Raw genomic sequence first — 72,089 nt, 5'->3', positions numbered from 1 at the left:
CATATTTAAAAGCAGAGACATCAGTTTGCTGACAAAAGTGCATATAGTTAAATCTATGGTTTTTTCCAGTAGTCATTTATGGATGTGACATTTGGACCGTAAAAAAGTTGAGAGCTGAAAAACCGATGCCTTTGAATTGTGGTGCTGGAAAAGACTCCTGAGAGTCCCTTGGACTGCAAGGAGATCAAACTAGTCAATCCTAAAGGAAATCGACACTGAATATTTATAGGGAGGACTGTGGCTGAAGCTGAAACTCCGATACTTTGACCATCTGATGCAGAGCTGACTCATTAGAAAAAGCCCTGATGCTGGGAAAGATTGAAAGCAAAAGAAGAGGGCAGCAGAGGATGAGATGGTTAGACGGTATCACCAACTCAGTGGTCATGGATTTGGGCAGACCCTGGGAGACAGTGGAGGACAGGGAAGCCTCATGTGCTGTAGTCCATGGGGTCACAGAGAGTCGGACATGACTTAGGGACTGAACAACAACAATGTTCCTATTGCTGTTTTAAAAATTGTTTTGGGTTTGTTTTGGTAGGTCCTTTTTTTTTTTTTTTTTCCTTTTCTTCTTTTGTTCTCTTATGATTTGATGACTATTTTTAGTATTGCATTTGGGTTGCTTTTTCTGTTTTGTGTGTGTTTATCTGTTGTGGTTTTATAGTTTGGAGTTCCCATAAGGTATGACATAGCATACAAGGTTGTTTTAAGTTGTTGATCTGTTAATTTTAAATACATTTCCCATTTCTTGCATTTGTACTCTCCTCAGAGTTGCTTGTTTCACTATCATATTTGTGTGGATAATTCCTACTTTTACTGTATGTCTGCCTTTACCAGTGAGCTTTCCTACTTGTTATTTTAGTGTTTCTAGTTGTACCTTCTTTATTTTCACCAGCTAAACAAGTTCTTTCAACATTTACTGTAAGGCTGCTTTTGTGGTTCTGTATTCTCTTACCTTTTGTTTGACTGTAAAACTTTTTTTCTTTAGCAAATGAATGACAGCCTTTCTGGGTAGCATGTTCTTGGTTGTAGGTTTTTCCATTTCATCACTTTAAATATGTCATATCCCTCACTTCTGACCTGCTGAGTTACTGCTGAAAAATCACCTGATAACATTATGGAGATTCCCTTGTATATTATTTGTTGCCTTTCCTTTGCTGTTTTTTAAAAATATTTTTTCTTCATATTTTAATTTTTTTCCAGTTTATTATATGTGTTTCAATGTGTTCCCCTTTGGATTTATTCTGTTTGGAACTCTGTGCATTTATTCTGTTTGGGACTCTGTGCACTTCTTGGACTTGATTTTTTCCTGTCTTATATTAGGGAGGTTTTCATCTATAAGCTCCTCAAATATTTTCTCAGGCCCTTTCTCTTCTCCTTCTGGGATCCCTATAAAACAAATGTTGCATCTGTTGAATGTCAGATATTGTCCCAGAGGTCTGTGAGACTGTCCTCATTTCATTCTTTTTTCTTTATACTGCTTGGTGGCAGTGATTTCCTCTAATTTGTCTTCCAGATCACTTATTTGTTCTTCTGCCTCAGTTATTTTGCAATGGATTCCTTCTAGTGCATTTTTCATTTCAGTCATAGTATTGTTCATCTGTTCTGTAAGTCTTCTAGTTCTTTGTTAAACATTTTTTTGTATCTTCTCCACCTGTGTTGCCATTCATTTACTGAGACGATCATCTTGGGATCATCTTCACTATCATTACCCTGAATTCTTTTTCAAGTAGGTGGCATAACCCTTCTTTATTTACTTGTTCTGCAATTTTATCTTGTTCTTTCATCTGCAGCATGTTTATCTGTCATCTTATTTTGTCTTTCTACATTTCTGTTTTCACAAGCTACAGGGTTGTGGTTCCTCTCTTTCTGGTGTTTGCATCCTGGTGCACCAGCTTGCATAGGTTTCCTGGTGGGAGGGGCTGGTGCTTGCCTTGTGATTGGCTTCCTGGTGGGAGGAACTAGTGCTTGGCTTCTGATTGGCTCCCTGGTGGGAAGAACTAATGCTTGCCTTCTGATTGGTGGAGCTGGGTCTTGACCCTCTGGTAGGCAGGGCTGTGTCAAGGGGTCTGTTCTGAGGTTACTGTGAGTGCAGTATGACTTTAGGTCTTCAATTGAGTGATAGGTTGGGCTCAGTTTCTATCTTGCTGGTTGGTTGGCCTGAGGGCTCTTGGGTGGGGCCCTCATAGGTAAAATGGGGATCTCTCAGAGGTCTCCCACTGCTCAATATTCCCTTGGTCTTCTGCCACCAGTGTGTACCCACATAGAGCTAGTTAACCTCTATCTGCTAAGGAGATCCTCTAAGATCCATAGGTATATCTACCCAAGACTCAAACAGGACACACTGGATCCTTCTTCATGAACGTTGGTTTGAGTAGAGAGTTTTGTGACTAGTTAGTACAATACCTATAACTAACCTGATTAGGTGAAAATGTACTCTGAGATTGTCTCCTAACAAGGAGTTTCAAGCAGCCTGTTTCTTTCAGAAAACTCAGGGGTTAGACAAATTTGCTGAGCTGAATACAAGAAAGGTAACCAAAGTGTTTTCCAACTAGCTTTTAGTCTACAACTAACTGGCTTCCAGAGGCAGATAATACATCTTTAGCCAAGGGTCTTGGATTTGAAGATTCACACACATCATGTTTCTGAACAATGTAGACACAAGATGCCCTGTATTCTTTTTTGTGATCACTGGTTTGAGCAGAAAGTTATGTGACTACCTAGTACTATACCTATGACCTGCTAACAAGGAGTTCCAAGCAGCCTGTTTCTTCCCAAAAACTTAAGTGTTAGACTAAGGAGATTGTAGCAAGAGCAACCAAAGTGTTTCTCAACTACTATTCAGCCTACAACTCACTAGGTTTCTGAGGCAAAAAATACAGCATTAGCCGAGGCTCAGATTTCAGGATTCATATGCATCGTGTTTCTGAATAGTGTAGAGACTCAAGTAGGACACACTAGATTTTTCTTTATGAGAACTGATTTGAGCAGAGTTCTGTGACTAGTTAGTAGTAAACCTAAAACTAACCTTGTTATGTGAAAATGTACTCTAAGATGACCTCTAACAAGGAGTTCCAAACAGCCTCTTTCTTTCAGAAAATTCAACTGCTAGACTAAGGACGTTTTTGAACTGAATACAACAAAAGTCCCCAAAGTGTTGTTAAACTAGCCATCAGTCTACAACTAACTAGCTTTCTGAGGCAGATAATACAGCGTTAGCCAAGAGGCTCATATTTCAAGATTCACACACAGTGTGTTTCTGAACAGTTTGTAGACTCAAACAGGATGCCCTGGATCCTTCTTCATGATCACTTGTTTGAGTAGAGAGTTCTGTGACTAGTTAGTCCTATACCTATAACTAACCTTGTTTGATGAAAATGTGCTCTGAGATGACCTCCTAACAAGGATTCCAAGCAGCCTGATTCTTTCAGAAAATTCAATGGTTAGACTAAGGAAATTTGAACTGAATACAAAGAAAGTAACCAAAGTGTTTTTATTTATTTATTTTTGTTTGTCCAAATGCAGTTTATTATTATTTTTTTAAATTTTATTTTATTTAACTTTACAATATTGTATTGGTTTTGCCATATATCAAAATGAATCTGCCACAGGTATAACTAGCTATCAGTCTACAACTAACTAGTTTTCCAAGTCAGATAATACATATTTAGCCAAGAGGCTCAGATTTCAAGATTCACACACAGTGTGTTTCTGAACAGTGTAGTTAGCCAAAAAGGGCAACTGGATCCTTCTTATGAACACTGGTTTGAGCAGAGAGTGCTGTGACTAGTTAGTACTATACGTATAAATAACCTGAATTGGAGAAAATGTATTCTGAGATGACCTGCTAAAAGGAGTTTCAAGCAGCTCGTTTCTTTTTGACAGCTTAAGAGTTAGACTAAGGAAGTTGTTGAACTGAATATATCAAAAATAACCAAAGTGTTTTCAACTAGCTTTTTGTTTACAACTAACTGGTTTTCTGAGGCAGATAATACAGCTTTACCCACAAGGCTCAGCTTTCAAGATTCAGCTTGTTTTTGAACAAGGTACAACCTCAAACAGGATATGATAGATCCTTCTTTGTGAATACTGATTTGAGCAGAGTATACTGTGACTCTTTAGTTCTACACCTATAACTAACTGGTTTGATGTCAATATATTCTGAAATAACCTCCTAAGGAATTCCAAGCAGCCTGAGTCTTACAAAAATTCAATGGTTAGACAAAGGAACTTTTTGAACTGAATACACCTAGGTAACCGAAGTGTTTTTCAACTAGTTTTCAGTTGACAACAAGCTAGTTTTCTGAGGAAGAAGATACATTGTTAGCTAAGAGGCTCAGATTTCAAAACTAACAGATAGCATGTTTCTGAACAGTGTGGAGTCTCAAGAAGGACACACTGGATCCATCATTGTGAACACTGATTTGAGCAGATAGTTCTGTGAGTAGTTATTAGTAGACCTATAACTAATCTGGTTTGGTGAAAATGTACTCTGCGATGACTTCCTAAGAAGGAGTTCCAAGAAACCTGTTTCTTTTGGAAAACTCAAGTGTTAGGAGAAGGCAATGGCACCCCACTCCAGTACTCTTGCCTGGAAAAGCCCATGGACGGAGGAGCCTGGTAGGCTGCAGTCCATGGGGTCGCTAAGAGTCGGACATGACTGAGCGACTTCATTTTCACTTTTCAATTTCATGCATTGGAGAAGGAAATGGCAACCCACTCCAGTGTTCTTGCCTAGAGAATCCCAGGGATGGCGGAGCCTGGTGGGCTGCCGTCTGTGGGGTCGCACAGAGTCGGACATGACTGAAGCGACTTAGCGGCAACAGCAGCAGCAGGCTAAGGAAGTTGTTGAGCTGAATAAAACAAAAGCAAGCAATGTATTTAACTAACATTCAGTATACAATTAACTAGTTTTCCTAGGCAGAAGATACATCTTCAGTTCAGAGGCTGAAATTTGAAGATTAACACACAGCAATGTCTGAGAAGTATAGTCTTAAACAGGATACTCGGCATCCTTCTTTGTGAACAATAGTTTGAGCAGAGAGTTTTGTGACTAGTTATTAATATACTTATAACTAACCTGGTTAAGTAAAAATGTACTCTGAGAAGACCTCCTAAAATGGAGTTCCAAACAGGCTGTTTCTTTCAGAAAATTCAACTGTTAAACTAAGGATGTTGTTGAGCTGAATACAAGAAAAGTAACCAAAGTGTTTTTCAACAGCTTTCTGTCTACAACTAAATAGTTTTCTGAGGCAGGTAATACAGTTTTAGCCAACAGTCTCTGATTTCAAGATTCACACACACCATTTTTTTTCTGAACAATGTAGAGACTCAAATAGGATGCACTGGATCCATCTTTGTGAATACTGATTTGAGCAGACAGTTCTGTGGCTAGTTAGTACTGTACCTATAACTAATACGGTTAGGTGGAAATGTGTTTTCAGAAGACCTGTTAACAAGAAGTTCCTAGCAACCTCTGTATTTCAGAATATTCACGATTAGACTTGAACTGAATGCAACAAAAGTATCCAGTGTTTTTCAAGTAGTTTTCAGTCTACAACTAACCAGGTTTTCAAGGCAGAAAATACATCTTTATCCAAGAGGCTCAGATATCAAGATTTATGCATAGCATGTTTCTGATTGGTGTAGAGACTCAAGTAGGATACACTACATCCTTCTTTGTGAACACTGGTTTAGGTAGATAGTACTGTGACAAGTTAGTACTATACCTATAACTAATGTGGTTAAGTGAAAATGTACTCTGAGGTGACCTTCTAATAAGGAGCTCCAAGCAGCCTGTTTCTTTCAGAAAATTCAAGGGTTAGGCTAACAATGTTGTCGAACTGAATACAACAAAGGTAACACAAGTGTTTTATAGCTAGATTTTAGTCAACAATTATTTCAACACAGATTATACAGCTTTAGCCAAGAGGCTTGGGTTTAAAGATTTACACACAGCATCAGATCAGATCAGATCAGTCGCTCAGTCCTGTCTGACTCTTTGCGACCCCATGAATCACAGCACGCCAGGCCTCCCTGTCCATCACCAACTCCTGGAGTTCACTGAGACTCACGTCCAGCGAGTCAGTAATGCCATCCAGCCATCTCATCCTCTGTCATCCCCTTCTCCTCCTGCCCCCAATCCCTCCCAGCATCAGAGTCTTTTCCAATGAGTCAACTCTTCGCATGAGGTGGCCAAAGTACTGGAGTTTCAGCTATAGCATCATTCCTTCCAAAGAAATCCCAGGGCTGATCTCCTTCAGAATGGACTGGTTGGATCTCCTTGCAGTCCAAGGGACTCTCAAGAGTCTTCTCCAACACCACAGTTCAAAGCATCAATTCTTCAGCACTCAGCCTTCTTCACAGTCCAACTCACATCCATACATGACCACAGGAAAAACCATAGCCTTGGCTAGACGAACCTTTGTTGGCAAAGTAATGTCTCTGTTTTTGAATATGCTATCTAGGTTGGTCATAACTTTCCTTCCAAGGAGTAAGCGTCTTTTAATTTCATGGCTGCAGTCATCATCTGTAGTGATTTTGGAGCCCAGAAAAATAAAGTCTGACACTGTTTCCACTGTTCACCCATCTATTTCCCATGAATTGATGGGACGGGATGCCATGATCTTCGTTTTCTGAATGTTGAGCTTTAAGCCAACTTTTTCACCCTCCATTTTAACTTTCATCAAGAGGCTTTTGAGTTCCTCTTCACTATCTGCCATAAGGGTGGTGTCATCTGCATATCTGAGGTTATTGATATTTCTCCCGGCAATCTTGATTCCAGCTTGTGCTTATGCCAGCCCAGTGTTTCTCATGATGTACTCTGCATATAAGTTAAATAAGCAGGGTGACAATATAAAGCCTTGACGAACTCCTTTTCCTATTTGGAACCAGTCTATTGTTCCACGTCCATTTCTAACTCTTGCTTCCTGACCTGCATACAAATTTCTTAAGAGGCAGATCAGGTGGTCTGGTGTTTCCATCACTTTCAGAATTTTCCACAGTTTATTGTGATCCACACAGTCAAAGGCTTTGGCATAGTCAATAAAGCAGAAATAGATGTTTTTCTGGAACGCTCTTGCTTTTTCCATGATTCAGCAGATGTTGGCAATTTGATCTCTGGTTCCTTTGCCTTTTCTAAACCCAGCTTTAACACCAGGAAGTTCACAATTCACATATTGCTGAAGCCTGGCTTGGAGAATTTTGAGCATTACTTTACTAGCGTGTGAGATGAGTGCAATTGTGCGGTAGTTGGAGCATTCTTTGGCATTGCCTTTCTTTGGGATTGGAATGAAAACTGACTTTTTTCAGTCCTGTGGCCACTGCTGAGTTTTCCAAATTTGCTGGCATATTGAGTGCAGCACTTTCACAGCATCATTTTTCAGGATTTGGAATAGCTCAACTGGAATTCCATCACCTCCACTAGCTTTGTTCACAGTGATGCTTCCTAAGGCCCACTTGACTTCACATTCCAGGATGTCAGGCTCTAGGTCAGTGATCACACCATTGTGATTATCTGGGTCGTGAAGATCTTTTTCGTACAGTTCTTCTGTGTATTCTTGCCATCTCTTCTTAATATCTTCTGCTTCTGTTAGGTCCATACCATTTATGTTCTTTATCGAGCCCATCTTTGCATGAAATGTTCCCTTGGTATCTCGAATTTTCTTGAAGAGATCTCTAGTCTTTCCCATTCTGTTGTTTTCCTCTATTTCTTGGCATTGATCACTGATGAAGGTTTTCTTATCTCTTCTTGCTATTCTTTGGAACTCTGCATTCAGATGTTTATATCTTTCCTTTTCTCCTTTGCTTTTCGCTTCTCTTCTTTTCACAGCTATTTGTAAGGCCTCCCCAGACAGCCATTTTGCTTTCTTGCATTTCTTTTCCATGGGGATGGTCTTGATCCCTGTCTCCTGTACAGTGTCACGAACCTCATTCCATAGTTCATCAGGCACTCTATCTATCAGATCTAGGCCCTTAAATCTATTTCTCACTTCCACTGTATAATCATAAGGGATTGGATTTAGGTCATACCCATATGGTCTAGTGGTTCTCCCTACTTTCTTCAATTTCAGTCTGAATTTGGCAATGAGGAGTTCATGGTCTGAGCCCCAGTCAGCTCCTGGTCTTGTTTTTGCTGACTGTATAGAGCTTCTCCATCTTTGGCTGCAAAGAATATAATCAGTCTGATTTCAGTGTTGACCATCTGGTGATGTCCATGTATAGAGTCTTCTCTTGTGTTGTTGGAAGAGGGTGTTTGTTATGGCCAGTGCATTTTCTTGGCAAAACTCTATTAGTCTTTGCCCTGCTTCATTCTGTATTCCAAGGCCAAATTTGCCTGTTACTCCAGGTGTTCCTTGACTTCCTACTTTTGCATTCCAGTCCCCTATAATGAAAAGGACATCTTTTTTGGGTATTAGTTCTAAAAGGTCTTGGAGGTCTTCATTGAACCGTTCAGCTTCAACTTCTTTAGTGTTACTGGTTGGGGCATAGACTTGGATTACTGTGATATTGAATGGTCTGCCTTGGAAACGAACAGAGATCATTCTGTTGTTTTTGAGATCGCATCCAAGTACTGCATTTCGGACTCTTTTGTTGACCATGATGGCCACTCCATTTCTTCTGAGGGTTGCCTCATGGGCATGGCTTAGTTTCATTGAGTTAGACAAGGCTGTGGTCCTAGTGTGATTAGATTGACTAGTTTTCTGTGAGCATGGTTTCAGTGTGTCTTCCCTCTGATGCCTTCTTGTAACACCTACCATCTTACTTGGGTTTCTCTTACCTTGGACGAGGGGTATCTCCTCACTGCTGCCCTTCCTGACCTTCAACGTGGGATAGCTCCTCTAGGCCCTCCTGCACCCACGCAGCCAGGGCTCCTTGGATGTGGGGTTGGTCCTCCCGGCCACTGCCCCTGGCCTTGGGCCTGGGGTTGCTCCTCCCACCTGCAGCCCCTGTCTCTGGCTTAGGGGTGTGGGGTAGCTCCTCCCACCCACTGCCCCTGGCCTCGGGCTTGGGGCATGGGGTATCTCCTCCCGGCCGCCGCCCCTGACCTCGGACGGTGGGTATCTCCTCTGGGCCGCACCCCTGACCTCGGATGCGGGGTAGCTCCTCTCCGCTGTTCCTGTGCCATCACAGTCTGGTACTCTCGGCCGCTGCCCCTGACCTCAGACGTGGGGTAACTCCTGTTGGCCGCCGCCCTTCAGGCATGGGGTCCTCCTGGCTTCTGCCCCTGACTTCGGACGTGGGGTGGCTCCTCTTGGCTGCGCTTTAGCGTGCCCGTGGCAGCCGCCTGCACTTTAGCACACCCGTCAAAGCTGCCTGCACTTTAGCGCACCCATCATAGCCCTGAACAATGTAGAGACTCAAAAAGGATGCACTGGAATCTTTTTTTCTGAACACTGTTTGAACAGAGTTCTGTGACTAGTTAGTACTATAGCTCTAACTAACCTGGTTAGGTGAAAATGTACTCTGAGATAATCTGTTAAAAGGAGTTCAAAAGAGCTTGTTTCTTTCAGAAAACTCACAGGTTGGACTAAGACAGTTGTAGAACTGAATGTAACAAAAGTAACCAAAGTGTTTTTCAACTAGTTTCAGTTTACAACTACTAACTAGCTTTCTGAGTCAGAACATAGTGTTTTAGCCAAGAGGTTTGGATTTCAAGATTCACTCACAGCATGTTTCTGAACTGTATAGAGAGTTATATAGGACACACTAGATCCTTTGTGGGCACTGGTTTTAGCAGAGAGTCCTGTGACTAGTTAGTACATAACCTATAACTAATCCAAGGAGCCATGGCTGTGCGGGGCAAGAGGGCCTAGAGGAGGTATCCCACATTGAAGGTCAGGAAGGGCAGTGGTGAGGAGACACACTTCGTCCAAGGTAAGGAGCAGTGGCTGCACTATGCTGGAGCAGCCGTGAAGAGATACCCCACGCCCAAGGTAAGAGAAACCCAAGTAAGATGGTAGGTGTTACAAGAGGGCATCAGAAGGAAGACACACTGAAACCATACTCACAGAAAACTAGTCAATCTAATCACACTAGGACCACAGCCTTGTCTAACTCAATGAAACTAAGCCATGCCCGTGAGGCAACCCAAGATGGGCGGGTCATGGTGGAGAGATCTGACAGAATGTGGTCCACTGGAGAAGGGAATGGCAAACCACTTCAGTATTCTTGCCTTGAGAACCCCATGAACACTACGAAAAGGCAAAATGATAGCATACTGAAAGAGAAACTCCCCAGGTCAGTAGGTGCCCAACATGCTACTGGAGATCAGTGGAGAAATAACTCCAGAAAGAATGAAGGGATGGAGCCAAAGCAAAAAGAATACCCGGCTGTGGATGTGACTGGTGATAGAAGCAAGGTCCAATGCTGTAAAGAGCAATATTGCATAGGAACCTGGAATGTCAGGTCCATGAATCAAGGCAAATTGGAAGTGGTCAAACAAGAGATGGCAAGAGTGAATGTCAACATTCTAGGAATCAGCAAACTGAAATGGACAGGAATGGGTAAATTTAACTCAGATGACCATTATATCTACTACTGCGGGCAGGAATCCCTCAGAAGAAATGGAGTGGCCATCATGGTCAACAAAAGAGTCCGAAATGCAGTACTTGGATGCAATCTCAAAAACAACAGAATGATCTCTGTTCGTTTCCAAGGCAGACCATTCAATATCACAGTAATCCAAGTCTATGCCCCAACCAGTAACACTAAAGAAGTTGAAGCTGAACTGTTCTATGAAGACCTCCAAGACCTTTTAGAACTAACACCCAAAAAAGATGTCCTTTTCATTATAGGGGACTGGAATGCAAAAGTAGGAAGTCAAGGAACACCTGGAGTAACAGGCAAATTTGGCCTTGAAATATGGAATGAAGCAGGGCAAAGACTAATAGAGTTTTGCCAAGAAAATGCACTGGCCATAACAAACACCCTCTTCCAACAACACAAGAGAAGACTCTATACATGGACATCACCAGATGGTCAACACTGAAATCAGACTGATTATATTCTTTGCAGCCAAAGATGGAGAAGCTCTATACAGTCAGCAAAAACAAGACCAGGAGCTGACTGGGGCTCAGACCATGAACTCCTCATTGCCAAATTCAGACTGAAATTGAAGAAAGTAGGGAGAACCACTAGACCATATGGGTATGACCTAAATCCAATCCCTTATGATTATACAGTGGAAGTGAGAAATAGATTTAAGGGCCTAGATCTGATAGATAGAGTGCCTGATGAACTATGGAATGAGGTTCGTGACACTGTACAGGAGACAGGGATCAAGACCATCCCCATGGAAAAGAAATGCAAGAAAGCAAAATGGCTGTCTGGGGAGGCCTTACAAATAGCTGTGAAAAGAAGAGAAGCGAAAAGCAAAGGAGAAAAGGAAAGATATAAACATCTGAATGCAGAGTTCCAAAGAATAGCAAGAAGAGATAAGAAAACCTTCATCAGTGATCAATGCCAAGAAATAGAGGAAAACAACAGAATGGGAAAGACTAGAGATCTCTTCAAGAAAATTCGAGATACCAAGGGAACATTTCATGCAAAGATGGGCTCGATAAAGAACATAAATGGTATGGACCTAACAGAAGCAGAAGATATTAAGAAGAGATGGCAAGAATACACAGAAGAACTGTACAAAAAAGATCTTCACGACCCAGAAAATCACAATGGTGTGATCACTGACCTAGAGCCTGACATCCTGGAATGTGAAGTCAAGTGGGCCTTAGGAAGCATCACTATGAACAAAGCTAGTGGAGTGATGGAATTCCAGTTGAGCTATTCCAAATCCTGAAAAATGATGCTGTGAAAGTGCTGCACTCAATATGCCAGCAAATTTGGAAAACTTAGCAGTGGCCACAGGACTGGAAAAGGTCAGTTTCCATTACAAACCCAAAGAAAGGCAATGCCAAAGAATGCTCCAACTACCACACAGTTGCACTCATCTCACACGTTAGTAAAGTAATGCTCAAAATTCTCCAAGCCAGGCTTCAGCAATATGTGAACTGTGAACTTTCTGATGTTCAAACTGGTTTTAGAAAAGGCAAAGGAACCAGAGATCAAATTGCCAACATCTGCTGAATCATGGAAAAAGCAAGAGCATTCCAGAAAAACATCTATTTCTGCTTTATTGACTATGCCAAAGCTTTTGACTGTGTGGATCACAATAAACTGTGGAAAATTCTCAAATGGATGGGAATACCAGACCACCTGACCTGCTTCTTGAGAAATTTGTATGCAGGTCAGGAAGCAACAGTTAGAACTGGACGTGGAACAATAGACTGGTTCCAAATAGGAAAAGGAGTTCGTCAAGGCTGTATATTGTCACCCTGCTTATTTAATTTATATGCAGATTACATCATGAGAAACCCTGGACTGGCAGACGCACAAGCTGGAATCAAGATTGCCGGAAGAAATATCAATAACCTCAGATATGCAGATGACACCACCCTTATGGCAGAAAATGAAGAGGAACTCAAAAGCCTCTTGATGAAAGTTAAAATGGAGGGTGAAAAAGTTGGCTTAAAGCTCAACATTCAGAAAACGAATATCATGGCATCCGGTCCCATCACTTCATGGGAAATAGATTGGAAACATTGGAAACAGTGTCAGACTTTATTTTTCTGGGCTCCATAATCACTGCAGATGGTGGCTGTAGCCATCAAATTAAAAGATGCTTACTCCTTGGAAGGAAAGTTATGACCACCCTAGGTAGCACATTCAAAAGCAGAGACATTACTTTGCCAACAAAGGTTCGTCTAGCCAAGGCTATGGTTTTTCCTGTGGTCATGTATGGATGTGACAGTTGGACTGTGAAGAAGGCTGAGCACTGAAGACTTGATGCTTTTGAGCGTCCCTTGGACTGCAAGGAGATTCAAGCAGTCCATTCTGAAGGAGATCAGCCCTGGGATTTCTTTGGAAGGAATGATGCTGAAGCTGAAACTCCAGTACTTTGGCCACCTCATGCAAAGAGTTGACTCATCGGAAAAGACTCTGATGCTGGGAGGGATTGGGGGCAGGAGGAGAAGGGGACGACAGAGGATGAGATGGCTGGATGGCATCACTGACTCGATGAACTTGAGTCTGGGTGAACTCCGGGAGTTGGTGATGGACAGGTAAGCCTGGGGTGCTGCGATTCATGGGGCCGTAAAGAGTCGGACAAGACTGAGCGACTGAACAGAGCTGAACTGATAACTAACATGGTAGGGGAAATGTACTCTGAGATGAACTCCTAACAAGTAGTTCCAAGCAACCTGTGTTTTTTTTTTTTTTTTTTTTAACTCAAGTGTAAGACTAAGAAAGTTGCTGAATTGAATACAACAAAAGTAACCAAAGTGATTTTCCACTAGCTTTCTGTCTACAACTAAATATTTTACCAAGTTGAAAATACAGGTTTAGCCAAGAGATTGGGATTTTATGATTCACAACAGCATGTTTTTGAACAGTGTAGGGACTCAAATTGGATGCACTGGATTCTTCTTCATGCACACTGGTTTGAATAGAGGGTTTTTGTGACCAGTTAATACTATACCTATAACTGACTTGTTTAGGTGAAAATGAATGTTGAGATGACCTGCTAATAAGGAGTTCCAAACAGCCTGTTTCTTTCAGAAAATTCAACTGTTAGACTAAGGACATTTTTGAACTGAATACAGCAAAAGTCCCCAAAGTATTTTTAAACTAGCTATCAGTCTACAACTAACTAGCTTTCTGAGGCAGATAATAGAGCTTTAGCCAGAGGCTAGAATTTCAAGATTCAAATATAACATGTTTCTGAAGAACGTAGAGACTCACACAGGGCAACTAGATCCTTATCTGTGAACACTGCCTTGAGCAAAGAGTTCTGTGAATAGTTAGTACTATACACAAAACTAACCTGGTTATGTGAAAATGTACTGAGATGACCTCCTAATCCAAAGAGTTAGAAACAGCTTGTTTCTTTTATAAAACTCACAGGTTAGCATATGAAAGTTGCTAAATTGAATACAAAAAATGTATCTAAAGTGCTTTGCAACTAGCTTTCTGTCTACAGCTAACTAGCTTTCCAAGGCAGATAATACAGCTTTGGTCCCGAGGCTCGAATTTCAAGATTCACACACAGCATGTTTCTAAACAATGCAGAGACTCAAACAGTACACACTGAATCTTTCTATGTGAACACTGCTTTGAACAGAGAGTACTGTGACGAGTTACAGCAGTGTAGTATAACTATAAGTTATATAAGTATAGTTATAAGCATGCAAGTATAGTTAGTAGTATACCTAAAACTAAGTTATTTGATGAAACTGTACTCTGTGATGACCTCCTAACAAGGACTTCCAAGAAGCCTGATTCCTCCAGAAAATTCAAAGTTTAGACTAAAGATATTGTTGAACTGAATACAACAAAATTAACCAAAGTGTTTTTCAACTAGCTATCAGTCTACAGCTAACTAGCTTTCCAAGGTAGATATTAGAGCTTGAGCCAGAGGCTTGCATTTCAAGACTCAAAAACAGCATGTTTCTAAACAATGTAGAGAGTCAAACAGGACCCACTGGAATCTTCTTCATGAACACTGGTTTGAGCAGAGAGTTCTGTGATTAGTTAGTACTATTCAAACAACTAATCTGACTAGGTGAAAATGTATTCAGAGATGACTTCCTAATGAGTTCTGGCAGCTTGTTTATTTCAGAAAACTCACAGATTAGACTAAGGAAATTTCTGCACTGAATACAACAAAAGTAATCAGTGTGTTTTTCAACCAGCTTTCAGTCTACAGCTAACTAGCTTTCTGAGGCAGAAAATACACCTTTATCCAAGAGATGTATTTCACAATTAGGTGAAAATGTCCTCTGTGATAACCTTCAAACAAGGATTTCCAAGAAGCCTGTTTGTTTCAGAAACTCAAGGATTAGAATAAGGAGTTGAACTTAATGCAAACAAGTAACCAAAGCGTTTTTCAACTAGATTTCTGTCTACTACTAACTGGCTTTTCAAGGTAGATAATACATCTTTAGCAAAGAGCCTCGGATTTCATGATTCATACACATCATATTTCTGAACAATGTAGAGACTCTAACAGGATGTACTGGAACCTTCTTCATGAACACTGGTGTGACCAGAGAGTTCTGTGACTAGTTATTACTATACCTATAACTGACCTGGTTAGGTGAAAACTTATGCTGCAATAACATCCTAACAAAGATTTCCAAGCAATCTGTTTCTTTCAGAAAATTCAACAGTTAGACTAAAGAAATTGTTGAACTGAACACAACAAAACTAACCAGTGTTTTTCCACTAGAATTCAGCCTACAACTAAATAGTTTTCTGAGGCAGAAAATACAGCTTTAACCAAGAGGATCGAATTTCAAAATTCACTCACAGGATGCTTCTGAACTGTGTAGAGACTCAAATATTACACACTAGATCCTTCTTTGTGAAATCTGCTTTGAGCAGAGAGTTCTGTGACTAGTTAATACTATACCTCTAACTAACCTCAGGTTAAATCTACTCTAAGATAACTTCCTTACACGGAATTCCAAGCAGCTGTTTCTTTCAGAAAACTCAAGGGTTAGACTGAAGAAGTTGTTGAACTGAGTACACTATATATATATATATATAACCAAAGTATTTTTCAACTAGCTTTCAGTCTACAACTATCTTGCATTCCAAGTCAGATAATACAGCTTTAGTCAAGAGACTTGGATTTCAAGATTCACACAGCATGTTTCTGAACAATGTAGAGTCTCAAAAGGATGCTTGTGTCCTTCTTCATGAACACTGGTTTGAGCAGAGAAAAAATTCAAGGGCTTGATTCGGGAAGTTGTTGAACTGAATACTACAAAAGCAACTAAATTGTTTTTCAACAAGTTTTCAGTCTACTAACTAGTTTTTGAGGCAGAAAAACTTTAGTCGATGTGCTTGGATTTCAAGATTCACTCACAGCAGTTTCAAAAATGTGCAGAGGTTCAAATAGACACACTAGATCCATCTTTGTGAATCCTGGTTTAGGCAGTTCTGTGACTAGTTAGTAGTATACCTATCACTAACCTGATTAAGTGAAAATGTTCTCTGAGACGACCTCCTAACATGGAGTTCCAAGCAGCTAATTTCTTTCAGAAAACTCAATGCTTAGACTAAGAAAGTTGTTGAACTGAATAAAACAAAAGCAAACAAAGTGTTTTTAAATTAGCTTTCAGTCTACAATAAAATACCTTTCCGAGGCAGATAATATTGCATTAGCCAAGAGACTCGGACTTCAAGATTCACACACAGCATGTTTATGAACAGTGTAGAGACTCAAATAGGACCCACTGAATCCTTCTTTGTGAACACTGTTTGAACAGAGAGTTCTGTGACTAGCTAGTACTTGTCAGGGAATGTTTAACAGGAGGATTCCTGTGTGCTGCTTTCTGTCTCTCATAAATCCTCTGTTCTTTATCAATTCCTGATAATGGCAATGAGTGGAGCAGCACGCTGCTCCCAGAACTGAGGTCATGGGATGAAATGCATGTGTGGATTTCTTTCAGTAAAAATTCTCCTTACGACAAAACTGCTTAGTCATGACCCTCTTTCTTGAGATATGGATTGTCTTCTGACTTTATGACCATTGTGAATTCCTTGTTTCCTTGATAACAGTTGCTGTGCATTTGGTTTTCTGATCTTTATCATTGTTGAAAGAAATTCCTTGTACAACAGCCTATAAATACTCACAAAAAGATCATTAAAACACCCTTGCTCCACCAGAGACTTGGGTCCCTGTGTCTTTCTCTCTCTCTCCCTCTGGCTAATTCTCTGGAGCATGGAAACCCACCGAACTCACTCCCCTGTCCGGCCTTTCAAGACCTCCTCGAGAGGATGCCCTGTGCCTTCGTGAGCAGTGCAAGCCCTGTTCTAGGGTTTTCTTGGTTCTCTGCATAAACCAGGAAATACTAGCTTCTTTCTCTCTTTCACTTTCTTATCATCGACTCCTGACCACCAGGTTCTGGTCCATTAAAGGGTGCGCAACAAGTACTATACCTATAACTAAGTAAGATGGCCTGCTAACAAGGAGTTCTAAGGAGCCTATTTCTTTCAGAAAACTTAAGGGTTAGACTAAGGAAGTTTTTGAACCGAATATGACAAAAACACCCAAAGTGTTTTTCAGCTACTATTCAGCTACAACTAACTACCTATCTGAGCCATAAAATATGGCTTAAACTAGAGGCTTGGATTTCAAGATTCACACAAAGCTTATTGCTGAACAGTGTAGAAACTCAAGCAGAATGCATTGGATCCTTCTATGTGAACACTAAGGAAGCTGCTAAACTGAATAGAACCAAAGTAACCAAAGTTTCCCCCCCCCATTTTATTTTTTTAATTGAAGGATACTTGCTTTACAGAAGTTTGTGGTTTTCTTGTCACACATTAACAAGAATCAGCCATAGGTACAGCCATGTCCCCTCCCACCTGACCCTCCCTTCCATCTTCCTCTCCATCCCACTCTTCTAGATGGTCACAGAGCCCCTGTTTGAGTTCCATGAGTCATACAGCAAATGCCCACTGGCTATCTATTTTACATATGGTTTTATAAATTTCTATATTACTCTCTCCATACATCCCATCCTCTCTCTCCTCCCCTCCTCCCATGTCCTTAGGTCTGTTCTCTGCGTCTGTTTCTCCATTTCTGTCCTGAAAACAAATTCATCAATTTCATATTTCTAGAGTCCATATATATGCATCAGTATATGATATTTTTGTTTCTCTTTGACTTATTTCACTTTGTATAATAGGCTGTAGGTTTGTCCATCTCATTAGAACTGACTCAAATGCATTCCTTTTTATGATGGAGTAGTGTTCCATTGTATATTTGTACCACGGCTTCTTCATCCATTCATCTTTTGATGGACATCTAGGTTGCTTCCATATTCTATCTACTGTAAATAGTGCTGCAATGAACATTGAGGTATATGTGTCTTTTTCAATTTTGGTTTCCTCAGGGTATATGCTTAGGAGTGGGATTGTTGGGTCGTATGATGGTTTTATCCCAAGATTTTTAAGGTATCTCCATATTGTCTTCCATACTGACTATCAATTTATAGTCCCACCAAAAATGCTAGAGAGGCCCTTTTCTCCAAACCCTCTCCAGCATTTATTGTTTGCAGACTTTTAGATGATAGTATTTCTGACTGGTGCAAGGTGGTATCTCATTTTAGTTTTGATTTGCGTTTCTCTAATCATGAGTGATGTTGAGCATCTCTTCATATGTTTATCAGTCAATTAGTTGTATGTCTTCTTTGGAAAAATGTCTGTTTAGGTGCAGAATACTCCTTCTTCTCAAGTGCACATGGAACATTCTCTAGGATAGGCTGCATCTTGGGTCACAAATCAAACCTCAGTAAATTTGAGAAAATTGAAATCATATTAAGCATCTTCTCCAACCATAATGCTAAGAGAGTAGATATCAATTACAAGAAAAAACTGTAAGAAACACAAACACATGGAGATTAAACAATACATTTGTAAATAACCAATAGGCTACTGAAGAAATCAGAAGGGAAATTAAAAAAAATTCTAGAAACAAATGACAATGAAACCACGACAACTCAAAACCTATGGGATGCAGCAAAAGCACTTCTAAGAGGGAAGTTTATAGCAATATAATCTTACCTCAAGAAACATGAAAAACATGGGATAGGCAACCTAACTTTACACTTAAAGCAACTGGGAAAAGAAGAAGGAAAAAAACCTCAAAATTAGTAGAAGGAAAGAAATAATAAAGATACAATCAGAAATAAATGAAAACAAATGAAAGAAACAATAGTAAAGATTAATAAAACTAAAAGCGGGTTCTTTAGGAAGATAAACAAAATTGACGAACCCTTAGCCAGACTCATCAAGAAAAAAAAGAGAGAGAAGAATCAAATCAACAAAATTAGAAATGAAAAGGGAGAGGTTACAACAGACAATGCAGAAATACAAAGGATTATAAGAGACTATTATAAATAACTATATGGCAATAAAATTGATAAGCTGGAAGAAATGGACAGATTCTTAGAAAAGTTCAATCTTCCAAGACTGAACCAGGAAGATATAGAAATTATGAACAACCCAATCACAAGCACTGAAATTGAAGCTGTGATCAAAAATCTCCCCAAACACAAAAGCCCAGGTCTAGATGTCTTCGCAAGAGCATTCTATCAAACATTTAGAGAAGAGCTAATGCCTATCCTTCTAACACTCTTTCAAAAATTGCAGAGGAACACTTTCAAACTCATTCAATAAGGCCACCATCACCCTTATATCAAATATATAAACCAAATATCAAATATCAGCAAATATCAAAACCATTCAAAGACAACACACAAAAAGAAAACTACAGGCCAACATGACTGATGAATATAGAGGCAAAAATCCTCAACAAAATTTTAGCTAACAGAATTGAGCAACACATCAAAAAGCTCATACATTATGATCAAGTTGGGTTTATTCCAGGGATGGACGGATTCTTCAATATACAGAAATCAATCAATGTGATACACCATATTAACAAATTGAAAGATAAAAATATATGATCATCTCAATAGATGCAGAAAAAGCCTTTGACAAAATTCAGCACCCATTTATGATTAAAACTCTTCAAAAAAATGGGTATAGAAGGAACCTACCTCAACATAGTAAAGGCCATATATGATAAGCGTACAGCAAACATTATTATCCATTGTGAAAAACTGAAAGCATTCCCCCTAAGATCAGGAACAAGACAAGGGTGTCCACTTTCACCCCTATTATTCAATGTAGTTCTGGAAATCCTAGCTACAGCAATCAGAGAAGTAAAAGAAATAAAAGGAATCCACACTGGAAAAGAAGAAGTACAGCTCTCATTGTTTGCAGATGACATGACAATGTACATAGAAAACCCTAAAGAGAGTATCAGAAAATTACTAGAGCTACTCAATGAATTTAGCAAAGTTGCAGGATACAAAATCAATACACAGAAATCACCTGCATTTCTATATACTAACAATGAAAAATCAGAAATAGAAATTAAGGAATCAATCCCATTCACCATTACAACAAAAAGAGTTAAATATCTAGGAATAAATTTACTTAAGGAGACAAAGGAACTGTACACAGAAAATTATAAGACACTAACAAAAGAAATTAAAGATGACATAAACAGATGGATAGATATTCCTTGTTCCTGGGTAGGAAGAATCAATATTGTGACAGTGACTATACTACCAAATGCAATCTACAGATTCAAGGAGATCCCTATTAAATTACCAATGGCATTTTTCACAAAACTAGAACGAAAAACTTCACAGTTCATGGAAACACAAAAGATTCTGAATAGCCAAAGCAGTCTTGAGAAAGAAGAATGGAGATGGAGGAGTCAGGAAGTCAGGAAGCTTCCTGACTTCAGGTTATACTACAAAGCTACAGTCATCAAGACAGTAGGGTACTGGCACAAAAGCAGAAATATAGACCAATGGAACAAGATAGAAAGCCCAGAAATAAACCCATGTACCTACAGGTACTTTATTTTTGACAAAGGAGGCAAGAATATGGGGCAAAGATAGCCTCTTCAATAAATGGTGCTGGCAAAACTGGACAGCTCCATTTAAAAGAATGAAATCAGAATGCTTTATAACACCATACACAAAGATAAACTCAAAATGGATTAAAGACCTAAATGTAAGACCAGAAGCTATAAAACTGTTAGAGGAAAACATAGGCAGAAGACTCGAAGACATAAATCAAAGCAAGATCCTTTATGACTCACCACCCAGAGTAACGGAAATAAAAACAAAAGCAAAAAAGTGGGACCTGGCTAAACTTTAAAACTTTTGCACAGCAAAGTAAACTATAAACAAGGTGAAAAGACAACCCTGAGAATGGGAGAAAATAATAGAAAATGAAACAACTGACAAAGGATTAATTTCTAAAATATACAAGCAGTTCATAGAACTCAATACCAGAAAAACAAACCAAACAAAAAGTGGGAAAAAGATCTAAACAGACATTTCTCCAAAGAAGACATATAGATGGGTAACAAACACATGAAAAGATGCTCAACATTGGTCATTATTAGAGAAATGCAAATCAAAACTACAATGAGATACCACCTCACACCAGTCAGAATAGTCATCATCAAAAATCTATAAACAATAAATGCTGAAGAGGGTATGGAGGGAAGGGAACAGTCTTGCACTCTTTATGGCAGAAAGTGAAGAACTAAAGAGCCTCTTGATGAAAGTGAAAGAGGAGAGTGAAAAAGCTGGCTTAAAGCTAAGATCATGGCATCTGGTCCCATCACTTCATGGGAAATAGATGGGTGAACAGTGGAAACAGTGCCAGACTTTATTTTTGGGGGCTCCAAAATCACTGCAGAAGGTGACTGCAGCCATGAAATTAAAAGACACTTACTCCTCGGAAGGAAAGTTATGACCAACTTAGCATATTAAAAAGGGGAGACACTACTTTGCCAACAAAGGTCCATCTAGTCAAGGCTATAGTTTTTCTAGTAGTCATATATGGATGTGAGAGTTGGACTATAAAGAAAGCTGAGCGCTGAAGAACTGATGCTTTTGAACTGTGGTGTTGGAGAAGACTCTTGAGAGTCCTTTGGACTGCAAGGAGATCCAACCAGTCCATTCTAAAGGAAATCAGTCCTGGATATTCATTGGAAGGACTGATGTTGAGGCTGAAACTCTAAGACTTTGGTCACCTGATGTGAAGAACTGACTCATTGGAAAAGGCCCTAATGCTGGGAAAGATTGAAGGCAGGAGGAGAAGGGGATGACAGAGGATGAGATGGTTGGATGGCACCACCGACTCAATGGACATGAGCTTGAGTAAACTCCAGGAGTTGGTGATGGACAGGGCAGCCTGGTGTGCTGCAGTCCATGGGGTTGCAAAGAGTCAGGCATAACTGGGCGACTGAACTGAACTGAACTGAACTTGCACTCTTGGTGGGAATGTAAATTGATACAGTTACTATGGAAGTTGGTATGGAGATCCCTTAAAAATCTAGGAATAAAACCAGCATATGACCCAGCAATTCCACTCTTAGACATATACCCTGAGGAATCCAAAATTGAAAGAGACACATGTATCCCATTGTTCACTGCAGCACTATTTACAATAGCTTGAACGTGGAAGCAACTTAGATGTCCATTGACTGATGAATGCATAAATAAGTAGTGGTACATACACACAATGGAATATTGCTCAGCCATGAAAAGGAGAGCATTTGAGTCAGTTCTAATGAGGTGGATGAACCTCGAACCTATTATACAGTTAATGAAGTCAGATAGATAAAGATAAATATCATATTCTAACGCATATATACAGAATTTAGAAAAATGTTACTAAAAATTTATTTACAGTCTAATAATGGAGAAACAGACATAGATAATAGACTTATGGACATGGGGAGATGGGAGGAGAGGGTGAGATGCATGAAAAGAGTAGCATGGAAACTTACATTATCATATGTAAAATAGACAGCCAATGAGAGTTTGCTGTATGGCTCAGAAAACTCAAACAAGGGCTCTGTATCAACCTAGAGGGATGGAATGGGGACGGAGATGGGAGGGAGGTTCAAAAGGAAGCAGATATATGTATATCAATTTCTGATTGATGTTGAAATTTGACAGAAAACATAAAATTCTTCAAGAAATTATCCTTCAATAAAAAATTAATTAATTTAAAAAAAAGTAAAAGAAAAAAAAGATATTTGAAATAACCCAAATATTTTCAAGTCCATTGTGACATTTACCAAGAAAAATTTTGACTTATTCATTGAAAGCCTGAATAAAGTTGAAACACTGAAAAAACACAGAGAGTGATTGCAGAGAAGAAAGTATTTAAATGAGAAATTAATATCAAAATGAGAATTTAGTATCAAAGATTCTTTAAAAGGCACATGTATTTGGAAAATTAATGTCTATTTTAAAATGATGGGTATATCTAAGAAGCCATACCAAGGGAAATTCAAATATGTTTGTAACAGAATAAAAATGAAAAGAGAATTTACCAGAATTTGTTGCATGCAGCTGAAGCTGCTCAAAGAAACTAAATACAACAAAGAATCTTGACTAAGCTATGAAAATGAACATGGACTCTAGCATAAAATTTTGTGAAATTTGAACCAAATCTGTACTTTAGTTAATAATATTGTACTGCATGTTAATTTTCCTATTTTTTCTACAATAGTATTTCTTTATATTCTCAGACTTTGATTATGGAATTTAGAAAGATGGTAATGATAACCCTGTATGTGAGACTGCAAAAGAGACACAGATGTATAGAACAGTCTTTTGGACTCTGTGGGAGAGGGAGGGGGAGATGATTTGGGAGAATGGCATTAAAACATGTATAATATCATATAAGAAACGAATCGCCAGTCCAGGTTCAATGCAGGATACAGGAAGCTTGGGGCTGGTGCACTGGGATGACCCAGAGGGATGGTATGGGGAGGGAGGTGGGAGGGGGGTTCAGGATAGGGAACACGTGTACACCCGTGGCAGATGCATGTTGATGTATGGCAAAACCAATACAATATTGTAAAGTAAAAATAATAATAATAATTAAAAAAAAGAAGTTTCAATTCTCACTCATTTTTTTAACATCACTAAAATAATAAATTTTCTAGTCTTTTAGCCGTATTTAGATGCCAAAATACATACAACTATATCAAAGTTTTCAATGAATATAAATTAGAAAGCTAGCATTCTATCCATACTAAGTCGAACAAGTGGAATCAACATGTCATAATTTTTTAGCTAGGCAAAAATTCATAGGTTTCCTAAAATTTATGTATTATATTATACTTACTATATGTGTGTGTATGTACAAAAGTTTTTTTTTAAACTATGCTTGATAGTAGCTGAAGTTGAACGGTTCTATGAAGACCTACAAGACCTTTTAGAACTAACACCCAAAAAAGATGTCCTTTTCATTATAGGGGACTGGAATGCAAAAGTAGGAAGTCAAGAAACACCTGGAGTAACAGGCAAATTAGGCCTTGGAATACGGAATGAAGCAGGGCAAAGACTAATAGAGTTTTGCCAAGAAAATGCACTGGCCATAACAAACACCCTCTTCCAACAACACAAGAGAAGACTCTATACATGGACATCACCAGATGGTCAACACAGAAATCAGATTGATTATATTCTTTGCAGCCAAAGATGGAGAAGCTCTATACAGTCAGCAAAAACAAGACCAGGAGCTGACTGGGGCTCAGACCATGAACTCCTCATTGCCAAATTCAGACTGAAATTGAAGAAAGTAGGGAAAACCACTAGACCATTCAGTTATGACCTAAATCAAATCCCTTATGATTATACAGTGGAAGTGAGAAATAGATTTAAGGGCCTAGATCTGATAGATAGAGTGCCTGATGAACTATGGAATGAGGTTCGTGACATTGTACAGGAGACAGGGATCAAGACCATCCCCATGGAAAAGAAATGCAAGAAAGCAAAATGGCTGTCGGGAGAGGCCTTACAAATAGCTGTGAAAAGCAGAGAAGAGAAAAGCAAAGGAGAAAAGGAAAGATATAAACATCTGAATGCAGAGTTCCAAAGAATAGCAAGAAGAGATAAGAAAGCCTTCTTCAGCGATCAATGCAAAGAAATAGAGGAAAACAACAGAATGGGAAAGGCTAGGGATCTCTTCAAGAAAATCAGAGATACCAAAGGAACATTTCATGCAAAGATGAGTTCGATAAAGGACAGAAATGGTATGGACCTAACAGAAGCAGAAGATATTAAGAAGAGATGGCAAGAATACACAGAAGAACTGTACAAAACAGATCTTCATGACCCAGATAGTCACGATGGTGTGATCACTGACCTAAAGCCAGACATCCTGGAATGTGAAGTCAAGTGGGCCTTAGAAAGCATCACTATGAACAAAGCTAGTGGAGGTGATGGAATTTCAGTTGAGCTATTTCAAATCCTGAAAGATGATGCTGTGAAAGTGCTGCACTCAATATGCCAGCAAATTTGGAAAACTCAGCAGTGGCCACAGGACTGGAAAAGGTCAGTTTTCATTCCAATCCCAAAGAAAGGCAATGCCAAAGAATGCTCCAACTACCGCACAATTGCACTCATCTCACACGCTAGTAAAGTAATGCTCAAAATTCTCCAAGCCAGGCTTCAGCAATATGTGAACCGTGAACTTCCTGATGTGCAAGCTGGTTTTAGAAAAGGCAGAGGAAGCAGAGATCAAATTGCCAACATCTGCTGGATCATGGAAAAAGCAAGAGAGTTCCAGAAAAACATCTATTTCTGCTTTATTGACTATGCCAAAGCCTTTGACTGTGTGGATCACAATAAACTGTGGAAAGTTTTGAAAGAGATGGGAATACCAGACCACTTGATCTACCTCTTGAGAAATTTGTATGCAGGTCAGGAAGCAACAGTTAGAACTGGACATGGAACTACAGACTGTTCCAAACAGGAAAAGGAGTTCGTCAAGGCTGTATATTGTCACCCTGTTTATTTAACTTCCATGCAGAGTACATCATGAGAAACGCTGGACTGGAAGAAACACAAGCTGGAATCAAGATTGCCGGGAGAAATATCACCAACCTCAGATATGCAGATGATACCACCCTTATGGCAGAAAGTGAAGAGGAACTCAAAAGCCTCTTGATGAAAATGAAAGTGGAGAGTGAAAAAGTTGGCTTAAAGCTCAACATTCAGAACATGAAGATCATGGCATCTGGTCCCATCACTTCATGGGAAATAGATGGGGAAACAGTGGAAACAGTGTCAGACTTTATTTTTCTGGGCTCCAAAATCAGTACAGATGGTGACTGCAGCCATGAAATTAAAAGACGTTTACTCCTTGGAAGGAAAGTTATGACTAACCTAGATAGCATATACAAAAGCAGAGACATTACTTTGCCAACAAAGGTCCATCTAGACAAGGCTATGGTTTTTCCAGTGGTCATGTATGGATGTGAGAGTTGGACTGTGAAGAAGGCTGAGCACCGAAGAATTGATGCTTTTGAACTGTGGTGTTGGAGAAGACTCTTGAGAGTCCCTTGGACTGCAAGGAGATCCAACCAGTCCATTCTGAAGGAGATCAGCCCTGGGATTTCTTTGGAAGGAATGATGCTATAGCTGAAACTCCAGTACTTTGGCCACCTCATGCGAAGAGTTGACTCACTGGAAAATACTTTGATGCTGGGAGGGATTGGGGGCAGGAGGAGAAGGGGATGACAGAGGATGAGATGGCTGGATGGCATCACTGACTCGATGGACGTGAGTCTGAGTGAACTCCGGGAGTTGGTGATGGACAGGGAGGCCTGGTGTGCTGGGATCCATGGGGTCGCAAAGAGTCGGACACAACTGAGTGACTGATCTGATCTGATGTTTGATAAAGAATAAGCAACAAAAAAGATATGGATAAATTCATAAACATAAACTAAATGAAATGGGAGCCCTGTATGTGAAATAGTAAATCGTGAAACAATCTAGATAAAGGTGAAAAATCATCATATAGCCCAGTCATTTTTAAACATATGTGCCCACTAGAAAAACATATGGAGCTTTGGAGAAGAAAAAGCCATACCTGGATATTTGCATTTTTCAAAAAATTCCAAGATAATTCAGATGTGCATCTGGATTTTTAACAAGTGATTACAAGGTTTTCTCTTAAAAGGGTAAATTTTGTGATATAGGGGCTTCTCTGATCGCTGAGTTGGTAAAGAATCCACCTGCAATGCAGGAGACACTGATTCGATTCCTGGGTCGGAAAGACCTACTGGAGAACGATAATCTACCCACTCCAGTTTCCTTGAGCTTCCCCTAAGGCTCAGATGGTAAAGAATCCGCCTGCAATGCGGGAGACCTAGGTTTGATCACTGGGTTGGGAAGAACCCTTGGAGATGTGAAAGGCTACCCACTCCAATATTCTGGCCTGGAGAATTCTTTGGACTGTATAGTTCATGGGGTCACAAAGAGTTGTACACGACTGAGTGACTTTGACTTTGTGATATAGAATCCTATTATTTTCTGTTGAACAATCATGATACAATAGTATTGAATTCAATGGTATTTAGTGAATAGTAGTTATATAATCACAATAGTAAAAGATGTTTATGTTTTCACAATCAATAACCAGACAAAAAATAAAAGATAATTACAATAATAAGCCATAATGAAACATGATTAATCTAACAATATAAAATAACTGCATGCTACTTCAGGGGTTAAGTAGAGTGATGTGGCAAGTGGAAGTCCATACATGCACACATTTTCATCCATCCGTCCAGTCTATGTCTTTTGTTTGGCACATTTAATCCATATATATTTAAAGTAATTATCCCTATGTATGATCCTATTACTATTTTCTTAATTATTTTTGGTTCACTTTGTGTAGGTCTTTTCCTTCTCCAGTGTTTCCTGCCTAGATAAATTCCTTTAGTATTTGTTGTAAAGCTGGTTTGGTGGTGCTGAATTCTCTTAACTTTTGTTTGTCTGGAAAGCTTTTGATTTTTCCATCAAATCTGAATGAGATTCTTGTAGGGTAAGGTATTCTTGCTTGAAAGTTCTTCACTTTCATTCCTTTAAATATATTGTGCCTTTCGCTTCTGGCTTGTAGAGTTTCTGTTGAGAAATCAGCTGAGTTCCTTTGTATGTTATTTGTCATTTTTCCCTTGTTGCTTTTAATATTTTACCTTTGTATTTATTTTTCATCAGTTTGATTACTGTATCTTCTTGTCTTGACTATTTCCTTTCCCATGTTAGGAAAATTTTCAGCTATTATCTCCTCAAATATTTTTTTTGGGGTCCTTTCTCTCTCTCTTCTTCTGGGACTCCTATAATGTGAATATTGGTGTGTTTAGTGTCCCAGAGGTCTCTTTGGGCTTCCCTTGTGGCTCAGATGGTAAAGAATCTGCCTACAATGCAGGAGACTGGGTTCAATCCCTGGGTCTGGAAGATCCCCTAGAGAAGGGAATGGCTACCCAGTTCAGTATTCTTGCCTGGAGAATACTATGGACAGAGGAGCCTGGAAGGCTACAGTCCACAGGATTGCAAAGAGTCAAATATGACTGAGCAACTAACACTTTCACAGAGATCTCTTAGGTTGTCTTTGTTTGTTTTTTTTTTTTTCATTAATTTTTCTATATTCTGTTCTGTGGCAATTATTTCTACCATTCTATCTTCCAGGTCACTTATCCCTTCTTCTGTCTCAGTCATTCTGTTATTGATTCCTTCTAGTGCATTGTTAATCTCTTTGTGTTTCTTCTTTATTTCTTCTAGGTCTTAGGTAAACATCTCCTGCATCTTCTCCATTGTTTTTCTGAGATCCTGGATCATCTTTATTATCACTATTCTGATTTCTTTTTCTGGAAAACCTACCACTTCATTTAGTAATTTTTCTGGGGTTTTATCTTGTGCCTTCATCTGAAACATAATCCCCTGCTTTGTCATTCTGATTAACTTTCTGTGTTGTGATTTTTGTTCTAGTTGCTGTGAGATTGTGGTTCTTCTTGCTTCTTCTGTCTTCCCTCTGGTGGATGAAGCTAAGAGGCTTGTTGTAAGCTTCCTGATGGGAGGGACTGGCAGTGGGAAAACTGGGTCTTGCTCTAGTGGGTAGGGCCATACTCAATAAAACTTTAATCCAATTATTTGCTGATGGGTGAGGTTGTACTCCCTCCCTATTAGTTGCTTTTCCTAAGGGGACCCATTCCCCTAGGTTCTATGGTGGGGTTAATGACAACATCCAAAAAGGCTTTTGCAAAAAACCTCTTCCATGAGTCCTGCTGCCAGTGCCCCTCTCCCTGTGGTGAGCCACTGCTCACCAATACCTCCACAGGAGACCCTGGAACACTAGCTAGTAGGTCCAGTTCAGTCTCCTGTAGGGTCACTGCTCCTTTCTTCTGGGTCTTGGTGTGCACACGATTTTGTCTGTGCCACGAGTGGAGTCTCTATTTCCCTCAGTCCTGTGGAAGTCCTGTAATCAAATCCTGTTGGCATTCAAAGTCATATTCCCTGGGAATTTCCAGTTCCTTCGCAGATTCTCCAGGCTGGGAAGCCTGACATCCAGTCTCAGAACCTTCACAACAGTAGAAAAACTCCTTTGGTATTATTGTTATCCAGTTTGTGGGTTGCCCACCCAGCAGGTATGGGATTTGATTTTATCGTGATTGCGTCCCTCCTACCTTCTCATTGCAACTTCTTTGTCTTTGGATGTAGGGTGTCTTTTGTTGTTGTTGAGTTCTAGCATCCTCTTGTTGACATTTGTTCAACAGCTAGTTGTGATTTTGGTGTTCTCACAGGAGGAGATGAGCATACGTCCTACTCTGCCGTTTTGAATCAATTACAATAAAAAATATTGCTTAATTTTTTAATAAAGTGGTTGTTGTTGTTTAGTCACTTCGTTATGTCCTCCTTTTTTGTGACTCCATGGACTATAGCCCACTAGGCTACTCTGTCCATGGCATTTCCCAAGCAAGAATACTGGAGTGGGTTGCCATTTCTTTCTCCAAGGAATCTTCCCAACCCAGGGACCAAACCTGTGTCTCCTGCACTGGCAGTGGGTTCTTGCCACTGAGTCACCAGGGAACCCTTTTTATAAAGTGGCAGGTAGTAAACGTCCTCAGTATCACAGGGCACATGGTCTCTGTGGCATCAACTCATGTCTGCTGTTAGAAAACAATCATCAGTCATAAACACATAAATTAATGATCATGGCTGTGTTTCAGTTACATTTCATTTATAAAAATAGACAGTTTGCTTACTCCTCTTGGACATGTCCTATTATTTTTTATAGCTAACTCTCATGTACTAGTACAAAATCCTAATACAATCAGAGTAATTCTTATTCACATTTATTTCCCCAGGTACCCATTCCCTCTTTATGGAGAAGAAAACTGCCCCTGGCCTCTCTCTCTACCCTTCCAGAAACATCCTTGGCAACCCCAAGATGTGTGTTTTATTGTGGGTTTCTAGTTCCTGTGTTCCTCTATTTCTCTCTTGTTATAATCATTTATTTGATGCTACAAATCCTTCGGTAAGTTCATGAGCAAGGGAAATCTCTTTATAATTGGCTTCAGTTCAGTTCAGTTCAGTTGCTCAGTCGTGTCCAACTCTTTGCGACCCCATGAATCACAGCACGCCAGGCCTCCCTGTCCATCACCAACTCCCGGAGTTCACTCAGACTCACATCCATCGAGTCAGTGATGCCATCCAGCCATCTCATCCTCTGTCGTCCCCTTCTCCTCTTGCCCCCAATCCCTCCTAGCATCAGAGTCTTTTCCAATGAGTCAACTCTTCGCATGAGGTGGCCAAAGTACTGGAGTTTCAGCTTCAGCATCATTCCCTCCAAGGAAATTCCAGGGCTGATTTCCTTCAGAATGGACTGGTTGGATCTCCTTGCAGTCCAAGGGACTCTCAAGAGTCTTCTCCAACACCACAGTTCAAAAGCATCAATTCTTCGGCGCTCAGCCTTCTTCACAGTCCAACTCTCACATCCATACATGACCACTGGAAAAACCATAGCCTTGACTAGACAGACCTTTGTTGGCAAAGTAATGTCTCTGCTTTTCAGTATGCTATCTAGGTTGGTCATAACTTTCCTTCCAATGAGTAAGCATCTTTTAATTTCATGGCTGCAGTCACCATCTACAGTGACTTTGGAGCCCAAACAAAATAAAGTCTGACACTGTTTCCACTGTTTCTCCATCTATTTCCCATGAAGTGATGGGACCGGATGCCATGATCTTCGTGTTCTGAATGTTGAGCTTTAAGCCAACTTTTCCACTCTCCACTTTCACTTTCATCAAGAGGCTTTTGAGTTCCTCTTCACTTTCTGCCATAAGGGTGGTATCATCTGCATATCTGAAGTTATTGATATTTCTCCCAGCAATCTTGATTCCAGCTTGTGCTTCTTCCAGCCCAGCGTTTCTCATGATGTACTCTGCATATAAGTTAAATAAGCAGGGTGACAATATACAGCCTTGACGTACTCCTTTTCCTATTTGGAACCAGTCTGTTGTTCCATGTCCAGTTCTAACTGTTGCTTCCTGACCTGCATATAGGTTTCTCATGGGTGACTTTAATTTTAATAAGGGATTATTTTCACTACATTAAATTCTCAAAGCCTTTAAGGTGAGAACTGTTTTTATATTATGTGATGAGAAATTCTCTGTACCAGTTAATTCTGTCAAATATCTCTAAATTAATTCTAATTACTCCTACTTAAGGGCTTCCCCCGTGGCTCGGTGGTAAACAATCTGCCTGTAATGCAAGAGACTCAAGTCTGTTCCCTTGGTCGGGAAGGTCCCCTGGAGGAGGGCCTGGCAGCCCACTCCAGTGTTCTTGCCTGGAGAACCCCATGGACTGAGGAGCCTGGTTGGTTACAGTCCATAGCGTTGCAGAGAGTGGGACATGACTGAGTGACTGAGCATGCATGCACTCCTGTTTAAAATAGGTTTCAACACACAACAACCTCCTTAAAGTTTCTATCTGAATGATTTGAAAAATTTAGACTTAGTTTCTGCCAACTATATTTTATTGGATAAATATCTGTATTGGATTCCTACTGCTGCTATAAGAAGTTAACACAATAGTGGCTTAAAAAAACACACACACACACACACACAACAACAACAACTTTCTGTCTTAAACATATAGAAATCAGAAGCCTGAAATCTGGAGGGCTTAGATATTTCAGGATGTTCCAGGTGAGAACTGAATTCCCTTTTCTATTGCAGTTTCCAGGGGCAACTTGCATTCTTTGGAGCATGGTGTTTCCTCCTTCTACAGTGCCAGTAGCACAGTCTTTAAATGACTCTCTGACTCCAAGTCTTCTTCCTCTCTCTTCCACACCCAGAGAATCATTGTGATCATATTAGTCCAAGGTGGATAATTCAGGCAAAATTGTTATCTGAAATAGATGTATAGTAACTTTATTCCAACTACTATCTTTATCCTGCTATGGAAACAAATATATTCCAAAGTTCTTCCATTTAGCATAAGCCATCTTTTAGACTCCCTTAATCTGCCTACCACAAAGTTTTTTATTTTATTTTATCTTTATATTTTATTTGATGTGACAGAAGAGCTATTATATTTAAAATATCTGGACACATAATTTACCACCATCTATAAAGAGAGGCAGGTCAGGTGGTCTGCTATTCCCATCTCTTTCAAAATTTTCCACAGTTTATTGTGATTCACACAGTGAAAGGCTTTGGCATAGTCAATAAAGCAGAAATAGATGCTTTTCTGGAACTCTCTTGCTTTTTCCATGATCCAGCAGATGTTGGCAATTTGATTTCTGATTCCTCTGTCTTTTCTAAAACCAGCTTGAACATCTGGAAGTTCAAGGTTCATGTATTGCTGAAGCCTGGCTTGGAGAATTTTGAGCATTACTTTACTAGCGTGTGAGATGAGTGCAACTGTGTGGTAGTTTGAGCATTCTTTGGCATTGCCTTTCTTTGGGATTGGAATGAAAACTGACCTTTTCCAGTCCTGTGGCCACTGCTGAGTTTTCCAAATTTGCTGGCATATTGACTGCAGCACTTTCACAGCATTATCTTTCAGGATTTGAAATAGCTCAACTGGAACTCCATCACCTCCACTAGCTTTGCTCTTAGTGATGCTTTCTAAGGCCCACTTGACTTCACATTCCAGGATGTCTGGCTCTAGGTCAGGGATCACACCATCGTGATTATCTGGGTCATGAAGATCTGTTTTGTACAGTTCTTCTGTGTATTCTTGCCATCTCTTCTTAATATCTTCTGCTTCTGTTAGGTCCATACCATTTCTGTCCTTTATCTAGCCCATTTTTGCATGAAATGTTCCTTTGGTGTCTCTGATTTTCTTGAAGAGATCCCTAGTCTTTCCCATTCTGTTGTTTTCCTCTATTTCTTTGCATTGATCGCTGAAGAAGGCTTTCTTATCTCTTCTTGCTATTCTTTGGAACTCTGCATTCAGATGTTTATATCTTTCCTTTTCTCCTTTGCTTTTCACTTCTCTTCTTTTCACAGTTATTTGTAAGGCCTCTCCAGACAGCCATTTTGCTTTTTTGCATTTCTTTTTTTTGCTTTTTTGCATTTCTTTTCCATGGGAATGGTCTTGATCCCTGTCTCCTGTACAATGTCACGAACCTCATTCCATAGTTCATCAGGCACTCTATCTATCAGATCTATGCATGTATTATTCAAACAACTATGACATAACAAACATGTTTTGTTTTAACATTAAATTTTACTGTCATCATCTTTGTGTCCCTATCTACAAACTGTATCAATTGGGTGTATGAGAGCGTCTGACAAACAAGTGACTCAGGAACGACAAAGACCTCCTGCCAGCATCTAACTGAGATTATTTCTAAAACCCACAGGCTGACCATGGCAGTCTAGTTGTCAAAGGTAATTGATTGTTAAATAAGGATAAAAGGTCCTCTTTAGACTGGTTCAAGGAAATAGCCATGTATAATACCATAGAGATGTTTTCATTAATTGATAGCATTTTAAAATATATTCTATATTATTTTAAATTTGCATGCAAATTAAAATGCACTTTTTTTGTTGTAAACTTTTTGAGAAGTCTGACAAATTCACAGAGTTATGTTACCAAAAACATGATCAAAATACAGAACAGCTTGATAACTCTCCAAAATTCTCAGTTTTTTGTCTCTCTAGTTAATACCCTACCAATTTACTACCAGCTGACCAGTCCTCTGTCCATATGCCTTTTTCAAAGTGTCATATAAATGGAATCATAAAGCCTTTTAAGTCTGAATTTTAACTTTGCATAAATAATTTAGCATATTGCTGCCTGCATCAATATAGTTTGCATATTTATATTTCTTAGTAGTGTCTCGCACTATGTAATATACCAGAGTTTGTTTACTCATTCCTTGGGTGAAGAACATGTTGCTGTTTCCAGAATTTCACTGTTATAGCTGCCCTGAATGTTTGGTAATGGATTTTTGTGTAAATACAAGTTTTCATTTCTCTATAAATTGGGATTTCTGGATAAATGTGTTTTGTAAGTGTGCAATTACCTTTATAATGAACCACCAACCTTCAGAGAAGCTGTCTCAATTTTATTTTCTTTTTTAAAAAATTTATTTATTTTAATTGGAGGTTAATTACTTTACAATATTGTATTGGTTTTGCCATACATCAACATGAATCTTCCGCAGGTATACTCATGTTCCCCATCCCGAAACCCCCTCCCTCCTCCCTCCCCATACCATCCCTCTGGGTCGTCCCAGTGCATCAGCCCCAAGCATCCAGTATCATGCATCGAACTTGGACTGGCTATTCATTTCATATATGATATTATACATGTTTCAATGCCATTCTCCCAAATCATCCCACCCTCTCCCTCTCCCACAGAGTCCATAAGACTGTTCTATACATCTGTCTCTTTTGCTGTCTTGCACACAGGGTTATCATTACCATCTTTCTAAATTCCATATATATGCGTTAGTACACTGTATTGGTATTTTTCTTTCTGGCTTACTTCACTCTGTGTAATAGGCTCCAGTTTCATCCACCTCATTAGAACTGATTCAAATGAATTCTTTTTAATGGCTGAGTAATACTCCATTGTGTATATGTACCACAGCTTTCTTATCCATTCATCTGCTGATGGACATCTAGGTTGCTTCCATGTCTTGGCTATTATAAACAGTGCTGCGATGAATATTGGGGCACACATGTCTCTTTCCCTTCTGATTTCCTCAGTGTGTATGCCCAGCAGTGGGATTGCTGGGTCATAAAGCAGTTCTATTTCCAGTTTTTAAAGGAATCTCCACACTGTTCTCCATAGTGGCTGTACTAGTTTGCATTCCCACCAACAGTGTAAGAGAGTTCCCTTTTCTCCACACCCTCTCCAGCATTTATTGCTTGTAGACTTTTGGATAGCAGCCATTCTGACTGGCGTGAAATGGTACCTCATTGTGGTTTTGATTTGCATTTCTCTGATAATGAGTGATGTTGAGCATCTTTTCATGTGTTTGTTAGCCATCTGTATGTCTTCTTTGGAGAAATGTCTGTTTAGTTCTTTGGCCCACTTTTTGATTGGGTCGTTTATTTTTCTGGAATTCAGCTGGGAGTTGGTGATGGGCAGGGAGGCCTGGCGTGTTGCAATTCATGGGGTCACAAAGAGTTGGACACGACTGAGTGACTGAACTGAACTGATCTGAACTGAGGGCCAGAAAGCACCTTCCTTTTCTCGTCTTCCCCATCCTTCTGTGCCTGCCCAGACTGCTGCAGTCCGTTCTTGGGGAGCAGACTCTTTGGGCTGACACTGGCAGCTTGCGGCTGGTTGGGCTGTGTAAAGAGTGAGGCCTGGTGAGCCTGTGCAAACCTGTCTGTCCGCAGGCTCCCTGAATGCCCCTTCCTGGGGGCTGGCCTTGCACAGCCCCAGGTTCAGGCTGGGGTTCACCTGGGAGAGAATGGCCGTAAGCTGGACCTTCCTGTAGTTGGAGATGATTGGGGCCCCAGCAGCCCTGGCCTCCCCAGGAAGGCAGGAGGACTTTTGCTTTGCCTCTGGTCAGGCCGTCTGGGCTCAGAGAGTACAGGCTGGCCCAGAGGCAGCATGTTCCCAGTCCCGGGGTACAAGCTGCAGGGAACAGAGACGAAGGACTCCATCCCCCTACCCGGCACCAAGGAGCCGCACAATGCCCTGGGGCCCTTGGTTTGTGTTCTTGCCTTGTCTTCCACCTTCATCCATCCCCTTTCTCCAGATCAAGTTGATTCAGGAAGGGGGTGGGGTGCGTGGGGAGGTGCATGGAGGAGGTGGGGAGGGGGCGTTGGGATTAGCTCCCAACACTTCTCCATTTTACAACCCAGTTAGGCTGGTCCATAAAATGGAAATAATGAATGACACCATATGATCACAACCTTAACGCTGTAGCCCCAGCTATGAAGGCTCCATAGGCAATAACAATGAAATTACTGACTTCATTCATTAGCAAGTATCAAGTATTTTGCAGCTATAGATTTAGCTAATATATTCTGTTCAGTGCCTATTTCGAATGCCTCTCAGAGGAAGTTTGCTTTCACCTCTAAAGGGACACAAGATACTTTACTTGACTACTCATAGGGTATCTCAGTAGCTTGGCCATCTCATACAATTTTTTCAAGATATTAACTGCATTCAACTCCTTCTGGAAATATGGATATGACATTGTGTATAAACGGATTCAGGCTTCCCCAATGGCTCAGTGGTAAAGAGTCTGCCTGTTGAGCTGCAGGTTCAGTCCCTGGGTCAGGAAGATACCCTGGGGGAGAGTATGGCAATCCACTCCACAGAGGAGTCTGGTGAGCTGCAGTCCAGAGGGTCACAAAGAGTCGGACACGACTGAAGCAACTTAGGACTTATGCACACAAAGAGATTCGTTTGACAGATTCATTTAGGACCATGGGAGGAGGTCATCTGGAGAAGGTGACATCTGGTTGACTGGCAAACTGGACCTGTGTACTCCTCACATCATTCCTTCAGTGAGAAATATTTTCAAAGACCACACAAACAGTCTTGAGAGAGCAACTTGTTCAGACCATCTGAACGGTATACATGCTTGAAGCTGGTTAAGACCTCTATATAAATATTTGAAATTATGACTGGTGGGTATTGAGATATACTTGTCTCACAGCCTCCCATGAAGAGCCCTATATGTGAGATTATAAACAATAATTTGATGCTTATTCTAGAACATGAATTCAACTTTAATTCAATTGTATTTTACTGACCTGCCATAAAATTAATTCAACTTATTGGGATATCAGGGCTTCCCCAGTGGTTCAGTGATAAAGAATCCACCTACAGTGCAGGAGACCCAGGTTTGATCACTCGGTCAGCAAGATCCCCTGGAGGAGGAAATGGCAACCCACTCCGGTATTCTTGCCTATGAAATTCTATGGAAAGAAGAGCCTGGTGGGTTACAGTCCATGGGGTTGCAAAGAGTCAGACGTGACTTAGAGACTAAACAACAAGAATATCTGGATATTGATACCAAGGATGAGAAGAATCAGGAATTTTTGTTTGATGATGGTTTACTGGAATCTGAAAGTCACAGTTTCCTGCACAGAGAGGAGTGTTACAAATTTACTGAGTAATGGGAGAATTTTTAAAAGAAAATTTAAATTTCTTAAAAAAACCCATATATACATGGTGAGAAACAGAGTACTAACATAATTGGAAATCTTAATTACACAAAAATCTTTAAGAATACTGAAAGTTTACTTTTTCAGACTGACTTAGAGGCATACTAACTAGATTGCACTCATCTCACACGCTAGTAAAGTAATGCTCAAAATTCTCCAAGCCAGGCTTCAGGAATACATGAACTGTGAACTTCCAGATGTTCAAGCTGGTTTTAGAAAAGGCAGAGGAACCAGAGATCAAATTGCCAACATCTGCTGGCTCATCGAAAAAGCAAGAGCGTTCCAGAAAAACATCTATTTCTGCTTTATTGAGTATGCCAAAACCTTCGACTGTGTGAATCACAATAAACTGTGGAAGATTCTTCAAGAGATGGGAATGCCAGACAACCTGACCTGCCTCTTGAGAAACCTATATGCAGGCCAGGAAGCAACAGTTAGAACTGGACATGAAACAGCAGACTGGTTCCAAATAGGAAAAGGAGTACGTCAAGGCTGTATATTGTCACCCTGCTTATTTAACTTATATGCAGAGTACATCATGAGAAATGCTGGGCTGGAAGGAGCACAAGCTGGAATCAAGATTGCTGGGAGAAATATCAATAACCTCAGATATGCAGATGACACCACCCTTATGGCAGAAAGTGAAGAGGATCTAAAAAGCCTCTTGATGAAAGTGAAAGTGGAGAGTGAAAAAGTTGGCTTAAAGCTCAACATTCAGAACACGAAGATCATGGCATCCGGTCCCATCACTTTATGGGAAATAGATGGGTAAACAGTGGAAACAGTGTCAGACTTTTTTTGGGGGGGGCTCCAGAATTACTGCAGATGGTGATGGCAGCCATGGAATTAAAAGATGCTTACTCCTTGGAAGGAAAGTTATGACCAACCTAGATAGCATATTCAAAAGCAGAGACATTACTTTGCCAACAAAGGTCTGTCTAGTCAAGGCTATGGTTTTTCCAGTGATCATGTATGCATGTGAGAGTTGGACTGTGAAGAAAGCTGAGTGCTGAAAAATCGATGCTTTTGAACTGTGGTGTTGGAGAAGACTCTTGAGAGTCCCTTGGACTGCAAGGAGATCCAACCAGTCCATTCTGAAGGAGATCAGCCCTGGGATTTCTTTGGAAGGAATGACGCTAAAGCTGAAACTCCAATGCTTTGGCCACCTCATGTGAAGAGTTGACTCACTGGAAAATACTCTGATGCTAGGAGGGATTGTGGGCAGGAGGAGAAAGGGACGACAGAGGATGACATGGCTCGATGGCATCACTGACTCGATAGATGTGAGTTTGAGTGAACTCTGGGAGTTGGTGATGGACAGGGAGGCCTGGAATGCTGCAATTCATGGGATCGCAAAGAATTGGAAACGACTGAGCAACTGAACTGAACTGAACTGAGCTAGATTATATAGCTGTCTCTGGTGCCATCTATTGTCTGAAAGATGCAAGAATTCTAGCTTCTTGGGTATATGGAAAACATTTTTTAAGTTCATTCCTCTCAAGCAATGCCAATGTGCATTTGCTAGGAAAGTCTGTTTTCTTAAGGCTTATTTATGGTAAGCATTTAAGTATTTGAGTGGAAGTAGCATATATTTTCTTGATGACCCCCTTTACCACATTATTTGCAAGTTTCAAACCAAAGATACTTCATACAAACCCTTTTGACCTTGTCACTTTTCATCCAATTCTTTGCTTTTCAAAATTCAATGTATCAATAAATCCACTCAATAAGTTGTTAATTTAGATGTATTTTTCAGTTCTATTTTATTTTCTAAGGTTTCCAATCATTTGTGGAATGTCTCCCAACTTTTGTCATTTTCAATTTTTTTTTGGACAGTTTTCTTTAGGATGTTTTTAGAATTATTTTTAAACTCTTGCTTGCCAACTCCAATTTTGGTTCAATGTGTATTTGCTTTTGGCATTTTCCCTCTTGTATGGGCATAAAATCTTTCCTGTTATCATGCTTAGTAATTTGTTTATTACATGCCATACAGACTACAAAGATGTTCTACAGAATTTCTCAAATCAATGAAGCTTCAACTATTTTTCTGATGCAATTAAGAGTGACAAGCTCCATTCAATAGAAAACTGATTCTTTTGGTTTTGGCAACATGCACTGTGTCTCCAGTTCACCCCTCTTACTAGGACATAATGACCTAAGACTTTCACATAAGTACTTAAGCTTTCTTGGAGTCTCTTCAGCACGAAAGTAATATAGAATTGTCTACTCTTGTATTTCAGAGGTTTTTGACATATCTTTAACCCCCCACTCCAAGCAATTTAAAATTTGGCAAATGCTGTGAAGGGAAGACAGCTCTGTGTTTGTAGCCATGCAAATTTCCAGTTTGGGTACTCTAGTACTGTGTAATTACCAAAAGTTCTGCAATTGTTTCTGAGAGCAGCTGAAATATCATTGTTTAGTGAAACTGTCCAGAGAAGGAAATGGCAACCACTCCAGTACTCTTGCCTGGAAACTCCCATGGATGGAGGAGCCTGGTGGGCTGCAGTCCATGGGGTCGCTGAGGGTCGGACATGACTGAGCGACTTCATTTTCACTTTTCACTTTCATGCACTGGAGAAGGAAATGGCAACCCACTCCAGTGTTCTTGCCTGGAGAATCCCAGGTACGGGGGAGCCTGGTGGGCTACCGTCTATGGGGTTGCACAGAGTCAGACATGACTGAAGCGATTTAGCAGTAGCAGCAGCAGTGAAACTGTCATACAAAACGCACATAAGAACAATCAAGTTGAAAATGGAAAACTGTATTTGCTAACTGGGATGGTTTTATCTTCTTTTGATGCTCTCAGGCATAAGACTCTTATTTTAAAGTCCTTCTGGGACTTTCCTGGTGGTCCAGTGGTTAAGAGTCTACCTGCCCCTGCAGAGGACATGGGATCAATCCCTGGTCCAGGGAGATAACCACAAGCCAAAGGGCATCTAAGCCATGCACCCCAACTGTTGAGCCTGTGATAAAAAACTTAAACTTGTTTGCTCAGTCGTGTCTGACTCTTTGCAACCCCATGGACTGTACCTGCCGGGCTCCACTGTACATGGGATTCTCCAGGCAAGAATACTGGAGTGGGTTGCCATTTCCTTCTCCAGGGGATCTTCCCAACCCAGGGATCGAACCTGGGTCTCCTGCATTGCAGGCAGATGCTTTATCCTCTGAGCCAATATTAGAGCCCAAATTCTAGAGCCCATGGTCTGCAACAGAAAGTACCCCCACTCTCTGCAACTAGAGAAAGCCCAGGCACAGCAAGGAAGACCCTGCACAGCCAAAAGTAAACAGACAGGTAGATAGATAATTTTAAAAAATAAAGTCCTTTCATCTTCTCAGAAAGCACCTATGATAACAGGTTCTATAGTAGCCTCCGCTGGTCTCACCCTTCAGTGCAACAAAATATATTACATTTCAGTGCTGAGGGTATCAAGTAACATTTTTAGGAACTTCCATGTGGTTTTGAAATAATTTAAATGAGAGCTACATTTTAAAATATATGAACTATTTAAAAGAACCTTTACAGTATCAGAGTATAGGACTCTAGTGGGATTTCAAGTGTCAGGAAAAAACCACCACAATATTACTGAGAGTAAAAATTGCCTCTTCAAACTAATGCTAACAGAATTGCTATTATAATTATGAAGTTGTTTCAAAATAATAATTCACAATAACCTACTAATTATTCCCTAGGAATCTCTTGGAAATGAACATGTTTGGAACCTTCGGTTATTAGGTCCCTAACTACCTGCGAATGTATATAAAAGTCCTTGGTTCTATTGGTGAAATTATTTATCTAGGTAATAGGAAAATGTCTCCTCCTTTGTAAGTAGCTTATGTGTTTACCAGATTGGCTTTATTGATGCAAAAAAAGACTTTTATGGATCTGAGATCACTGACATGTGTCAAAATAGTTACAAAATCATATGTATTAGCATATTATCCACAAATAAATCTACCTGTGCCATTCTTCTGTAGCTTCTACAGGTATCTGAGACACTTACCTTTTTAAAATATTTTCTTTTTTGTTAACAGAAATAAACTGAAACATGATAGTTTCAATTAATTTATTTTCTATTCTAACATTATTTTGCTATATATTTATGAAAAATTTAGCAAATCACTTCAGTTTGATTGAATCTTTTTGGTCATTCCCATTGAAAAGCAAGAATCCAAGATTCACTCTCATCTCTGACTTTTCCCTTCGTGCTTCTCTCCTCACTCACGTTTCTCTACGTGGATGGTGGTGGTGGTGGTAGAGTTGATTTAGTTACTAAGTCGTGTTCCACTCTTTGCAACTGAGGCCCTGCCAAGCTCCTCTGTCCATTGGATTTCCCAGGTAGGAATACTAGAATGGACTGCCATTTCTTTCACCAGGGAATGTTCCTGACCAGGGATCAAACCCAGGTCTCCTGAATCGTAGGCATTCTCCTGCATTGTAGGCAGATTCTTTAAGGGTTGAGCCACCAGGGAAACCCTTCTTAGTCTATTGGACGGGATGCTCGCTGTGAGTCCCCGAGAGTAATGGACTGTGTTTTCAGGAAATAACTTGAGTCATTCTGCGCTGCCTTCAGCAAGTCTGCACCAGAGCCTGTCTCATGGAGGCCACACTGTTAATTCTCTAACCACCTTCATGGTTGTCGTTGTGAGCTTTGACTTCACACATATCTGAATTTGAATTATACCTGTCAACTACTTGCGGACTGACTTGGAACATTAAGCTTCAATGTCCCCATGTAACATACGGAATCAATAATGAGAATCTAGCTTACACAGCCCATCTGTCTTGAAGTTTTGGAGGCAGGAGCCTGGGCTCCAATCCTATTTTCATCACGTCTTAGCTCTCCAGCTCTCTGTGCTTTAGCTCCCTCAACTGTAAGAGAAATACTACAGTGACAGCAACTGCTGTGAAACTTTGTTAGTATACTTTTGTATGACAAGTAAATAAATTATATGTAAAGTGTTTAGAATATTGCATTTCACATCACAATCATTATATAAATGATAACTATTATTTTAAAAAATCTAGTGACATAGTTCTAATTATTAGCTAGGGATAAGTGAGAGCAGTGGGGTTGTTTCTGTTGTTGTTTAGTCGTTAAGCTGTGTCCGACTCTTTGTGACCCCATGGAACTGTAGCCCATCAGGCCTCTCTGTCCATGAAATTCTCCAGGCAAGGATACTGGAGTGGGTTCCCATTTTCTTCTCTAGAAGATCTTCCCAGATCAGGGATTGAACCCACATCTCCTGCTTTGGCAAATGGATTCTTTACTGCTGAGCAGAGAGCAGTGGAGTAATTGAAACTAATCTTCACTCTTTACCTATTATTTGCCAATCTATCTAAAGTAAAACAGCAAGAAAGTATAGATAGATAGTTTTCCTCATTTAACCTGGCAGAGAAACCACGTGAAATACTGTTGTCATTATTATAGTAAAATTTTAAATATATATGTTATATATAATAATATACATATAGTATATGTATTAAGTATAACAGATTCTCTCTCTCTCTCTCTCTCTCTATATATATATATATATATATACACACACACACATATACACACATACACACACATAATTGTGCAAGGTCATACAGTCCACATGGCTAATATGAGATTCTAACCAAATGCTTATTAACTCTAAATTTAGGTCATATCATTTCTGAACACTCTGATTACGTTGAAAACAGGCAAAATAAGAATAAATTAACTACTATCCTAACAAGATACTGCATCTCATTCACACTCTTTGAGGTAATAACATAAGACAGTATCCTAACCCTTCTAATTCTCTTAGACTTTTCTGTGCCTATGTTATAGCATACTTTTAGTGATTAGATGATATTACAACAATGAAGTTCTTAGCTCTGTACTGTCTCAATAATTTTATATAAGTGAGAGAATGACCCCAACCATTTGTTCTAGCCAACTGTGGCAGTAGTAACAAAGCTCATTGGAGGTTTCACTTGCTTGTTTTATAGATTTCCAAGTCATCCTTCAAGGCTACAATAAAAAGTCTTATATTTCAAAGTCATGTTCAAATTATCCTTGCTTCCAGAAAATTTCTGAGATTACAGAAACAGAAGTTGACAAAATTCTTAGACTCAACATCCTGAATTATACTAGGATAAAAATTAAATGTAGCTATTTGTGTTTGCTCACATATATAATTAGTGAGGAGGCTATATAGAGTAATTTTTAAAAATGAGAAGTTAATACTAATTTTTTTGCCCACTTTACTCAGTCATCTTATATTTATGCTGTGCTTACTAGAAGCCAAGAAGATAAAGAATGCCAAAGAGAAAAGCAGTTAATTACTTTAATCTCCTTAACTTAGTATCTTGACAGGATTTAAGGATTTGCCTTAAACTTGTCACTTTCTAAAACATGCTCTCAGCTGATGTTTACTGACATTTGCTTTAATTTCACTAATCACTTTTGCTTTTATTTTTTTTAAATAGCTGAAGTATATTTCATTGCATCATTCTAATCACAATCAAGAGTACAACACACTGCTATTTATTAAATACTGGACAGAAGGAGTACATTGTTCTAGAGTTATCATTGCAAGATGTACTCAAGTTAACATACTTTTAATAACAGATATATTTTCTCTCTTATCATCATTTCATTTATTACTTCATTATTCATTTACTTCTCTGTAGTAGCTATAGGTCTATACTTGAGAATTAAAAAGTAAGAAATATGAGATGTTATCTGCACATGTCTGTCCAGTGGAAGAACTAGCTATTAATCAAACAAAATAAAACTATCAACCATGAGATAAAGCTACTAAATTCTGAAATATGTTTCTCAGGATTTATATTTGGAAGGATATTTGGTCTGGGACTCTTGATTGCTTGTTTGTTTGTTGAAACAACAAAATAACCTTATAATTATATCTAATTTTTTTCTCTATCAACATAGCATCTTAGGATGTTAGAATTCTCATAAGAAGAAAACAGCACAGAATATGACTTTTAAGATGGAAACTATACCTTGGTGACTGAATTTATTCTGTTAGGGTTTCCAACTTGCCCTGAACTGCACATTGTCCAGTATCTCCTGTTTCTGACTTTGTACTCTATGATTTTAATGGGGAACGTTGGATTGATGATGTTAATCAGAGTTGATCTGCATCTTCAAATGCCCATGCATTTTTTCCTTAGTAATCTATCCTTTGTAGACCTTTGCTATTCTTCAGTCATCATTCCCAAAATACTTGTCAACTTCCTCTCTCAGAACAAGTCAATTTCCTATCACAGCTGTGCCCTGTAGTTTTATTTCTTTTGTACTTTCACAGATACCGAATCCTTTATCTTGGCTGCCATGGCGTGTGACCGCTATGTTGCCATATCCCTTTACTGTACATGGTTGTGATGTCTTGGGGCATCTGCATATGGTTGATCATCTTGTCATACTTTGGAGGCAATATGAGTTCCCTGGTGCACACATCCTTTGCGTTTACTCTGAAATACTCTGATAAAAATGTCATTAATCATTTTTTCTGTGACCTTAAGTTATTGTGCACAGACACGTCACTTAATGAGTGGCTTCTCTCCCCATAGGGCAGCTCAGTGGAAATTATCTTCTTCATCGTTTTCATCATCTCCTACTTTTACAGTCTGCTCTCAGTCTTAAAGATCCATTCTTCCAGCAGGAGGAAGAAGACCTTCTCTACCTGTGCTTCTCACCTGACATCCGTGGCCACCTACCAGGGAACTCTGCTCTTCATTTACTCACGACCCAGCTACCTGTATTCTCCAAACACTAATAAAATCATCTCAGTGTTCTACACCATCATCATCCCAATGCTGAATCCTTTGATTTATAGTTTGAGAAACAAAGACGTAAAAGACGCTGCTAAAAATGTCTTAAAACCAAAGATAAATCCCTCCTGAGATATAAGGTTCCAGGATTCATCTAAATCCCTGATTACAAACTCCAGCTTGTATGTGTGTATGCTCGGTCATGTCCAACTCTTTGCAACCCTATGGACTATAACCTGTCAGGCTCTTTTGTCCTTGAAATTATCCAGACAAGAATACTGGAGTGGATTGCTATTTCCTCCTCCAGGGAATCTTCCCCACCCAGGGATGGAACCTGTATCTCTTGCTTATCCTGCATTTACAGGTGGATGCTTTATCCCTGCAGTGCCTGGGACAAACTGTAGCTAAGAACCTGCCACAACCTTGCCAGCACATACACAACTTCTCACACAAACATTTTATCAAACACTTGTTTTTTTATTTTTTATTTTTAAATTTTATTTTATTTTTAAACTTTACAATATTGTATTAGTTTTGCCAAATATCGAAATGAATCCGCCACAGGTATACCTGTGTTCCCCATCCTGAACCCTCCTCCCTCCTCCCTCCCCATACCCTCCCTCTGGGTCGTCCCAGTGCACCAGCCCCAAGCATCCAGTATCGTGCATCAATCCTGGACTGGCGACTCATTTCATACATGATATTATACATGTTTCAATGCCATTCTCCTAAATCTCCCCACCCTCTCCCTCTCCCACAGAGTCCATAAGACTGATCTATACATCAGTGTCTCTTTTGCTGTCTCGTACACAGGGTTTTTGTTACCACCTTTCTTTTTTTTTTTAATTAATTTTATTTTATTTTTAAACTTTACATAATTGTATTAGTTTTGCCAAATATCAAAATGAATCCACCACAGGTATACATGTGTTCCCCATCCTGAACCCTCCTCCCTCCTCCCTCCCCATACCCTCCCTCTGGGTCGTCCCAGTGCACCAGCCCCAAGCATCCAGTATCGTGCATTGAACCTGGACTGGCATCTCGTTTCATACATGATATTTTACATGTTTCAATGCCATTCTCCCAAATCTTCCCACCCTCTCCCACAGAGTCCATAAGACTGTTCTATACATCAGTGTCTCTTTTGCTGTCTCGTATGCAGGGTTATCGTTACCATCTTTCTAAATTCCATATATATGCGTTAGTATACTGTATTGGTGTTTTTCTTTCTGGCTTACTTCACTCTGTATAATAGGTTCCAGTTTCATCCACCTCATTAGAACTGATTCAAGTGTATTCTTTTTAATGGCTGAGTAATACTCCATTGTGTATATGTACCACAGCTTTCTTATCCATTCATCTGCTGATGGGCATCTAGGTTGCTTCCATGTCTTGGCTATTATAAACAGGGCTGTGATGAACATTGGGGTACACGTGTCTCTTTCCCTTCTGGTTTCCTCAGTGTGTATGCCCAGCAGTGGGATTGCTGGGTCATAAGGCAGTTCTATTTCCAGTTTTTAAAGGAATCTCCACACTGTTCTCCATAGTGGCTGTACTAGTTTGCATTCCCACCAACAGTATAAGAGGGTTCCCTTTTCTCCACACCCTCTCCAGCATTTATTGCTTGTAGACTTTTGGATTGCAGCCATTCTGACTCGCGTGAAATGGTACCTCATTGTGGTTTTGATTTGCATTTCTCTGATAATGAGTGATGTTGAGCATCTTTTCATGTGTTTGTTAGCCATCTGTATGTCTTCTTTGGAGAAATGTCTATTTAGTTATTTGGCCCATTTTTTTGATTGGGTCATTTATTTTTCTGGAGTTGAGCTGTAGGAGATGCTTGTATATTTTTGAGATTAGTTATTTGTCAGTTGCTTCATTTGCCATTATTTTCTCCCATTCTGAAGGCTGCCTTTTCACCTTGCTAATAGTTTCCTTTGTTGTGCAGAAGCTTTTAAGTTTAATTAGGTCACATTTGTTTATTTTTGCTTTTATTTCCAATATTCTGGGAGATGGGTCATAGAGGATCCTGCTGTGATGTAAGTCGGAGAGTGTTTTGCCTATGTTCTCCTCTGGGAGTTTTATAGTTTCTGGTCTTACGTTGAGATCTTTAATCCATTTTGAGTTTATTTTTGTGTATGGTGTTAGAAACTGCTCTAGTTTCATTCTTTTACAAGTGGTTGACCAGTTTTCTCAGCACTACTTGTTAAAGAGATTGTCTTTAATCCATTGTATATTCTTGCCTCCTTTGTCAAAGATAAGGTGTCCATAGGTGTGTGGATTTATCTCTGGGCTTTCTATTTTGTTCCATTGATCAATCTTTCTGTCTTTGTGCCAGTACCATACTGTCTTGATAACTGTGGCTTTGTAATAGAGCCTGAAGTCAGGTAGGTTGATTCCTCCAGTTCCATTCTTCTTTCTCAAGATAGCTTTAGCTATTCGAGGTTTTTTGTATTTCTATACAAATTGTGAAATGATTTTTTCTAGCTCTATGAAGAATACCGTTGGTAGCTTGATAGGGATTGCATTGAATCTATAAATTGCTTTGGGTAGTATACTCATTTTCACTATATTGATTCTTTGAATCCATGAACATGGTATATTTCTCCATCTATTAGTGTCCTCTTTGATTTCTTTCACCAGTGTTTTATAGTTTTCTATATATAGGTCTTTAGTTTCTTTAGGTAGATATATTCCTAAGTATTTTATTCTTTCCATTGCAATGGTGAATGGAATTGTTTCCTTAATTTCTCTTTCTGTTTTCTCATTATTAGTGTATAGGAATGCAAGGGATTTCTGTGTGTTGATTTTATATCCTGCAACTTTACTATAGTCATTGATTATTTCTAGTAATTTTCTGGCGGAATCTTTAGGGTTTTCTATGTAGAGGATCATGTCATCTGCAAATAGTGAGAGTTTTACTTCTTCTTTTCCAATTTGGATTCCTTTTATTTCTTTTTCTGCTCTGATTGCTGTGGCCAAAACTTCCAAAACTATGTTGAATAGTAATGGTGAAAGTGGGCACCCTTGTCTTGTTCCTGACTTTAGAGGAAATGCTTTCAATTTTTCACCATTGAGGATAATGTTTGCTGTGGGTTTGTCATATATAGCTTTTATTATGTTGAGGTATGTTCCTTCTATTCCTGCTTTCTGGAGAGTTCTTATCATAAATGGATGTTGAATTTTATCAAAGGCTTTCTCTGCATCTATTGAGATAATCATATGGTTTTTATTTTTCAATTGTTGATGTGGTGTATTACATTGATTGATTTGTGGATATTGAAGAATCCTTGCATCCCTGGGATAAAGCCCACTTGGTCATGGTGGTATGATCTTTTTAATGTGTTGTTGGATTCTGATTGCTAGAATTTTGTTAAGGATTTTTGCATCTATGTTCATCAGGGATATTGGCCTGTAGTTTTCTTTTTTTGTGGGGTCTTTGTCAGGTTTTGGTATTAGGGTGATGGTGGCCTCATAGAATGAGTTTGGAAGTTTACCTTCCTCTGCAATTTTCTGGAAGAGTTTGAGCAGGATAGGTGTTAGCTCTTCTCTAAACTTTTGGTAGAATTCAGCTTTGAAGCTGTCTGGACCTGGACTTTTGTTTGCTGGAAGATTTTTGATTACAGTTTCAATTTCCGTGCTTGTGATGGGTCTCTTAAGATTTTCTATTTCTTCCTGGTCGAGTTTTGGAAAGTTGTACTTTTCTAAGAATTTGTCCATTTCTTCCACGTTGTCCATTTTATTGGCATATAATTGTTGATAGTAGTCTCTTATGATCCTTTGTATTTCTGTGTTGTCTGTTGTGATCTCTCCATTTTCATTTCTAATTTTGTTGATTTGATTTTTCTCCCTTTGTTTCTTGATAAGTCTGGTTAATGGTTTGTCAATTTTATTTATCCTTTCAAAGAACCAGCTTTTGGCTTTGTTGATTTTTGCTATGATCTCTTTTATTTCTTTTGCATGTATTTCTGCCCTAATTTTTAAGATTTCTTTCCTTCTACTAACCCTGGGGTTCTTCATTTCTTCCTTTTCTAGTTGCTTTAGGTGTAGGGTTGGGTTATTTATTTGACTTTTTTCTTGTTTCTTGAGGTATGCCTGTATTGCTATGAAGTTTCCCCTTAGGACTACTTTTACAGTGTCCCATAGGTTTTGGGTTGTTGTGTTTTCATTTTCATTAGTTTCTATGCAAATTTTTATTTCTTTTTTGATTTCTTCTGTGATTTGTTGGTTATTCAGCAGCGTGTTGTTCAGCCTCCATATGTTGGAATTTTTAATAGTTTTTCTCCTGTAACTGAGATCTAATCTTACTGCATTGTGGTCAGAAAAGATGCTTGGAATGATTTCTATTTTTTTGAATTTACCAAGGCTAGATTTATGGCCCAGGATGTGATCTATCCTGGAGAAGGTTCCGTGTGCGCTTGAGAAAAAGGTGAAATTCATTGTTTTGGGATGAAATGTCCTATAGACATCAATTAGGTCTAACTGGTCTATTGTATCATTTAAAGTTTGTGTTTCCTTGTTAATTTTCTGTTTAGTTGATCTATCCATAGGTGTGAGTGGGGTATTAAAGTCTCCCACTATTATTGTGTTATTGTTAATTTCTCCTTTCATACTTGTTAGCATTTGCCTTACATATTGTAGTGCTCCCGTGTTGGGTGCACATATATTTATAATTGTTATGTCTTCTTCTTGGATTGATCCTTTGATCATTATGTAGTGACCATCTTTATCTCTTTTCACAGCCTTTGTTTTAAAGTCTATTTTATCTGATATAAGTATTGCTACTCCTGCTTTCTTTTGGTCCCTATTTGCATGGAAAATCTTTTTCCAGCCCTTCACTTTCAGTCTGTATGTGTCCCCTGTTTTGAGGTGGGTCTCTTGTAGACAACATATGTAGGGGTCTTGTTTTTGTATCCATTCAGCCAGTCTTTGTCTTTTGGTTAGGGCATTCAACCCATTTACGTTTAAGGTAATTACTGATAAGTATGATCCCATTGCCATTTACTTTATTGTTTTGGGCTTGAGTTTATACACCGTTTTTGTGTTTCCTGTCTAGAGAATATCCTTTAGTATTTGTTGGAGAGCTGGTTTGGTGGTGCTGAATTCTCTCAGCTTTTGGTTGTCTGTGAAGCTTTTGATTTCTCCTTCATATTTGAATGAGATCCTTGCTGGGTACAATAATCTGGGCTGTAGGTTATTTTCTTTCATCACTGTAAGTATGTCTTGCCATTCCCTCCTGGCTTGAAGAGTTTGTGTTGAAAGATCAGCTGTTATCCTTATGGGAATTCCCTTGTGTGTTATTTGTTGTTTTTCCCTTGCTGCTTTTAATATTTGTTCTTTGTGTTTGATCTTTGTTAATTTGATTAATATGTGTCTTGGGGTGTTTTGTCTTGGGTTTATCCTGTTTGGGACTCTCTGGCTTTCTTGGACTTGGGTGATTATTTCCTTCCCCATTTTAGGGAAGTTTTCAACTATTATCTCTTCAAGTATTTTCTCATGGTCTTTCTTTTTGTCTTCTTCTTCTGGGACCCCTATGATTCGAATGTTGTAGCATTTAATATTGTCCTGGAGGTCTCTGAGATTATCCTCATTTCTTTTAATTCGTTTTTCTTTTATCCTCTCTGATTCATTTATTTCTACCATTCTACCTTCTAATTCACTAATCCTATCTTCTGCCTCTGTTATTCTACTATTTGTTGCCTCCAGAGTGTTTTTAATTTCATTTATTGCATTATTCATTATATATTGACTCTTTTTTATTTCTTCTAGGTCCTTGTTAAACCTTTCTTGCATCTTCTCAATCTTTGTCTCCAGGCTATTTATCTGTGATTCCATTTTGATTTCAAGATTTTGGATTAATTTCACTATCATTATTCGGAATTCTTTATCAGGTAGATTCCCTATCTCTTCCTCTTTTGTTTGGTTTGGTGGGCATTTATCCTGTTCCTTTATCTGCTGGGTATTCCTCTGTCTCTTCATCTTGTTTAAATTGCTGAGTTTAGGGTGTCCTTTCTGTATTCTGGCAGTTTGTGTAGTTCTCTTTATTGTGGCATTTCTTCACTCTGTGTGGGTTTGTACAGGTGGCTTGTCAAGGTTTCTTGGTTAGGGAAGCTTGTGTCGGTGTTCTGGTGAGTGGAGCTGTATTTCTTCTCTCTCCTTCTGAAGACTTGGGTTGCTTTTCTGGGTGCCTGATGTCCTCTGCCAGCATTCAGAAGTTGTTTTGTGGAATTTACTCAGCGTTTAAATGTTCTTTTGATGAATTTGTGGGGGAGAAAGTGTTTTCCCCGTCCTACTCCTCTGCCATCTTAGTTCCTCCTCCCAAACACTTGTTTTCACAGAGCCAAACACATTTCATAGCCCCCATATAAAGGAAACATTTGAAAGTTTCAAAATTGCTTCAAACTAATAGTTGGATAACTTTCCAACTATTCAGTTCAGTTCAGTCACTCAGTTGTGTCTGACTCTTTGCAACCCCATGGACTGCAGCATGCCAGGCCTTCCTGTCCATCACCAACTCCCAGAGCTTGTTCAAACTCATGTCCATAGAGTTGATGATGCCATCCAAGCATCTCATCCTCTGTCATCTCCTTCTCCTGCCTTCAATCTTTACCAGCTATGGGGTCTTTTCCAATGAGTCATTTCTTCATATAAGGTGACCAAAGTATTGGAGCTTCAGCTTCAAAATCAGCCCTGCCAATGAATATTCCTTTATTATTGACTGGTTTGATCTTCTTACAGGCCAAAGGGTTCTCAAGAGTCTTCTCCAACATGACAGTTCAAAAGCATCAATTCTTTGGCACTCAGCTTTCTTTATGGTCCATCTTTCACATCCATACATGACTACTTGAAAAACTATAGCTTTGACTCAATGGACCTTTGTTGCTAAAGTAATGTCTCTGCTTTTTAATATGCTGTCTATGTTTGTCATACCTTTTCTTCCATGGAGCAAGTGTCTTTTAATTTCATGGCTGTAGTCACCATCTGCAGTGATTTTGGAGCCCAAGAAAATAAAGTCTGTCACTTCCAACCATTAGGAGCTGGGACTTAATGCTAGAACAGATTGTAATAGGTTGTCTTAAAAGATATAGTAAGAACCTCAGAGATTGTGTCTGTGTGTGTTTTCATGTGTAGAATATCTCATTAACAAGATTGCATTTACGAAATTACTGGATTAGAGAGGAAGCCAGATTCCTTTCGTTCCTTTGCTATCTCTTGTACCCAACTAGTCAATTGCACTTTGATCAAGTTACTTATTTTTTCTGTCTCAATTGTCTGACCTGTAAAATTAGGAGAGTATAGTACCTACATCAATGACTGTTGCATGTTTGACTAAATGCTGAGAATCATGCCTGAATCATTTTAAACACTTGATAGATCTTAAATACATATATTTCTTTAATCAATTAAAATACATAAAGTGCAACAAGATGTTGTGAGGCAGGGGTGCTAAGAAAGCGATAATACAAAATCAAATACCTTTCTTAAGTGATGTCCAATAACAAGTCAAGAACCTTCTATACCCAATCTAATCCAAATTAATTTGAAAACTTTTTCTAAGTAAGTGGCATCTTACAGACTAAAGGTTAATTGCAAGCAAAGTATTTGTTTTCCCCCCTATCTTTTATTTTTATGTGTGAAAATATTACTGAAAGTATGGAACATCCTTCTCTGGTATCTCAGAAACACAATGAGCTACTGAGCATATAACTTGTGTCTTCAATGGCTGGTCAACTGACGTGACATTGAGAAGCACCACAGAGAACACTCACTTGAAGCCTGGACATAAAAAGACAGGTATAACTGCAAAATATATTTCTATAACTTATGTTTTTGCTGTTTACTATTATTTTCATAATTATTATTTATTATATCATTAATTACCATTTATGTATCTGTTGGTGAGGTATCTGTTCAACCATGTCTCTATTTTTAATTGGGTTGTGTTTTTATTATTTATAAATATTTTTGTATAGTCTAGCTACAAATTGTTGCAAAAATGTTTTGCAAATATTTTCTTCATTTCATCTATAAATCTAACATCTATCTATATTACATAATAATACATAGCATTACATAATAACACAAAACATTTAAAAGATTTAATAAAATTATGTAACAGGAATAATTAATAATCAACAAAACATTTTCCCCCCTCTGCTTATATTCTATTCATACTGCTTCAGCTTTCATTTGCTATATAAACACTATTTCAAAATGGCACAGTTTAAATAACTGGGCTGTATTCTGTTATTCTTCATGTTGACCATGATCAGATGGTATCAATCAGATGGTATTGAACTGTACAGCATTCCATGGACAGAGGATCCTGGTGGGCTACAGTCCAGGGGGTCACTAAAGTTCCAAACATGACTTAGTGACTAAATAACAACAACAGCCAAGTATAAACATTAGTTTGAAGATTCTTGTTGCTTTATTTCAAAAGTATTTGAGGTTCCATCTTACAAATAACAACATGTGAAAAACTGAACTTCATGTGAACAATATGTCATATTCTTTAGGTCTAAAAAATATACATATCACTCACACTCCAATTTTCACATATTATCCAAGACACACACACATGCAAACACGTGATGGACATATAAATGCATGCAAACACAATGGAGATAAGTCTATATATTTCAGAAACAATTGAATGTGAAAGTCACTCAGTCGTGTCTGACTTTGTGACGCCATGAACTATACAGTTCATGGAATTCTCCAGGCTAGAATACTGGAGTGGGTAGCTATTTCCTTCTTCAAGAGCTTATTCCCAACCCAGGGATCAAACCCAGGTCTCCCTCATTGCAGGCAGATTCTTTACTAGCTGAGCTATAAAGGAAGCCCACAGCATTTATTATCACTCATCTCATTTCCATTTTACAAAGAAAAAGTCTTTTTTATATTTCACTGGAGTGGGTAGCTGTTCTTTTCTCTAGGGGATCTTCCCAACCCAGGGATCGAACCCAGATCTCCCACATTGCAGGTAGATTCTTTACCATCTGAGCCACCAGGGAAGCACAAGAATATTGGAGTGGGTAGTCTACCCATTCTCCGGGGATCTTCCTGCCGCAGGAATTGAACCAGGGTCTCCTGTATTGCAGGCTGATTTTTACCAGCTGAGCTACAGGGTAGCTCAATAGATTAAAAATATATGAGTTAAATAAGTTTGTAGACATGTTTTCTTTCAATGAGTAAAGAGATTCTTTCTTTGGCACCAGACAATTCCCACAGAAAGGTAATTAATATTATGACAAAACAAAAATACACAACTAGAGAACAGCTCATTAATACTTGCTTAATGTCTCACCAGATAGTGAACATAACATAAACCAAAACCAGAAGCATAATTATTTTATTATGATCAATCCATGATATGCTCATTATTTCTGGAACTGATACAGATACTCTTAAAACAGCCATGGTTTTGAGAAATATTAAAATTGTTACCTTGTTTTGCATCCACATGAATATTCACAGAAAATGCTTAGTCCTGACTCTTACAGCCAGGTATCTCTAACATTAGAGTCTCACCCACATTATTTTGTAGAGGAGAAGACAGGTAAGTTCATCAAATGTATTCTTTGAGGTAAAGAAAGGAAGGCTCAGAGACAAGCTTGTAGAAAGTAACATGTCTCACAAATTACATTTAGATTTGGTTCAGTTTCCCAATGCTCTATACCAGGTATTTGTTTTTATTGAGTAATAACAGTTATGCCTTTTTAAAGAGTGCATGCATAAATGTATAATTTTCTGAATATAAAGACAATTGCATATAGAATTGTATTCTATCTTATGATATATTGCAGATGTGCAGAAGTGTTACACATCCATGTGTTCTTTTCTTGATCATTTTCTAAAATCTTAGACAAGAACAAAGGAAAATGGATGGAGGGAACTGCTCCTCTATTACTGGATTCATTTTCTTGGGAATTATTGATAATGCCGAGGACAAAGTGACCATATTTAACATAGTTCTAATTATTTATCTCACTGGCCACTTGGCAAATCTTGGGATGATGTTCCTGATTAAGATGGATCTGCAGCTTCACACACCTGTGTACTTTTTCCTTGGTCACCTCTTCTTCTGTGTCCTCTGTTATGCACTGCAATTCACCCCAAGATGCTCTTGGACCTATTTGCCAAGAACAAATCAATACCCTCCTATGGCTATGCTCTGCAATTCTTGGTCTTCTGTATCTTTGCAGATTAGGAGTGTTTCCTGCTGGCCGTGATGGCCTATGACTGGTACAAGGCCGTCAGCAGCCCCTTGCTCTATGCAGTCAGCATGTCCAGTGGGGTGTGCTCTCCGCTTGTGGCTGGGGTTTTCCTAGTGGGAATGGCAGATTCTCTGATACACAAGACATTAGCATTCCATTTATGCTTCTGTGGGTCAAATGAGATTAATGATTTCTTCTGTGACTTACCTCCACTTTTACTCCTTTCCTGCTCTGATATACAGGACAATGAATTGGTGTTATTCACTATTTTGGGTTTTATTGAACTGAGTACTATTTCAGGAGTCCTTTTCTCTTATTTTATCATCCTTTCAGTCTTGAAGACCCACTCTACTGATGGGAAGTTCAAAGCTTTCTACACCTGCACCTCTCATTTAAATGTTGTGACAATTTTCTAGGGAACTGTACTTTTCTTGTATTTCAGGCCAAATACTTTCTACTCTCCAGATCAAGGCAAAATGACCTAATTGTTCTATACCCTTGTGATTCCCATGTTAAATCCTCTGTTATATAGCCTATAGAACAAAGATGTGAAACAGGCCCTGAAAAACTGGAAAATGAAAGGTGGTTTTAAAGGGTGTACTATAAATATATAGACACACATGTATATGTTTGTTGTTTTTGTAAAATTATATTCATGATCCAAGGGAAATGAAATTGTTTCAAATACTATAAAGGAGCAAATAAATATTTATAATAAAATGTAATCTTTAAAACACAGCATGCTTCATTGTGTATATACAATTAATATATAGCACTTCCTCTTTGCTGAGTACTTCCAGAATTTTGCAATTTTGTCAAATATTATGGTTAATTCTTTCATTCAAATATTATTTCAATTACACTAAAATTTATTGTATATTTACTGAGAGACCTTTGAACATTTAGGTCCTTTATATTCTATGACATACACTATATTTTCTACATTAATGACTATAGATCAGATCAGATCAGTCGCTCAGTCGTGTCTGACTCTGCAACCTCATGAATCGCAGCACGCCAGGCCTCCCTGTCCATCACCACTTCCGGAGTTCACTCAGACTCACGTCCATCGAGTCAGTGACGCCATCCAGCCATCTCATCCTCTGTCGTCCCCTTCTCCTCCTGCCTCCAATCCCTCCCAGCATCAGAGTTTTTTCCAATAAGTCAACTCTTCTCATTAGCTGGCCAAAATACTGGAGTTTCAGCTTTAGCATCATTCCTTCCAAAGAAATCCCAGGGCTGATCTCCTTCAGAATGGACTGGTTGGATCTCCTTGCAGTCCAAGGGACTCTCAAGAGTCTTCTCCAACACCACAGTTCAAAAGCATCAATTCTTCGGTGCTCAGCCTTCTTCACAGTCCAACTCTCACATCCATACATGACCACTGGAAAAACCATAGCCTTGACTAGATGAACCTTTGTTGGCAAAGCAATGTCTCTGCTTTTGAATATGCTATCTAGGTTGGTCATAACTTTCCTTCCAAGGAGCAAGCGTCTTTTAATTTCATGGCTGAAGTCACCATCTGTAGTGATTTTGGAGCCCAGAAAAATAAATCTGACACTGTTTCCACTGTTCACCCATCTATTTCCCATGAAGTGATGGGACTGGATGCCATGATCTTCATGTTCTGAATGTTGAGCTTTAAGCCAACTTTTTCACTCTCCACTTTCACTTTCATCAAGAGGCTTTTTAGATCCTCTTCACTTTCTGCCATAAGGGTGGTATCATCTGCATATCTGAGGTTATTGATATTTCTCCTGGCAATCTTGATTCCAGCTTGTGTTTCTTCCAGTCCAGCATTTCTCATGATGTACTCTGCATGTAAGTTAAATAAGCAGGGTAACAATATACAGCCTTGACGTACTCCTTTCCCTATTTGGAACCAGTCTGTTGTTCCGTGTCCAGTTCTAACTGTTGCTTCCTGACCTGCACATGAATTTCTTAAGAGGCAGATCAGGTGGTCTGGTGTTCCCATCTCTTGAAGAATTTTCCACAGTTTATTGTGACCCACACAGTCAAAGGCTTTGGCATAGTCAATAAAGCAGAAATAGATATTTTTCTGGAACTCTCTTGCTTTTTCCATGATCCAGTAGATGCTGGCAATTTGATCTCTGGTTCCTCTGCCTTTTCTAAAACCAGCTTGAACATCAGGAAGTTCACGGTTCACATATTGCTGAAGCCTGGCTTGGAGAATTTTGAGCATTACTTTACTAGCATGTGAGATGAGTGCAATTGTGCGGTAGTTGGAGCATTCTTTGGCATTGCCTTTCTTTGGGACTGGAATGAAAACTGACCTTTTCCAGTCCTGTGGCCACTGCTGAGTTTTCCAAATTTGCTGGCATATTGAGTGCAACACTTTCACAGCGTCATCTTTCAGGATTTGAAATAGCTCAACTGGAATTCCATCACCTCCACTAGCTTTGCTCATAGTGATGCTTCCTAAGGCCCACTTGACTTCACATTCCAGGATGTCTGGCTCTAGGTCAGTGATCACACCATCGTGATTATCTGGGTCGTGAAGATCTTTTTTTGTACAGTTCTTCTGTGTATTCTTGCCATCTCTTCTTAATATCTTCTGCTTCTGTTAGGTCCATACCATTTCTGTCCTTTATCTAGCTCATCTTTGCATGAAATGTTCCTTTGGTATCTCTGATTTTCTTGAATAGATCCCTAGTCTTTCCCATTCTGTTGTTTTCCTCTATTTCTTTGCATTGATCGCTGAAGAAGGCTTTCTTATCTCTTCTTGCTATTCTTTGGAACTCTGCATTCAGATGCTTACATCTTTCCTTTTCTCCTTTGCTTTTCGCTTCTCTTCTTTTCACAGCTATTTGTAAGTCCTCCCCAGACAGCCATTTTGCATTTTTGCATTTCTTTTCTATGGGGATGGTCTTGATCCCTGTCTCCTGTACAATGTCACGAACCTCATTCCATAGTTCATCAGGCACTCTATCTATCAGATCTAGGCCCTTAAATCTATTTCTCACTTCCACTGTATAATCATAAGGGATTTTATTTAGGTCATACCTGAATGGTCTAGTGGTTTTCCCTACTTTCTTCAATTTCAGTCTGAATTTGGCAATAAGGAGTTCATGGTCTGAGCCCCAGTCAGCTCCTGGTCTTGTTTTTGCTGACTGTATAGAGCTTCTCCATCTTTGGCTGCAAAGAATATAATCAATCTGATTTCGGTGTTGACCATCTGGTGATGTCCATGTATAGAGTCTTCTCTTGTGTTGTTGGAAGAGGGTGTTTGTTATGACCAGTGCATTTTCTTGGCAAAACTCTATTAGTCTTTGCCCTGCTTCATTCTGTATTCCAAGGCCAAATTTGCCTGTTACTCCAGGTGTTTCTTGGCTTCCTACTTTTGCATTCCAGTCCCCTATAATGAAAAGGACATCTTTTTTGAGTGTTAGTTCTAAAAGGTCTTGTAGGTCTTCATAGAACTGTAATAGCAAGCATTAATTAACTATACAGTCAAGTAATTCCTACGAAGCCTCAAAATCACTCTGAAGTAAAAACTGAGAACTATAAATGCAGCGGAGGCAGGACTGTCAAAAGAGAAAAGGCAGTCTCTTCAATAAGTGTGCTGGGAAAATTGTACCACTCATGTAAATGCATGAAATTAGAATATTTTCTAACACTGTCAGATCAGATCAGATCAGATCAGTTGCTCAGTCGTGTCTGACTCTTTGCGACCCCATGAATCGCAGCACACCAGGCATCCCTGTCCATCACCAACTCCCAGAGTTCACTCAGACTCACATCCATCGAGTCAGTGATGCCATCCAGCCATCTCATCCTCTGTCATCCCCTTCTCCTCCTGCCCCCAATCCCTCCCAGCATCAGAGTCTTTTCCAATGAGTCAACTCTTCGCATCAGGTGGCCAAAGTACTGGAGTTTCAGCTTTAGCATCATTCCTTCCAAAGAAATCCCAGGGATGATCTCCTTCAGAATGGACTGGTTGGATCTCCTTGCAGTCCAAGGGACTCTCAAGAGTCTTCTCCAACACCACAGTTCAAAAGCATCAATTCTTCGGCGCTCAGCCTTCTTCACAGTCCAACTCTCATATCCATACATGACCACAGGAAAAACCATAGCCTTGACTAGACGAACCTTTGTTGGCAAAGCAATGTCTCTGCTTTTAAATATGCTATCTAGGTTGGTCATAACCTTCTTCTAACACTGTACACAAAAATAAATGCAAAATGGATTAAAGACATAAATATAAGATGAGGTATTACAAAACTCTTAGAGGAAAACATAGGTGTAACAGTCTTTGACATTCATTGCAGCAATATATATGTGTGTGTGTGTATATATATATATATATATATATATATAGTATGTATATATATGTATATATATGTATATATATATATATATATATATATATATATATATATATATAGTATCCGCCTCCTAAGGCAACAGAAATAAAAACAAAAATAAACCAATGGACCTAATTAAACTAAAACAACAACAAAAAAAGTTCTGCACAGCAAAGGATACCATAAAAACAATGAAAGGACAACCCATAGAATGGGAGACAATATTTGTAAATGATGTTAGCAACTAGGGATTAATTCCAAAATTTACAAAGAGCTAATGCAGCTCAGTATACAAAGCAAACAACCCAAACAAAAACATGCACAGAAGATCTGAATAGACATTTCTCCAAACAAAATATACAGGCAACCAAGAGGTACATGAAAAGATTCTCAACACATGAATCATTAAAGAAAAGCAAATTAAAACCGTAAAGAGATATTATCTCACACTGGTTAAAATGACCATCATCAAAAAGCCTACAAACAATAAATGCTGGAGAGGGTGCCAGCTCATTTCAGTTCATTTGCTCAGTGGTGTCCAACTCTTTGTGACCCCATGGACTGCAGCACACCAGGTCTCCCTGTCCATCACCAACTCCTGGAGTCCACCCAAATCCATGTCCATTGATTCAGTGATGCCATCCAACCATCTCATCCTCTGTTGTCCCCTTCTCCTTCTGCTTTCAATCTTTCCCAGCATCAGGGTCATTTCAAATGAGTCAGCTCTTAGCATCATGTGGCCAAAGGATTGGAATTTCAGCTTCAACATCAGTCCTTCCAATGAATATTCAGGACTGATTTCCTTTAGGATGGACGGATTGGATCTCCTGGCAGTCCAAGGGACTCTCAAGAGTCTTCTCCAACACCACAGTTCAAAAGCATCAATTCTTCGGTGCCCAGCGAAGAATTTTCTTTCTAGTCCAACACTCACATCCATACATGACCACTGGAAAAACCATAGCCTTGACTAGACGGACCTTATTTGGCAAAGTAATGTCTCTGCTTTTCAACATGCTATCTAGGTTGGTCATAATTTTCCTTCCAAGGAGCAAGCGCCTTTTAATTTCATGGCTGCAGTCACCACCTGCAGAGATTTTGGAGACCCCCAAAATAAAGTCTGACACTGTTTCCACTGTTTCCCCATCTATTTGCCATGAAGTGATGGGACTGGATGCCATGATCTTTGTTTCCTGAATGTTGAGCTTTAAGCCAACTTTTTCACTCTCCTCTTTCACTTTCAAGAGGCTCTTTAGTTCTTTTTCACTTTCTGCCATAAGGGTGGTGTCATCTGCATATCTGAGGTTATTGTCATTTTCCCCGGCAATCTTGATTCCAGCTTGTGCTTCATCCAGCCCAGCGTTTCTCATGATGTACTCTGCATATAACTTAAATAAGCAGGGTGACAATATACAGCCTTGACGTACTCCTTTTCCTATTTGGAACCAGTCTGTTGTTCCATGTCCAGTTCTAATTGTTGCTTTTTGTCCTGCATACAGATTTCTCAAGAGGCAGGTCATGAGAGTGTGTGGAGAATAGAAAAACCTCCTACGCTGTTGTGGGAATGTAAATTTGTACGGCCACAACAGTAAATTTGTACGGCCAGAACAGTACGAAGGTCCCTTAAAAATTTAAAAATTGAGCTAGTGCATGATCCAACCATCCCAATGCAGGGCATATATTCTGAGAAAACTGTAGTTTGAAAGGATATGTGTACCCCAGTGTTCACTGCAGTGCTGTTTACAATAGCCAAGATATAGAGGTAACCTAAATGTCTGTTAACAGATGACTGGATAAAGAAGATTCAGTACATATTTATAATGGAGGATTTGTTGTTGTTCAGTCACTTAGTCATGTCCAACCCTTGCAACCCCATGGACTGCAGCATGCCTGGTCTCTCCTTTCTTTATCTCCCAGAGCTTGCTCAAACTCATGTTCATTGGGATGCCATCCAACCATCTCATCCTCAGTCATCCCCTTCTTATCCTGCATTCAACCTTTCCCAGAAGCAGGGTGTTTTCTAAAGAGTCAGTTCTTTGCATCAGGTGGCCAAATTATTGGCGTTTCCACTTCAGCATCAGTCCTTCCAATGAATATTCAGGACTGATTTTCTTTAGGATGGACTGCTTTGCTCTTATTGCAGTCCAAGGGACTTCATACTCGAAGTTTACCCCAATAGATAGCTTTGCCTCTTTAAAGAGTGGGCACATGACTGGATGCTTTTCTGAATACAAAAATACAGTTATAGAAAGAAATGTGTTCTGCTTTATGATATTTTGAAGATGTGCAGAAGTGTTACCTACCCATGTATCTTTGTTATTTATTTTAAAAATATTTTTCTAAGAGTATAGACAAGAGCAAAGACGGATGGACAGAGACAATTGCTCCTCCTTGACTGAATTCATTTTCTTGGGAATTAGTGAGAACACTGAGAACAAAGTGACCCTATTTACCATGGTTCTCCTTGTTTATCTCATCAATCTTCTGGCAAACCTTGGAATGATAACCCTGATTAGGATGGATCTCCAGCTGCACACACCCATGTACTTTTTCCTCAGCCACCTCTCCTTCTGTGACCTCTGCTATTCCACAGCCACCAGCCCTAAGATGCTGGTGGACCTGTTTGCCAAGAACAAGTCAATCTCTTTTCATGGTTGTGCTCTGCAATTCTTGGTCTTCTGTATCTTTGCCAATTCTGAGTATCTCCTGCTGGCAGTGATGCCCTGTGACCAGTACAAGGCCATCAGCAGCCCCTTGCTCTTTGCAGTCAGCATGTCCAACAGGGTGTGCTCCCTGCTCGTGGCTGGGGTTTACCTGGTGGCAATGGCAGATGCTCTGATACACACAACATTAGCATTCCGCTTATGTTTCTGTGGGTCAAATGAGATTAACCATTTCTTCTATGATTTGCCTCCACTTTTCCTCCTTTCTTGCTCTGATATACAGGTCAATGAGTTGGCATTATTCCTTGTTTATGGCTTCATTGAACTGAGTACCATTTCAGGAGTTCTTGTCTTTTATTTTCATATCATCCTTTCAGTCTTGAAGATCCACTCTGTAGAGGGGAGGTTCAAAGCTTTCTCTACCTGCACCTCTCACCTAACTGCAGTGACAATTTTCCAGGGAACGATTTTCTTTATGTATTTCAGACTGAGTTCATCCTACTCTCTAGATCAAGACAAAATGACTTTGTTGTTTTTTACTCTAGTGATTCCAATGTTAAACCCTCTGATTTACAGTCTAAGAAACAAGGATGTGAAACAAGCCCTAGAAAAAATAAAACTTAAAAGATGATGCTAAATATTTATATTTCACACGCAGAAAAACACACACGTTGTGGTTTTTGTGTTTGTAAAATTATGTGGCACTATACAAGACAAAAGAAGTTCTCTTACTAAATACATAAATTAATAATAAGCATTGGTTATAAAGCCCAAATTTTAGAAACGTTACAACTTCCAAATACAGCATACTCATATGTATCAAGAATTTATATATGGCATGTTCTCTTTGTTGAAAACTTTCCTGAGTGTTTTAATTTTGTCACATTGTATTGATTCATTCTTTCATTTATGAAATTCTTTCATTTCCTGTTTCAATTGCTAGATAATTCTCATGTGTTTATTGACAGATATTTGAGCTTTTTATAAAATATTCTATGGTACGTACTGTATTTTCTGTACTAATGAATATAAGCTAGTGTTAACCATAAGCATTTGCTAACAAGCTAAACATTCATAAGATTCCCCAAATCCTCATGTAATTTAAAAAATAAGGGTTATAGACCAAAATCTAAAAACAAAACTAGTATATCTTTGGATAGATACACTCAGCCTCAGATCTAAAAATCATTCAAGTTAAGAAATGAAAGGATATTAGTAAGAGGATGGAACAATTAGATGGATTTTAAGGTGGACAAGCACATGTCCTTTAGAAGTACGGTATCCTTGTTTGCCACAACATGGAAAAAACTTGAAGGCAGCATGCTAAGTGAGATCAGTCAAACAGTAAAAGACAAATACTGGATCAGATCAGATCAGATCAGTCGCTCAGTCGTGTCCGACTCTTTGTGACCCCATGCATCGCAGCACGCCAGGCCTCCCTGTCCATCACCAACTCCCGGAGCTCACTCAGACTCACATCCATCGAGTCAGTGATGCCATCCAGCCATCTCATCCTCTGTTGTCCCCTTCTCCTCCTGCTCCCAATCCTTCCTAGCATCAGGGTCTTTTCCAATGAGTCAGCTCTTCGCATGAGGTGGCCAAAGTACTGGAGTTTCAGCTTTAGCATCATTCCTTCCAAAGAAATCCCAGGGATGATCTCCTTCAGAATGGACTGGTTGGATCTCCTTGCAGTCCAAGGGACTCCCAAGAGTCTTCTCCAACACCACAGTTCAAAAGCATCAATTCTTCGGCGCTCAGCCTTCTTCACAGTCCAACTCTCACATCCATACATGACCACTGGAAAAACCATAGCCTTGACTAGACGAACCTTTTTTGGCAAAGTAATGTCTCTGCTTTTGAATATGCTATCTAGGTTGGTCATAACTTTCCTTCCAAGGAGTAAGCGTCTTTTAATTTCATGGCTGCAGTCACCATCTGTAGTGATTTTGGAGCCCAGAAAAATAAAGTCTGACACTGTTTCCACTGTTTCCCCATATATTTCCCATGAAGTGATGGGACCGGATGCCATGATCTTCATTGTCTGAATGTTGAGCTTTAAGCCAACTTTTTCACTCTCCTCTTTCCCTTTCATCAGGAGGCTTTTGAGTTCCTCTTCACTTTCTGCCATAAGGCTGGTGTTATCTGCATTTCTGAGGTTATTGATATTTCTCCTGGCAATCTTGATTCCAGCTTGTGCTTCTTCCAGTCCAGCGTTTCTCATGATGTACTCTGCATGTAAGTTAAATAAGCAGGGTAACAATATACAGCCTTGACGTACTCCTTTCCCTATTTGGAACCAGTCTGTTGTTCCATGTCCAGTTCTAACTGTTGCTTCCTGACTTGCATATAGGTTTCTCAAGAGGCAAGTCAGGTGGTCTGGCATTCCCATCTCTTTCAGAATTTTCCACAGTTTATTGTGATCCACACAGTCAAAGGCTTTGGCATAGTCAATAAAACAGAAATAGATGTTTTTCTGGAACTCTCCTGCTTTTTCCATGATCCAGCAGATGTTAGCAATTTGATCTCTGGTTCCTCTGTCTTTTCTAAAACCAGCTTGAACATCTGGAAGTTCACGGTTCACATATTGCTGAAGCCTGGCTTGGAGAATTTTGAGCATTACTTTACTAGTGTGTGAGATGAGTGCATTTGTGCGGTAGTTTTAACAATCTTTGGCATTGCCTTTCTTTGGGTTTGGAATGAAAACTGACCTTTTCCAGTCCTGTGGCCACTACTGAGTTTTCCAAATTTGCTGGCATATTGAGTGCAGCACTTTCACAGCATCATCCTTCAGGATTTGGAATAGCTCAACTGGAATTCCATCACCTCCACTAGATTTTTTCTTTTTTTTTTGTATTTTATTATTTTTAATGCAATTGTAAACGAGATTGCTTTTTTTATTTTTATTTTTTTTTATTTTTTTTTAATTTCAGATATAAGCATGCTCCCCATCCTGAACCCTCCTCCCTCCCAACCTCCCCATGGGGAGGTTGGGAGGGAGGAGGGTCCACTAGATTTTTTCATAGTGATGCTTTCTAAGGCCCACTTAACTTCACATTCCAGGATGTCTGGCTCTAGGTGAGTGATCACAACATTGTGATTATCTGGGTTATGAAGATATTTTTTTGTATAGTTCTTCTGTGTATTCTTACCACCTCTTCTTAATATCTTCTGCTTCTTTTAGTTCCATACCATTTCTGTTCTTTATTGAGCCCATCTTTTCATGAAATGTTCCCTTTGTATCTCTAATTTTCATGAAGAGATCTCTAGTCTTTCCCATTCTGTTGTTTTCCTCTATTTCTTTGCATTGATTGCTGCTGTGTAAAATAATCCCAGTACTGGAAAAGATTTGGAAAAAAAAAAAAGAAGTTACTTTAGGTTGAAATCAGAAATTGTACTGTACTTGTAGACTGTTTCAACCTTTAATAGTGGTTACATTAAGCCATCTAGATATTATGAAATTCAGGAGAACAAATACTTTCAAACATAGTCCTTTTATGTAAGTTGTAATTCATATTCAGAATACATAGACTCCTCATCAAAGTGAATATCCAAATGTAGTAGCCCTCTAGTAAGTAAAACTTAAATAAAAGGTTAATAGCAAATAAAAGCATTATGAGTCACCTAAAGAATAGTAAGGTGTAAATGATTGAATTAGCAACTGTTAATGAGGATGTGGAATAAGTATGGCTTTATAATTTACAATTGGATGAGAATTGCCTGTATATTTTATAAAACTCTAAACTGTGTCCAATACTTTAGAACATATACTAATACATTTCCTATGGCTCAAAAATGGCATTTTTTGAATTATACCTAAGAGAAATGGATGAATATGACCACCCAAAGACTTATACAAAAACGTTCTTCATTGAATTATTTGTAATAATATAAAACTGAAAACAACCCCCACATTTTACACACTTTAGATCAGTACTTGACAAATATCCTTAAAATGTTAAATAGTGTATATATTAGAATTTATAGTTCATAAACTTTGTCACAATCCTCAGATTTTTGCTGTATCACAAAAGCAACCATAAAAATATACAGATAAATGGTATGTTCATCTCCAATAAAACTTTAGAGGTCAAGTATACTGACCCCAGCTCTAAATTAGATAAATTACTGTATGGACATCACCCGATGGTCAACACCAAAATCAGATTGATTATATTCTTTGCAGCCAAAGATGGAGAAGCTCTATACAGTCAGCAAAAACAATACCAGGAGCTGACTGGGGCTCAGACCATGAACTCCTTATTGCCAAATTCAGATTGAAATTGAAGAAAGTAGACCATTCAGGTATGACCTAAATCAAATCCCTTATGATTATACAGTGGAAGTGAGAAATAGATTTAAGGGCCTAGATCTGATAGATAGAGTGCCTGATGAACTATGGAATGAGGTTCATGACATTGTACAGGAGACAGGGATCAAGACCATCCCCATAGAAAAGAAATGCAAAAATGCAAAATGGCTGTCTGGGGAGGCCTTACAAATAGCTGTAAAAGAAGACAAGTGAAAAGCAAAGGAGAAAAGGAAAGATATAAACATCTGAATGCAGAGTTCCAAAGAATAGCAAGAAGAGATAAGAAAGCCTTCTTCGGCGATCAATGCAAAGACATACAGGAAAACAACAGAATGGGAAAGACTAGAGATCTCTTCAAGAAAATCAGAGATACCAAAGGAACATTTCATGAAAAGATGGGCTCAATAAAGGACAGAAATCATATGGAACTAACAGAAGCAGAAGATACTAAGAAGAGATGGCAAGAATACACAGAAGAACTGTACAAAAAAGATCTTCATGACCCAGATAATCACAGTGGTGTGATCACTGACCTAGAGCCAGACATCCTGGAATGTGAAGTCAAGTGGGCTTTAGAAAGCATCACTACGAACAAAGCTAGTGGAGGTGATAGAATTCCAGTTGAGCTATTCCAAATCCTGAAAGATGATGCTGTGAAAGTGTTGCACTCAATATGCCAGCAAATTTGGAAAACTCAGTAGTGGCCACAGGACTGGAAAAGGTCAGTTTTCATTCCAATCCCAAAGAAAGGCAATGCCAAAGAATGCTCCAACTACCGCACAATTGCACTCATCTCACACACTAGTAAAGTAATGCTCAAAATTGTCCAAGCCAGGCTTCAGCAATATGTGAACCGTGAACTTCCAGATGTTCAAGCTGGTTTTAGAAAAGGCAGAGGAACCAGAGATCAAATTGCCAGCATCTACTGGATCATGGAAAAAGCAAGAGAGTTCCAGAAAAACATCTATTTCTGCTTTATTGACTATGCCAAAGCCTTTGACTGTGTGGATCACAATATACTGTGGAAAATTCTTCAAGAGATGAGAATACCAGACCACCTGATCTGCCTCTTGAGAAATTTGTATGCAGGTCAGGAAGCAACAGTTAGTACTGGACATGGAACAACAGACTAGTTCCAAATAGGAAAAGGAGTTCGTCAAGGCTGTATGTTGTCACCCTGTTTATTTAACTTACATGTAGAGTACATCATGAGAAACGCTGGAGTGGAAGAAGCACAAGCTGGAATCAAGTTTGCTAGGAGAAATATCAATAACCTCAGATATGCAGATGATACCACCCTTATGGCAGAAAGTGAAGAGGAACTCAAAAGCTTCTTGATGAAAGTGAAAGAGGAGAGTGAAAAGGTTGGCTTAAAGCTCAACATTCAGAAAATGAAGATCATGGCATCTGGTCCCATCACTTCATGGGAAATAGATGGGGAAACAGTGGAAACAGTGTCAGACTTTATTTTTCTGGGCTCCAAAATCACTACAGATGGTGACTGCAGCCATGAAATTAAAAGATGCTTACTCCTTGGAAGGAAAGTTATGACCAACCTAGATAGCATATTCAAAAGCAGAAACATTACTCTGCCAACAAAGGTTCGTCTAGTCAAGGCTATGGCTTTTCCAGTGGTCATGTATGGATGTGAGAGTTGGACTGTGAAGAAGGCTGAGCGCCGAAGAATTGATGCTTTTGAACTGTGGTGTTGGAGAAGACTCTTGGGAGTCCCTTGGACTGCAAGGAGATCCAACCAGTCCATTCTGAAGGAGATCATCCCCGGGATTTCTTTGGAAGGAATGATGCTAAAGCTGAAACTCCAGTACTTTGGCCACCTCATGCGAAGTGTTGACTCATTGGAAAAGACTCTGATGCTGGGAGGGATTGGGGGCAAGAGGAGAAGGGGACGACAGAGGATGAGATGGCTGGATGGCATCACTGACACGATGAACGTGAGTCTGAGTGAACCCCGGGAGTTGGTGATGGACAGGGATGCCTGGTGTGCTGCGATTCATGGGGTCGCAAAGAGTCAGACACGACTGAGTGACTGATCTGATCTGATCTGAAGTTTATATCTGGGAGTACTACACAGCAATGAGGGTGAATTGTGTGAAAGCGGTAAAAATAAAGCTGTGAAAGCTGTATGATTTTGTTACTGTATGCTTTAAAAGTATCCAAGCTGAGTATCATGTGTGCCTGTTAAGTCGCCTCAGTCCTGTGTAACTCTGTGCAACCCTATAGACTGGAGCCTGCCGGGCTCTTCTCTCCATCAGATTCTCCAGTCAATAATACTGGAGTGGGTTTCCATACCCTCCCCCAGGGGATCATTCTGACTCAAGGATCAAACACATATCTCTTTTATCTCCTGCATTGGTAGCTGCATTCTTATCCAGCTGAGTCATCTGGGAAGACCCTGAAGTATCATATTTGATATCAATTTGTGATGGATGTGTGGGGACACTTTCTGAGATGTTAGTAATGTTTTCTCTTTGTTTTCATTCTGGGAGCAGAATTTCTTCATTACTTAAGCTTACATGTATAGAAGAAATTTTCTAAATATGTATTGTACTCTAAAAAAGGGTTTTCCTTAAACAAAGCATGTTCACTATCAGAGTACTATTTTTTTTTTCTTTTAATATGATAGTTTCTTATACAAAATAAGTATTGACTATACATTTGTGAAACTGATGTAGTACACACATTCATATCTCAGAACACAATTAATCTTTATATTACTAGAAGTATTCCTTTCTTGTCGAACAACACCCACTGGCTCTCCTAGTCATTCCCCCAGCAGCCATGAGACATAATGAAATTTGGTAACTCGATCATGCAGTGAACTCTGTATCACAGTACTCCAGGTTTGATGGCATACAAGTATGTTCTGAGAAAGTCATCTTCTGAGTAGATAGTTGCCTACACAGGATTTTACTGTCACCATGGGCACAAGGAAATCCCGAAATCTAATTTTTTCTCACTTGCTCTTATCTGACGCATGCATTTTCTCCTTGACACACACTTTTCAGTTATCTCAGACCTCCATTTTTAATGAAACACAAATCCCATTGGGAGATCTTTTGGTTACCCAGCTTGTATTAATAATGTAGCTACCCAAAGTCAGGTTGAAATTGTTGGGAGGGAGTAGATTGAAAGGAGTTTATCCTGTGTGGTCTTGAGGAGCAGCAATGATAAAAAGCTAATGCCAGGTCTGGTTGATTAAAATGTAACCCAAGGGATTTTTGCATCCCAGAAGATAGGGATATACCTGAGGGAAAAATTAATCTGGTCAGGGATAGAATTAGGTGATCAAGGACTATTCCACACACATCCACAGTGTGCCAGAGAGGAAACAAATAATGGTCACGAATTCTTTTGTAACACAGAGACATCAATTCCTTGATTTTAACTGGTGGAAAATTATTGGCAATTAGTTATGTGGCTTAACCTTTGCCTCAACTGTATTTCTACAGGAGGACAGCTGGTATTTGAGGATTGAGTTGGTCAAGAATGGCAATGACATATAAAATGACATAAAAAATGTATCTCTATTACTTTCCCAAAACTAAAAACATAGTAATTACATGAAATTTGGTTTTATGAGTTTCCTAGCTTTAGAAAAAATAAGGTAGGTAAAAAGCAAGAAACAATTAAAAGGAATAATCAGAGAAGTAACTCCAAAAATAAAAAGATAATGTGTGTCCTTGTTAAATCCCAAATGAGAATTCAGATGAAACAGGAAAAATTAGGTATGCTCAGTATTTCTAATTTTAACCCATTTAACAGATATTGTCATTTTCCTAAAAACTAATGATACTGAGCAAACACATATACAATGTTTCTGTTTGCACATCTTGGTGAGCATATCTATTCAATCCTTTGCCTAAATTTTATTATTATAATTTTTTTTCTTATTATTGATGAAAGCATTTCATAAAGTTTGGATACAAGTTCTTTTTCAGATGTGTAGATATACTTTTCAAATATTTTCCTCACTTTTCAGATTTGTATTAATATATATAATAAATATATAATGCAAATATATAAAATAAATATATATAATGTAAATATATATGGAAAATAATTACCCCTAAACTATTCTCTTATTTATATATCCACACTGCTGCTGTTATCTCTTGCTACCTAAACAGTATTCCAAAACCACATAACTTAAATAGCTTCCTGTGTAGCTTAGTTTGTAAATATCTCCCTGCAATGTGGGAGACCTGGATTCAATTCCTTGGTTGGGAAGTTCCCCTGGAGAAGGAAATGTCACCCCACTCCAGTATTCTTGCCTGGAGAATTCCATGGACAGAGGAGCTTGGCAGGCTACAGTTCATGGGCTCACAAGAGTTGGACATGACTTAGCAGTATCTTTCTTTTAAAACAATGATCTCTGATTCATTATTTTGTTCATCCTCATGTTGACTAAGGTCACATAAAATATTCAGTGGGAGGATAGGCTAGGTTATAAGGTAACTCACATCTGTCACTGGATGAGAATGGCTGGACAGATGAACTCATATTCTCCTCTTCCCCCTTTAAGCAATCTCAGAATCTGTCTGTCACAAGGTATTCTCAGATGGTTAGATGGACTTCTTATCTGGTATCACGTGGCTTTCAGATACTGTCTTCCTAAAGGCTTAATGCAGGATTGACTCACAGGTGTTCCCCTGGAGGCCTGATGGGTGACTCCATGTTTCTACCACAGGCACATTTCCGTCCCTGGTTGGGAAATAAGATCCCAGTATTGTGTGGTGCAGAGTGGTGGTGGGGGGAAGAAATGTAAAACAGACTTACATTATTTCTGCCAATTTTTGTTGGGCAAAGCAGCTAAAGTATAGCAAATATTCAAAGGGAGGATAAATAAGTAATGTATCTCTAAAAAAATGTGTGAAAAAATGACAGTTATCTTTAATCTACACAAACTGTCACTTTCCCATTGTAGAACTCTGTAGTTTCTAATTCCAGATAGATTTATTAATAGCTTTAATGTTTTAATTAGATCTGTCAGCTAGTGTACAATCTCTTTTCAATTTTGTTGTGCATATACTTACACAAAGTCCCTGACTGAAGCAGTACATCAACAGCACACAAAGCAATTGAGAGTGATTGGCATTTAAATCATTCAGGTCATTGTGAAAGGAACATTTCTTCAGAGACCTCAGGAAGTACCCTTATCACAACCAGATACTGAGATGTTAGACTGAGTTTTAGGAGTTCAGAGAATTTCATTGCTCTCTGTTGAGAAGGATTTGGGGAAGACCCTAAAGTGAAAATTTTGATATATATTTTCCCAAGAACTAATACGGATAATTGCAAGTAAGAGGGTAACAGGTAGGAAGGCCAGGGGTCTCCAAATGGAGGAAATAGGCTGCAAGTGTCAGACATTTTTATCTCTCTTAAGTGGCAGGAGGAAACAAACTAATGATAATTTTTTTCCCTTCTCTATACAAATTTAAAAGGTTTCTCCTAAAATACTGTGTTGCCATAATGACACATGGTTTCACCTGAAGTTAACTATTCTCAAACCTTGAGTTAACCAATGCATTTTTCTTATGTAAATGTTTGTCTTAAGCTATGTTAATGTACTATGCATTTACCCCAGACTCTGTCTTCAAGTTGTTTCCGCCTAATGGCTCAGAACCTACTTGACAAGCCAGTATGTTATACTCAGACATTGTTCCCCTAATCTATGTAAA

General features: G+C 39.1%; 1 protein-coding gene and 2 pseudogenes across 1 annotated transcript; all 3 read left to right on the top strand.

The window, feature by feature from the left end:
* The first annotated feature begins 35,543 nt into the window (after positions 1 to 35,543).
* On the top strand, positions 35,544 to 45,008 carry LOC147367954 (olfactory receptor 5I1-like; annotated as a pseudogene).
* A 9,752-nt stretch (positions 45,009 to 54,760) lies between these two features.
* Positions 54,761 to 55,710, top strand: LOC147367953 (olfactory receptor 5W2-like; annotated as a pseudogene).
* Positions 55,711 to 61,767: 6,057 nt separating this feature from the next.
* Positions 61,768 to 62,712, top strand: LOC147367952 (olfactory receptor 5W2-like). The gene has a single exon (XM_086413414.1). The coding sequence runs from the start codon at positions 61,786 to 61,788 to the stop codon at positions 62,710 to 62,712; it is 927 nt and encodes a 308-aa protein (XP_086269540.1). The 5' UTR covers positions 61,768 to 61,785.
* Positions 62,713 to 72,089: the final 9,377 nt, after the last annotated feature.

This window comes from Bos grunniens, chromosome 7 (assembly GCF_055505025.1).
Source record: "Bos grunniens cultivar Pamir isolate PY7600 chromosome 7, Bosgru_T2T1.0, whole genome shotgun sequence".
Taxonomy (NCBI): Eukaryota; Metazoa; Chordata; class Mammalia; order Artiodactyla; family Bovidae; genus Bos; species Bos grunniens.
Note: the sequence above shows the minus strand (reverse complement) of the source record. Positions and strands in the feature narration are given on the sequence as shown.

Coding starts and splice junctions, on each gene's coding strand:
- LOC147367952 (XM_086413414.1), top strand. CDS start 61,786: ATGGACAGAGACAATTGCTCCTCCTTGACTGAATTCATTTTCTTGGGA.